Below are 72,089 nucleotides of genomic sequence, written 5' to 3'. Positions count from 1 at the left end.
AATATCTTTGCACGAATCCAGCACGAAGGATAATAAAGGGAAAACACCAACACAAAGATGGAAACTTCACCCTAAGAAAAGCAAGAAAGTAATCCTTCAACAAACCTAAATGAAGATAGCTATAAGAACAGAATCCCAACTCTAACAATAAAAATAACAGGAAACAACAATCACTTTTCCTTAGTATATTTTAATATCAATGGACTCAATTCCCCGATAAAAAGACATAGACTAACAGACTGGCTACATAAACCGGACCAATTATTTTGCTGCATACAGGAAACCCACCTCAGCGACAAAGAGACACTACCTCATAGTGAAAGGCTAGGAAACAATTTTCCAAGCAAATGGTCTGAAGAAACTAGGTGGAATAGCCATTCTAATAGTGAATAAAATTGACATCCAACCCAAAGTTATCAAAAAAGACAAGGAGGGGCACCTCATATTCATCAAAGGTATAATCTTCCAAGATGAACTCTCAATTCTGAATATCTATGCTCCAAAGGAAAGGGCATCCACATTCATTAAAGAAACTATAGTAAAGCTCAAAGCACACATTACATCTCACACAATAATAGTGGGAGACTTCAACACCCCAGTCTCATCAATGGTCAGATCCTGGAAACAGAAACTAAATAGAGACACATTGAAACTAACAGAAATTATGAAACAAATGGATTTAACAGATATCAACAGAACATATTTCCTAAACCAAAAGGATATACCTTCTTCTCAGAACCTCAAGGTAACTTCTTCAAAATTGACCATAAAAATGCTCACAAAACAGACCTCCACAGATACAAAAATATTGAAATTATTCCATGCATCCTATCAGATCACTGTGGACTAAGGCTTGTGGGGCAGTGGGCATGCACAGACAGGTTGGTCTCCACTTGAGCTGAGGTCTGAACCCTGGAAGGGTGATAATTCACCTACATGTCATGGTAGGCATTCCCTCATGCTCCTGGAACTCTGGCTCCTGCCCAAGTTGCCACCTCCACTCCGTCCCCCCCCCAGTCCCCACAAGAGAAGCATGGGTAGAAGTCATTCAGGTCATGTCCAAAGCTTCTGACCTTTAGGATAAACTCCTCTCCAGTTACCTAGCAACCGAAAAGATAGCAGTGTACTTTAAAGGGGAATGTTAGGCCCCTCATTGCTCTCTTACTTGCCTCTCTCTTACTCCTCACTATCATCCTCTTACTCTTCTCTTTTTGTTCTCTCTCCTCTCCTACTCCTTTGTTCTCTTACCTCTCACTTCTATCACTCCTCTCTCTTCTCTTTATGTCCTTTCCTCTCCTCTCCCTCTCTCTCTCTTTCCTCTCTCTCTCTTTTCTACCTTCTCTCTTTCCCCCTGCATTTCTATAATAAAGCTCTAAAACCATAGAGATCTCTGCTCATCAAGATCTAATGTGCTCACTCTCGCTGGTGTGGGAATCTCTCTTCCCTCATCCCTCTCTCCCATAATCCTGGGGCTTTAAGGGAGTAGCCTCAGGGCTCCCAGGTTGGGCTGCCCCTTGTCCACCCCTCGAGGAGTGGGTCAGAGGCTTGGATTCCCACCTGGGGCTGAGTGGAAAGCATGTGGCAGTTCTCACATGTCGCCTGTCCAGAGCATAGGTGGAAGTCTGGTGGGTCTCTCTCTGTTCCCAAGGGCCCCCATTTTAGTTACCACAAAGGCTCATCTTCAATAACAACATAAATAATAGAAAGTCAACATTCACGTAGAAGCTGAACAACACTCTACTCAATGATAACTTGGTCAACGAAGAAATAAAGAAAGAAATTAAAGATTTTTTAGAGATTAATGAAAATGAAGCCACAACATATCCAAACTTATGGGACACAATGAAAGCATTCCTAAGAGGAAAACTCATAGCTCTGAGTGTTGCCAAAAATAAACTAGAGAGAGAATACACTAGAAGCATGACAGCACACCTAAAAGCTCTAGAACAAAGGGAAGCAAATTCACCCAGGAGGAGTAGACGGCAGTAAATAACCAAACTCAGGGCTGAAATCTACCAAGTGGAAACAAAAGAACTTTTCAAAGAATCAACCAAACCAGGTGCTGTTTTTTTGTTTTGTTTTGTTTTGTTTTGTTTTTTGTTTGTTTGGGTTTTTTTTTTTTTTTGAGAAAAATCAACAAGATAGATAAACCCTTAGCCAGACTAACTAGAAGGCACAGGGACAGTATCCTAAATAACAAAATCAGAAATGAAAAGAGAGACATGACAACAGAACTGGAGGAAATCCAAAACATCATCAGATCCTACTACAAAAGGTTCCACTCCTCGTTGAGAAACTCCAGGATACTGATGGAAGAGAAAGTCAGTTTTCTTTGGGATCCCTGTGTATGTTGCACATATTACAGTAGACATCTCTACACACATTTACATGTGGGGAATACTTATTGTCTTAGTCAGGGTTTCTATTCCTGCACAAACATCATGACCAAGAAGCAAGTTGGGGAGGAAAGGGTTTATTTAGCTTACACTTTCCACATTGCTGTTCATCACCAAAGGAAGTCAGGACCGGAACTCAGGCAGGTCAGGAAGCAGGAGCTGATGCAGAAGCCATGGAGGGATGTTACTGGCTTGCTTGCCCCAGCTTGCTCAGCTTGCTTTCTTATAGAACCCAGAACAACCAGCCCAGGGATGGCACCACCCACAATGGGCCCTTCCCCCTTGATCATCAATTGAGAAAATGCCTTACAGCTGGATTTCATAGAGATCTTGAGCAATAGTGGCTATGAATTCCAGAAGACTAAGACAGGGTAATCTCTGACTTCAAGGTCATCTGAGACAAAGCAAGACCTACATACAGATGTAGTGGCATATATCTTTAATCTGGACTACACCTTCTGCTGGAGACCTACATAAGGACATTGGAAGTAGGAAGATTGGCTCTCTTCTTCACCTGCTTGCCTTGTGGGACTGAGCAACTGCTAGATTCTTGGACTTCCATTCACAGCTGCTGCTGACCATTGTTGGGTAGTTGGAGTATAGACTGTAAGTCACCAACAAACTCCCTTACTATATAGAGATTACCCATAAGTTCTATGACTCTAGAGACCCCTGATTACTACCCTTATTAAACTTATGTAAGCTTTACATCTACAAAAGAGGATCTGAAAACTCATTGCATTTGTGCTTGTTGGAGTTGAGTTCTTTGGTCTCTTCCAGGCTAAGCACCTTTGTTTGCAGCTAGCTTTTGAGGTTTCTGCCCATTGACTTTAAGGCTGTCTCTGAATACCACCTGCGGAATTATAATCCCATTGTGTGTAACCCCCACCCCCCAAGCACGAGGAAGGCCGATCCAGACCTTGACCTTGCTGCCACTAAGGAGATTACTGGGTGGAGCCTTCCTGCCTAGATGACTTATTGTTCAGCCACTGCCTCTGTTCTTCTTCAAGACACTGCTCCCTGCTGAGAGGCTGCTGAGCTATTCCAAAGACTACACCCTATCCTGCATGTTGTCACCTGCAGCTGGTTCCAGGCTCCAAGAATGGATTAGTGGGGGATGGGCCTCCCCTCCGCCCCCTTTATAAGCACAGTTTTCTTGTAAACATTTGAGCTTTGATCAGGAACCTTGACTTAGCTCCATTTTTCTCTTGACCATCTAGTTCTCCCTCTTTCAGCTCCAGTCTGCTTTCCAGGTGTACCCCGGTCCATGTGAGCTGCGGGTCAGCTCACAACAATTGTGGATCCTGGTCAGGCACTGTCTCTGATCTGATTGGTTATGCTCTGTTTGATGAATTTCATCTGCATGCATTCTTGCTTGCTCCCATACTCTCCTGCATTCCTCAGGAAGTAAATTATTAGTAAGTATCATATGTACATCATGGAAAGTCAGTAAGACTGAGTAATGTATTGAAACTCTTTAATGAAGGCAGAGGAATTTGAGGTATATGATTGCAGTCTTCCTTCTATTGAGAAAGTTCACTCAGAGAGACAGGAACATGTACTCTGACCAGGCCATCTACCCGAACAACTTCTCTTAGAGGAAGGACAAATGCTGGGTCAGGTGTCCCTGGGGAGAAGGACTTGGGGTTTGGCTGTGACTTTAGAGCAAGTGATAGGAGGGCTGAAGGTAGGTGTAACTGTGTGACGTTTGGAGCAACCTGCGGCTGACACAGAAGAAGGAGTCTGGAGAAGTAGAGGTAGCAGGCTCCCAGGTATCCTGGTGAGAAGGAGAAACTGAGGCAGCAGTTTGGGTTTTTGGTGGTGTGGAAACAGGTCTGCGGCAGAAATGAGTTAGTTTGTTAGCTGAATCTAGCATTGTAGCATCATCTGGCAGAAGTTGTGTAGGTTTCATGGCTAAGAGAAGTTGGTTTGGGGAACTAGAAGAGCACATGGAGGGATTGGAGCTAAGATAGATGAATGCTTGGACAATAAGGGACCTCTTTCCATTTACCAGATTGCTGGCAGTATGTATTAAGATCCCTTAAATAATTGGATCAAGGGTACCATTAAGTGGCCATTTGGAACTATTATGTAGCTGGTATGAATGCAGACCTTATTGCAGAGGTATGTTAATTTTGATGCCTTCAAGTCCGTTGTTAGCTTCAAAAATTTGAGGTTTTCCAGGAGACATTTTAGTGGGATGCCTGGAGGTATGTTCAAAGACATTGCAGAACCCATGGGGGGGGTGTTATTGCAGTCGGTGGTAGGAGTCTGTGGCAGAAAGAGAAGGAAAGGGAGAGAGTTCCCCTTATGTGGTTGGATAATGATGCAACACAGGTAAAGGTGAGAGGTGAGCCAAGTGGATTCTGGGAATATGATGGCTGTTGTCTGGGCAACAGGTCTATAGGTCCTGCCTATGTGATGTAACAGGTTTTGGATGTCCTGATGCCAACAGCTAGAATATGGAGGAAACAGCAGAGTTGATTCAGGCCTAACTCTTAAACAGTCCTTGACTGATGATAATTCTGTGCAGCAGGAATAAAAGCTATTAGAGATCAAACTGTACAGCAATCAAAAAGAAGAGTTGCTGTGTTTGGAAGTTTGAATGTGCTTGGCCTGTAGGGAATGGTACTGTCAGGAGGTATGGCCTTGTTGGAGGAAGTGTGTCATTGTTGAGGTAGGCTTTGAAGCTCTGCCCAGTGTGGAAGACTCAGGATGCTCCTGGCTTCCTTTGGATGAAGATGTAGAACTCTCAGCTCCTCCAGTAGTATGTCTGTCTGGATGCTGCATGTTTCCCACCATGATGACGATGGACTGGACCTCTTAACCTGTAAGCTAGCCCCAATTAAATATTGTCCTTTAAAAGAGTTGCCTTGGTCATGGTGTCTCTTCACAGCAATGGAAACCCTAAGACACCATGTATCATAAGCTGAATTCTGACCCCTACCCACGACATTTATATGTTCAAGTCTTGCTTCCATATAGAAAAAGACAAACTTATTTGGAAACAAGTCTTTATGTCTATCTATTGCTCTCTCCAACTCTCTTTTCAGATCCTTTCTGCATTTATATAGTTTCTCCAAGTCAATAGTCAGGAAAACAAGTGACAAGGATGTGGACAAATGGAAACAATTATATCCAGCTAGTTCAAATATAAACTAGTGTAGCCAGTATGAATATTAGTGTTGGTGATCTTCAAGAATATTAACCTTGAGCTTCAATATGATCCAGTTATATCTCTCTCATCCAAATTACCCACATACATATGTGTATAGATATGAAACCTATTGAATCCATATAGTATATTACTCATACATACATGTGAATATGTATGAACACTTGGGATTGGATAACCTATTGGGGATCTCATCCCTGAACACTATTAACACATTAGGCAACAACATAAGGATATATGTCATATGCTGCTGCCACTATATACTTATTTTGAAAGAAAAAAAGTGAGACCAACACAAAACAAATTCATGTATTTGCTATCAGCGCAGGGTTTGCTTCATTTTGGCATTTTAGTTCTTCATGTTAGTGGTTATATTCTACTTTTTGTAATTTTGCTTTTCAGAGGATTTTTAAGGTGTTTGTTTTATGTGTATGAGTGTTTTTACCATATTATGTTAGTGTACTACTTATGTGTCTTTTGCCAATGGAGGACTGAAAACAGAATCAGACCCCTGGGAACTGGCATTATAGAACTATAGGTATGGAAATCGAAAATGGCTTCTAGAAAAGCAACCAGGGTTCACCCACCCACCCTTCCTTCCTTCCTTCCTTCCTTCCTTCCTTCCTTGAATATTTTATTTACATTTCAAATGCTATCCCCTTTCCCTGTTTCTCTTCTGGAAATGCCATATCCCATCCTCCAGCCCCCTGCTTTTATGAGAGTGTTCCCCAACTCACCTACCCACTCCTGCCACCTGTCCTTGCAATCCCCTACACTAGGGAATCGAGCCTTCACAGGACCAAGAACCTCTCCTCCCATTGATGCCCAACAAGGCCATCCTCTGCTACATACGTGGCTGGAGCCCTGGGTTCCTCCATGTGTATCCTTGGTTGGTGGCTTAGTCCCTGGGAGTTCAGGGGGTGGGGTATGTCTGGTTTGTTGATGTTGTTCTTCATATGGGGTTGTAAACCCTTCAGCTCCCTCAGTCCTTTCTCTAACTCCTCCATTGGGGACCCAGTGCTCAGGCCAATGACTGACTGCGAAATCCATCACTGTATTTGTCAGGCTCTGGCAGAATCTTCCAGGAGACAGCTATATCAGGCTCCTCTCAATAAGCACTTGTTGGCATCCACAATATTATTATCTGGGTTTGGTGACTGTATATGGGATGCATCCCCAGGTGAGGCAGTCTCTGAATGGCCTTTCCTTCAGGCTCTGCTCCACATTATGTCTCTGTAACTCTTCCCATTGGTATTTTGTTCTCCCTTCTAAGAAGGACCAATGGCTGAGAAGCACCTAAAGAAATGTTCAACCTCCTTAGTCATCAGGGAAATGCAAATCAAAATAACCCTGAGATTCTGTCTCACACCAGTCAGAATGGCTAAGATAAAAAACTCAAGTGACAGCAGATGCTAGCAAGGATATGGAGTAAGAGAAACACTCCTCCATTGTTGGTGGGATTGCAAGCTGGTGCAACCACTCTGGAAATCGGTCTAGTGGTTCCTTAGAAAATTGGACCTAGTACTACCTGAGGATCCAGCTATACCCTTCCTGGGCATATAGCTAAAAGGTGCTCCAACGTCAACAAGGACACATGCTCCACTATGTTCATAGCAGCCTTATTTAAAATAGCCAGATGCTGGAAATAACACAGATGTCCTTCAACAGAGGAATGGATACAGAAAATATGGTACATTTACACAATGGAGTACTACTCAGTTATAAAAAACAATGACTTCATGAAATTCCCAGGCAAATGGATGGAACTAGAAAATATCATCCTGAGTGAGTAAGTCAATCACTAAAGAACATACATGGCATGCACTCACTGATAAGTGGATATAAGTCCAAAAGCTCGAAATACCTAACATACAATTCAGACCAGATGAAGCTCAAGAAAAAGGAAGAACAAAGTATGAGTTCAACCAGTGCTCTTAACCACTGAGCCACCTGTCCAGCCCAATTCAGGAATTGGTCAGGTTTTAGGTTTTCAGAGCGAAAGGCATGCACTAGGGTGATTGTGAGGTGAACAGGATCTGGAAAGAGTTAGAGGAGTGGGAAAATGACCAAAATATATTTCATGAAGAACTTAATTAAAAGAAAAAAGATTCATAGAGGATATTGATAGGGTTAATTCAGAATGAAGAAAGAGATAGAGCATATCCAACAGATATCATTAAGGCAAAATAATGTTACTTATGTATATATATTGTGTTACAAATCTATAATTGTCTTAAGGAAAAATCATATCCCTATTCTGGAAGGGATAAAAGAGAGGCACGGTGCACCCAGATATGAATGATAAGAGGCCAGGAACATAGATACATCTTAAGCCAAATATAATGTTCCTACCTGTAACAGTTTCCTGGAGTTTGATAGTAACAGAAAAATGAAATCATAAATCAGGATAATTTATATCAGATAGACAGGACGTAGTAGAAACCTTGAGAAATGTCACCTATGGGACTCAGGTACTATCTGATGGCACTCTTGATCTTTTAATTGTTAGAAAATGGAGTCCGTTTATACATTCGAAAAGCTTTGTTAATAGTGGTAAATCTGTTTGGTCACATATAGTGAGGGCAGTAAATGGTTATTGCAGGTGCTAGAGATGGCCTAGAGTGACTTGGCTCTGCATCTTCAACTTTTCATCCTCTCCTCATCATTGACATTCTAAACCTCTAATTGGCCTTTGTAGTAATAGCTTCTTACCAGGAAATTTCATTATCATGTATGTATGTATGTATGTATGTATGTATGTATGTATGTATGTGTATGCCACACACATAAAGATGAATTTAAAATAGCAGATTATAACTATTTATGTACCTCTGTATTACTCTCTCAACTGTAAAATCTCAAACATTTATCTTTACTTCCTGCATTTTTGCAGTGATACCATATTCTGCATTAGATCACCAAAAAAACAAAAACAAAAACAAAAAGAACAAAAAAAAAACCCAACAACAATAAAAAAATCCCTCTCACTTGGTATCTGAATCATCAAACTTCTGTGTGAAATTTGCATTGGTATGCCTTTATGGTCCTGTCTTTGTCCAGTTTCCTACAACTTTATATAGTTGTTTACAGTAGACATCAATTGATCAAAGTCAGGAGGTCAGGTAGCAGAGGTGGAGAATTGTATAATAGTTCATTTGCATTAATTTCCAGATTACTTTCAGTCACTGTTAAACAAATTCCAGATTAAACAAAAATGCTTTTGGAAGTGGAAATGGAAAAATATTTCATTTTAGTTCCTGATAGTTTGTACATTCTACAAAAGACTGGATGCCATGGAACAGAGTCACTCTGGCAAATTTTCTGGGAATTTTTTAAAAGCAGGGTTGGGATTTTTTTTTTCATTTTTGGGTTTCTTTTTGTTGCTATTATGTAGGAAAGAAGTCTCTCCCAAGTGCCAACAACACTACAGATTGCAGTTCTATGACTGCTGTGAAGTAAGGAAGGGCACATTTAAAAAGCTCAAGATGAATTGTATTTAGTGTGCTTGTATGAAACAGAACTTTGTTAAGAAGTTTGTACTTACTTATGTAAACCATTTTTACTTCCCATTGGAGACAGTCATTCGGCCTCAATGGCCTTTCAGGATCTTCTAAAACTAGGTGGAAGCCATGGAAGATTCCAGATCCTTCAGATGGCTTTCCTTCTTATCTTCAATGTCATCGTGGCACCTCACTGGAAAACTTCACTGCAGCTAACCTTCAGTTCACATTCTTGACAATGACACTGACTAGAACAATAACAGTGGGATCCTGAGCCAAGATGACCTCCTGAGGATCTCCATCCCACTGGATTCCAACCTGAGGCCAGAGAAGTGTCATCACTTTGTTCAACCACAGTGGTATCTTCTACATTTTAATGGATCCTTTTCCAATATGACAAAACCAGATACAGAGCCCTGTATGGATGGCTGGGCGTATGACCAAAGGACTTTTCTCTTCACCAGTGTTACTGAGGTAAGTGACTTGAATCATACTAACCCAGTGAATTCATTACAAAAGTTCACCAATAGTACAAATAGTGTATATACTTTGAAACTAGTCATTGCTTTATTAAATATGAGTCATATTCAATGATTTTAATGATTTCAAATATAAATATTTATTTTCTAATCTTTTCATTCAAGAGATGACCTCAGATTAAAACACAATTCATAGAAGGAAATTTGACAACAGGACTGTTTAGAAAAATTACAAAAGTAGATCCCACCCACAGGACCTACCTTCTTCTAAGCTATGGCCTTCTTGGTGGCTTTACAATATTAGGCATGACTTTCTTCCTCTGAAGCAGGCTTCTAATCCAATCAGAAATGATTGGTTTTCCTTTAACAGTTATGCTATTAATGTATCAATGGCCAAGTTTTCTTTCAGGTTGGTATTATAATATAAGGGGCAAGTGTTGAGTAAGCTCACTGATAACTTTTCTTGACCCACAATCTACATAGTAACATCTGCCACTATAAAAAGTAGCCAATAAGGAGAACATTTCTAGGTTGTTTTTAAGCAGTGTTCTCTATATACTGAAAAACATTGTGTGGTATTTTCAGTGGTAGTCACTTAATGTTTAATTACAGTAGGAAATTAAGATCAATGGAAATAGCCTGTGTTCTTTTGAAGATTTATGGGACTTCCCTGAACAAATAACTCATACAAAGTTATTGTATATGCCCGGTACTAGAATTTCTCCTTAACATCCCAGGTCTTCTGGGAGCAGCACTGTCCACCTAGGTATTGTACCTTCCTTCAAATTCCTTTCTGAAATTATAGTGTGAAGTTAGCTTACCCAACGTTGAATTTCCATGAGGCTTTGTATAAATTCTTCAGGGAGATGTTGGAGTGAGAGATTGAAGGGACAAAAGGAAAGAAGGTATCCTTGTTAGGGTTTTATTGCTTTAAAGAGATACCATGACCATGACAACTCTTTTTTTTTTAATTTAATTTTATTTTTGATTCATTTTTTACACTCCATATTTCCTCACCTCCCACCCTCCAAGTGCTCCATTCTCACACTTCTTCCCCATCACACCCTTTCTCCACTTGGATGCCCCCACCCTCCATCTCATCTGACCTCTAAACACTCTGGGGCCTCCAATCTCTTGAGCATTAGGTACATCATCTCTGAATGAACACAGAAATGGAAGTCCTCTACTGTATGTGTGTTAGTGCCTCATATCAACTGGCTTATGCTGTCTGTTTGGTGGTCCAGTGTTTTAGAGATCTCAGGGGTCCAGATTAATTGAGATTGCTGGTCCTCCTACAGATGATCTGTCTCCTTGGCTTCTTTCAGCCTTCCCTAATTCAACAACAGGGGTCAGCTGCTTCTGTCCATTGGTTGGGTGTAACTATCTGTCTCTGACTCTTTCAGATGCTTGTTAGGTCTTTCGGAGGGCAGTCATTATAGATCCCTTTTTGTGAGTGCTCCATAGCTTCAGTAATTGTGTCAGGCCTTGGGACCTCCCCTTGATTTGGATCCCACTTTGGGCCTGTCACTGGACCTTCTTTTCCTCAGGCTCCTCTCCATTTCCATCCCTTTAATTATTTCAGACAGAAACAATTATGGGTCAGAGATGTGACTGTGGGATGGCAACCCCATCCCTCACTAGTTGTCCTATCTTCCTGCTGGAGGTGGGCTCTATAAGTTCCCTCTCCCTACTGTCGGGCATTTCATCAAAGGTCCCTCCCTGTGATTTCTGAAAGTCTCTCACCTCCCAGGTATCTGGTACACTCTGGGAAGTCCCCCAGCCTCCGATTTCCTGAGGTCACCTGTTTACATTCTTTCTGCAGGCCCTCAGGGCTTCTGTCCTTTCCCCTCACCTAGTAACAGATCAGGTTCCCCCCTCCCCATCCACTTCCCCTCGTAAGTCCCTCCCTCCTTCCCCATGACAACTCTTATAAAAGGAAAATATTTAATTAGGCTGGCTTGCAATTCAGAGATTTAGTCCACTACCATCATGGTAGATAAAATGGAGGCATTCAGGAGAGCATGGTGCTAGAGAAGGAGCTGAACATTCTATATCTTCATCCACAGGCAACAGAAGGACACTGTAACACACTGGGCATAGCTTAAACATAGAAAACCTCAAAGGCTGCCCCACTATGATATCCTTTCTCCAACAAGGCCACACCTACTTCAATAAAGTCACTCTGCCTAATGGTACCACTCTCTATGGGTATTCAAGCACATGAGTCTTTGGGGACCATACCCATTGAAACTACCACATTCTACTCCCTGTCCCCATCAGCTTGTAGCCATAACACAATGCAAAATGCATTTATTTCAACTTCAAAGGTCACTCACAGTCTTAACAACATTTCAAAGTACAAAATTCAAAGTCTTTTCTGAGACACATCCAATCTCTTGTTACCCCCTATACTGTTTTGATATTTCCTTAGTCAATTCAATTAATCTGATTTCTTCTCTTTAGCTTCTTTTAGACTCTTCAAAAGCATCCACATTCTTTACTAAAATATCACAAGGACAGTCTCTAAGAACATGCTAAACTTCTTCTCCTCTGAAACCTCTTGAAACAAGTCTCCACAGTTCAAATACCCTAAGCACAATTGTCTTTCATATTCCTGCTAAGATGGCCCAGTAAACCCCACTTAAATGGTTCAACTTATCTAATCTACAGTCCCTATGTCCACATTCCTCTGAACTAAAATATGCCTATCACAGCAACACCCCATAGTCCCAAAGTCCATATTTCTCCAAACAAAAACATGGTCAAGCCTATCACATTCCTTATACAAAGTTCTTAGCTAGGGTTTTCATTGCTGTGAAGAGACACCATGGCCAAGACAACTTTTATAAAGGAAAACATTTAATTTGGGCGTCTTAATTTAGACTTTCTGTAGTTCAGTCGATTATCATTTTTGTGGGAAGCATGGCATCATGCAGATAGACTTGATGCTGGAAGAGTTAAGATTTCTACATCTTGATCAAACTGGAACAAAACTACTGTGTTTCATACTAAGAACAACTTGAAAAGGAAAAGAAAAAAAAAGCGAATAACTTGAGCATATATTTGAGGATCTCAAAGCCCACCTATACAAAGACACATTTTCTCCAACAAGGCCTTACCTACTGTAAGGAAGCCACATTCATAACGGTGCCACTTCATTCAAATGCATACATCTTGTAAATGTACCACATTTTCTGTATCCATTCCTCTGTTGAGGGACATCTGGGTTCTTTCCAGCTACTGGCTATTATAAACAAGGCTGCTTTGAACATAGTGGAGCATGTGTCCTTCTTACCAGTTGGAACTTCTTCTGGGTATATGCCCAGGAGAGGTATTGCTGGATCTTCCGGTAGTATTATGTCCAATTTTCTGAGGAACCTCTAGACTGAATTCCAAAGTGGTTGTACAAGCTTGAAATCCCACCAACAGTGGAGGAGTGTTTCTCTTTATCCACATCCTCACCAGCATCTGCTGTCACCTGAATTTTTGATCTTAGCCATTCTGAGTGATGTGAGGTGGAATCTCAAGGTTGTTTTGATGTACTCAGCTATTAAAAACAATGGATTTATGAAATTCTTGGACAAATGGATGTATCTGGATGATATCATCCTTAGTGAGGTAACCCAACCACAAAAGAAGTCATTAGATATACACTCACTAATAAGTGGATATTAGCCCAGAAACAGAACACCCAAGATACAATTTGCAAAACACAAGAAAATCAAGAAGAGGGAAGACCAAAGTGTGGATACTTCATTCTTCCTTAGAAGAGGGAACAAAATACCCATGAAAGGAGTTACAGAGACAAAGTTTGGAGCTAAGACAAAAGGATGGACCATCCAGAGACTACCCCACCTGGGAATCCATCCCTAATCAGCCACCAAACCAAGACACTACTGTATACGCCAGAAAGATTTTGCTGAAGGGACCATGTTATAACTGTCTCGTATGAGGCTATGCCAGTGCTTGGCAATTCTGACTGATGTGAGGTGGAATCTCAGGGTTGTTTTAAGTTTCCCTGATTATTAAGGATGTTGAACATTTTTTCAAGTGCTCCTCAGCCCTTAGGTATTCCTCAGTTGAGAATTCTTTGTGTAGCTCTGTACCCCACTTTCTAATGAAGTTATTTGATTTTCTGGAGTCCAGCTTCTTGAGTTCTTTGTATATTTTGGATATTAGTCACCATCATATTGAGGATTGGTAAAAATCCTTTCCTAATCTGTTGGTGGCCTTTTTGTCTTATTGACAGTGTCTTTTGCCTTACAGAAGCTTTGCAATTTTATGAGGCCCCATTTGTCGATTCTTGATCTTACAGCACAAGCCATTGCTGTTCTGTTTAGGAATTTTTCCCCTGTGCCCATATCTTCAAGGCTTTCCCACACTTTCTCCTCTATAAATTTCAGTGTCTCTGGTTTTATGTGGAGTTCCTTTATCCACTTAGACTTGAGCTTTGTACAAAAAGATTAGAATGGATCAATTTGCATTCCTCTACATCATAACCGCTAGTTGTGCTAGCACCATTTGGTGAAAATGCTGTATTTTTCCAATGGATGGTTTTGGCTCTCTTGTCAAAGATCTAGTGGCCATACATGTGTGAGTTCATTTCTGGGTCTTCAATTCTATTCCATTGATCTACCTGTCTGTCAATGTACCAGTACCATGCAGGTTGTTTTGTTTTGTTTTTTTAAATTACAATTGCTCTGTAGTACAGCTTGTGGTCAGGCATGGTGATTCCATCAGAGGTTCTTTTATTATTGAGAATAGTTCTTGCTATTCTAGGCTTTTTTGTTATTCCAGATGATCTTTCAAATTGCCCTTTCTAACTCAGTGAAGAAATGTGTTGAGATTTTTATGGGGATTGCATTGAGTCTGTAGATTCCTTTCAGCAGGATAGCCATGTTTACTATATTAATCCTGCCAATCCATGAGCATGGGAGATCTTCCCATCTTCTGAGATCTTCTTCAATTTCTTTCTTCAGAGACTTGAAGTTCTTATCATACAGATCTTTTACTTTCTTAGTTAGAGTCACACCAAGGTATTTTATATATTGTTTGTGAGTATTGTGAGGGTATTTTTCTCTAATTTCTCTCTCAGCCTGTTTATTCTTTGTGTAGAGGTTGGCCACTGATTTGATTGAGCTAATTCTATATCCAGCTACTTCACTGAAGTTGTTTATCATGTCTAGGTGTTCTCTGGTGGAATTTTTAGGGACTTTTATGTATACTATCACATCATCTGCAAATAGTGATATTTTGACTTCTTCCTTTCCAATTTGTATCCCTTTGATCTCCTTCTGTCGTCTAATTGTCCTGCCTAGGACTTCAAGTACTATATTGAATAGGTAGTGAGAGAGTGGGCAGCCTTGTCTAATCTCTGATTTTAGTGGGATTGCTTAACAGTTTTTCACTATTTAGTTTTATGTTGGCAAATGGTTTGCAGTATATTGATTATATTATGTTTAGGTATGGGCCTTGTTTCCTGATCTTTCCAAGACTTTTATCATGAATGGGTGTTGGGTTTTGTCAAATGCTTTCTCAGCATCTAATGAGATGATCATGTTGTCTTTGTTATTGAGTTTGTTTATATAGTGAATTATGTTGTTGGATTTCTGTATATTAAACTATCCCTGCATCCCTGGGATGAAGGCTACATGGTCATGATGCATGATCGTTTTGATGTGTTCTTGGATTTGGTTTGAGAATTGTATTGAATATATTTGCATCAATATTCATAAGGGAAATTGGTCTGAAATTCTCTTTCTTTGTTGGATCTTTGTGTGGTTTAGGTATCAGAGTAACTGTGGCTTCATAGAATGAATTGGGTAGAGTACTTTCTGTTTCTATTTTGTGGAATAGTTTGATGAGTATTGGAATTAGGTCTTCTTTGTAGGTCTGATAGAACTCTGCTCTAAACCCATATGGTCCTGGGCTTTTTTTTTTTTTTTTTTGGTTGGTAGACTATAATGACTGCTTCTATTTCTTTAGGGCATATAGGACTGTTTACGTCATTAATGTGATCCTGATTTAACTTTGGTACCTGGTATCTGTCTAGAAATTTGTCCATTTTATCCTGGTTTTCCGGTTTTGTTGAGTAAAGCCTTTTGTAGTATGAAATGATGAGGTTTTGGATTTCCTAATGGTCTGTTGTTATGTCTCCCTTTTTCATTTCTGATTTTGTTAATTAGGAAAATGTTCCTGTGCCCTCTAATTAGTCTGGCTGAGGGTTAATCTATCTTGTTGATTTTCTCAAAGAACCAGCTCCTGATTTGGTTGATTCTTTGAATAGTTTTTTATTTTTCCACTTGGCTGATTTCAGCCCAGATTTTGCTTATTTCCTGCCATTTACTCCTCTTGGGTGAATTTGCTTCCTTTTTATTTGAGAGCTTTCAGGTGTGCTGTCAAGCTGCTAGTGTATGCTCACTCCAGCTCCTTTTTGGAAGCACTCAGAGGTATGAGTTTACCTTGTAGGACTGCTTTCATTGTGTCCCATAAGTTTGTGTTTGTTGTGGGTTCATTTTCATTAAACTTTAAAAAGTCTTTAATTTCTTTCTTTATTTCCTCCTTGAACAAGTTATCATTAAAGAGATTGTTGTTCATCTTCCATGTGTATGTGGGTTTTCTATTATTTATGTTGTCATTGAACATCAGCCTTAGTCTGTGGTGATCTGATAGGGTGAATGGCATTATTTCATTATTTTTGTATCTGCTGAGGCCTGTTTGGTGACTGATTATATGGTCAATATTGGAGAAGGTACCATGAGGTACTGAGAAGAAGTTATGTTCTTTTGTTTTAGGATGAAATGTTCTGTAGATATCTGTTAAATCCATTTGTTTCACAACTTTTTTAGTTTCAATGTGTCTCTGTTTAGTTTCTGTTTCCAGGATCTGTCCATTGATGAGAGTGGTATGTTGAAGCTTTCCACTATTATTGTGTGAGGTGTAATGTGTGCTTTGAGTTTTAGCAACATTTCTTTAATGAATGTTGATGCCCTTGCATTTGGAGCATAGATATTCAGAATTGAGAGTTCATTTTGTTAAATTTTATTTTTAATGAGCAAGTAGTGTCCCTCCTATTCTTTATTTGTGCATTTTAGGTTGAAAGAAGATTTTATTCGATATTAGAATGGCTACTCTAGGTTTACTTGGGACCATTTGCTTGGAAAATTGTTTTCCAACCTTTTACTCTAAGGTAGTGTCTGTCTTTGTCCTTTGAAGTGGGTTTCCTGTATGCAGCAAAAAGTTGTTTCCTGTTTATGTAGCCAGTCTGTTGGTCTATGTCTTTTTACTGTGGAATTGAGCCCATTGATATTAAGAGATATTAAGGAAAAGTCGTTATTGCTTCTTGTTGTATTTGTTGCTAGAATTTGAATTCTGTTCGTGTGCCTATCTTCTTTAGATTTTACTTTCTTGATTTTCTCGAGCTTAGTTTCCCTCTTTGTGTTGAAGTTTTCTCTTCATTATCCTTTGAAAGGCTGGATTTGTGGACAGATATTGTGTAGATTTGGTTTTGTCACAGAAAACCTTTGTTTGTCCATCTATGGTAATTGAGAGTTTTGCTGGGTACAGAAGCCTGGGCTGGCATTTGTGTTCTCTCATGGTCTGTATGACATCTGCCCAGGATCTTTTGGGTTTCATAGTCTCTGTGGAGAAGTCAGGTATAATTCTGATAGGTCTGCCTTTATATGTTACTTGATATTTTCCTCTTACTGCTTTTAATATTCTGTCTTTGTTTTGTGCATTTGGTGTTTTGATTATTATGTGATGGGAGGAATTTCTTTTCTGTTCCAATCTATTTGGAGTTCTGTAGGCTTCTTGCATGTTCATGGGCATCTCTTTTTTAGGTTAGGCAAGTTTTCTTCTATAATTTTGTTGAAGATATTTACTGGCCCTTTAAGTTGGAAATCTTCTGGCTCGTGTATACCTATTTTCCTTAGCTTTGGTCTTCTCATTGTGTTCTGGATTTCCTGGATGTTTTGGGTTAGGATGTTTTTGCATTTTGCATTTTCTTTGATTGCTCTGTTATTGTTTTCTCTGGTATCTTCTGCACCTGAGATTTTCTGTTCTATCTGTTGTATTCTGTTGCTTATGCTTGCATCAATGGCTCCTGACTTCTTTCCTAGCCTTTCTATTTCCAGATTGGTCTCCCTTTGTGATTTCTTTATAGTTTCTACTTCTAGTTTAGGATCCTGGATGATTTTGTTCAATTCTTTCACCTGATTGGATGTTGTTCTCCTGTATTTCTTTAAGGGAGTTATTTATTTCCTTCTCATAGCCCTCCATCTTCATCATGAGAAGTGATTTTAGATCCATATCTTGTTTTTCTGGTCTGATGATGAATCCAGGACTTACTGTAGTGAGAGAGTTTGGTTCTGATGATGCCAAGCAACTTTGCTTTCTGTTGCTTCTGTTCTTATGCTTGCCTCCTGCCATCTGATTATCTCAAGTGCTTGCTGCCCTCAGTATATCTAATTGGAGCCTGTCCTTCCTGTAATCCTGGTTTACTGAGAACTCCTCTGAGTCCAGCTTTCTCTGTGATCCTGTAACCTGAGATTCTGGGTGTGTCAGAGTTCTTGGCAGTCAAGCTTCCTCTGAGACCCTGAGATCCTGGTGTGACCAAGTTCCTGGGATGCTGGTATGCTGTAATCCCAAAATCCTGTGCATGTTACACCGCCTGGAATTGATACCTCCTCTGTGGTCTGAGGGGCTGTGTTCAAAACCAAGTTAGACCAGCACTGACCAGAAGGAACCAGAGCACCTGGTTGGGCAGGTTTCCTGTTTCCTTGCTCCTGCTGGCACAGGCCTCTCAAGGTTGTTTTGGAACAGATGTTGTGTTCCACTCACCAGCAATCCTAAGATCCTGGGCGTGCTAGGGCATCTGTTGCATGGAGAGTACTCTGGGGACCATGGGACAGTCTGCCGAGTTCGTGCCTAAGGTGGCTGGGGCTGGCGCCTTTATTTTGGGGTATTTACTTGAGTGAATTTAATAATCATCATTGAATCCTGGCAGAAGATCTCATTATTGTTCGATTTTGAAGGAGAATTTAAGGAAATTTGAAATATATTATTGACTCAATCAGCTTTTTAGAAGTCTTTTTTCTCTTGAGTTTAGTGAAGGTTATAACATTATTTTTTTTCTGTATAGTCAGTTGTGTTTCTATATTCAAAACTCCTTGATTACCTACAGATTCAGAAATCTCTTTTTTATTATCTTTAACCCTGGGGTAGGGAAATTCCATCTCTATATTGTTTTACTAGCAACTGTGAAAACCCTATCTCAAAAGACAAGGGGAAACATGTCGGATCCCCAATTGGGTCTGAGAAACGAGTCACACTGATGTTTTGTTTGTGCTGCCCCCAGGTCTTTTTTCATGGTGTTCACACAACCTTTGGAAATAGCATCTAGAAACTGATTTTGCTCTCACAAAATGATGAACATTCTGGTGTATACTGGGTACTCATGGAATACTAGATCACTAATTATTAGTTCTGGCTAGTGAAAACATGCCATGAAGGAACCTGTGACAGGCATAATAAAAGTTTGAAGTGTGAGCTAAAGAGTAAAAGAAACTCATGTTATTTCTAGAGAAGAACTTTTAAATAGTAGGTGGCTATAGAACATTGGCAGCCAATAAAAGTTTACTTGCGACACCACCTCCAGTAGTATCTGTGTGACAAGGTCCACAGACTGAGGCAGTTGACCTCAAATGGAGGAGGCCTCCTGGAACCGGTTGAAGAACTCTTTGCCAGAGAAAAAAATTTAGTTGCAGTTCTCATGGCAATCTATCTTTTTTGTTTTGTCTTATTCCTTTTCTTATTTTACAAATTCCTGGCAGCCTAGGCAAAGTTCTTAAGGAAGAATAATGGGTAAGAAACCATCTCTTGAAATGAGGTCACTAATATGACCTTATCCCCCTGGAAACCAATGCTTTACATTTTAAATGATTTACAGAACTACTATGATAGATAAAAACATTCCTAACAATAAGATTTCATGTGGCTACATGTTTGTCAACAGAGGTGGATTTTGGTATATGGTAAAGAAAGCCTTAATTAGAAAGAATTAAAGTAGTTTAAATTTATGCATTGATTACAGATTTATTTTAAAAAATCAGGTGTTAGATGTTAATAATTAACCATATGGGGCTGGAGAGTTAGCTCAGCGGTTAAGAGCACTGACAATAAAGATTTATTAACTGGATGTTGGAAATATGCCACTATCCTTGGACAATTGCCCACACTGAATACATCCTTTTAGAATTGTTATATTTTGATGATTTATATTAATAATGATGTTACATGTTCTGTTTGTGAGTCACTGAATACATAGTTTCAGAGTTATAATGCTTGGATGATTTTTGTGTTTTACTGTGCCAAATCATTTTTGTTGGTATTTGTGACTGTTTCACTAGATACAGTTTCTAAGAGATGCAATGTTTGGTTTTTTAATGTATAAAATCCCCTGCTTGAGAGCTGCAAAATACATTCAGATTCAAATTGTCTCTGCTTGTTTCTGTTTGTCACCACCTAGTCCTTATGCACCTAGCTTCATGGACACTCATTCTAGGCCCACTACCCCAGCCCATTGAGGAGGTCCATGCAGTTACTGAGATCCTTTCCCATGTTTCCAGTTATATTAGAATGAATTGAAATGATACAGAAACTTAATATGGTTCTGTGATATGTGTGTTCATGCCTGCCTAAGTGCATGCTTGCTTCAGTTTGTTTGTTTATTTATTTAATCTCATATTTCTTTTGTCAAATCCCTACAATAAAGGATACATTGGTAAACAATTCAGTCGGAAAAATGATTTTTTTTCAAATTCTTTATATCCATCTTAGAGTTTTGTCTGCTATTAGAAAAGACACATAGCATGCTGTTGAAATGTTGTTTCTCTGGCTGGTTGTGTGTTTCAGAGGCTCAATCTCTCTTAAGAGGGAAAAGCTTCCTTTTCTTCTTTAGCTCATGGAGGAGTGGGCCCGTGAAAATGGTAGTTGGCCACTGGTTATGATGCTGCTTATTGGTCCACCATGAAATGACAAACCTTGGCCACAAACTCTTGTCTCAGTATTATTATGCCTATTTCCTATGGTTAAATGAATGTTGTGATTCTGTGAGCAAAAATTTTTTAAAAATTTGTTTCTGTCATTAATAGTTGTCACAGAAATCTTGGTCACAGCAATGCTAAATTAGACAACACATTTGGAGCCATAAGTGGAGTTTTACTTACAAGTCTGATCCTGTTATAGACCATGTGTTGTGATTTGTGGTGCATTTTGGGAGAGTGTACAGATATAAGATACAAAGGATGGTCCTTGTGGAAGTTCAGTATACTGCAATGCTGACACAAATCTGAACTGTGAAGCCTCTATGAGATTTCATCTGAAATCTTCAGATGAAAATGGCTCTTCTTTGGAATTGGGGAGAGGAATTCATGTTTCCCTTTTGAGGAACAATAAAGAATTCTGGCAAGATTCTGACCATGTTCTGAAAGTTTGGGTGGGCCTAAAGTCAAAGCAGTGGAGTAATTTATTTGTCAGAGGAAATTTCAAGACTGTACAGCATTTAGGCTGTGACATGCTGATGAAGAGGGGGTGATGAATGCCTATGCGGGGCTGTTTCTGTACTTGAAGACCCAATCTCTGGGCCGATACTGCTGTTGTTAAGGTGGATACTTCCCCGCCCCCCCCCCCCCAGTTAATGTAATCAACATAATCCCACAGAGGAATGCACAGAAGGTAAACTAAACTAAGTAATACCTCACAGATGTTCTGGGAGGTTGTCTCAATGGTGACTCTTGGTCCTATTGAATGGACAATCAAAACGATATACCATCGTTCTATTCCTGATCAACTTGACACCCAAATACATCACATTTGTTCTGCAAAAATGATTTTTTTTATTTTTAATATTTTTATTACATATTTTCCTCAATTACATTTCCAATGCTATCCCAAAAGTCCCCCATAGCGCCCCCCACTTCCCTACCCACCCATTCCCATTCTTTTGGCCCTGGCATTCCCCTATATTGGGGCATATAAAGTTTGCAAGTCCAATGGGCCTCTCTTTCCATTGATGGCCGACTAGGCCATCTTTCGATACATATGCAGCTAGAGACAAGAGCTCCGGGGTTCTGGTTAGTACATCATGTTGTTCCAACAATAGGGTTGCAGATCCCTTTAGCTCCTTGGGTACTTTCTCTAGCTTCTCCATTGGGAGCCCTGTGATACATCCAATAGCTGACTGTGAACATCCACTCCTGTGTTTGCTAAGCCCCGGCATCGTCTCACAAGAGACAGCTATATTTGGGTCCTTTAAGCAAAATCTTGCTAGTGTATGCAATGGTGTCAGCGTTTAGAAGCTGATTATGGGATGGATCCCTGGATACGGCAGTCTCTAAATGGTCCATCCTTTCATCACAGCTACGAACTTTGTCTCTGTAACTCCTTCCCTGGGTGTTTTGTTCCCAATTCTAAGAAGGTGCACAGTGTCCACACTTTGGTCTTCATTCTTCTTGAGTTTCATGCGTTTATCAAATTGTATCTTATATCTTGGGTATCCTAAGTTTTGGGCTAATATCCACTTATCAATGAATACATATTGTGTGAGTTCTTTTGTGATTGTGTTACTTCACTCAAGATGATGCCCTCCAGGTCCATCCATTTGGCTAGGAATTTCATAAATTCATTCTTTTTAATAGCTGAGTAGTACTCCATTGTGTAAATGTACCATAATTTCTGTATCCATTCCTCTGTTGAGGGACATCTGGGTTCTTTCCAGCTTCTGGCTATTATAAATAGGGCTGCTATGAACATAGTGGAGCATGTGTCCTTTTTACCGGTTGGGACATCTTCTGGATATATGCCCAGGAGAGGTATTGCTGGATCCTCCGGTAGTACTATGTCCAATTTTCTGAGGAACCGCCAGACTGATTTCCAGAGTGGTTGTACAAGCTTGCAATCACACCAACAATGGAGGAGTGTTCCTCTTTATCCACATCCTCGCCAGCATCTGCTGTCACCTGAATTTTTGATCTTAGCCATTCTGACTGGTGTGAGGTGGAATCTCAGGGTTGTTTTGATTTGCATTTCCCTGATGATTAAGGATGTTGAACATTTTTTCAGGTGTTTCTCTGCCATTCGGTATTCCTCAGGTGAGAATTCTTTGTTCAGTTCTGAGCCCCATTTTTTAATGGGGTTATTTGACTTTCTGGAGTCCACCTTCTTGAGTTCTTTATATATATTGGATATTAGTCCCTTATCTGATTTAGGATAGGTGAAGATCCTTTCCCAATCTGTTGGTGGTTTTTTTGTCTTATTGATGGTGTCTTTAGCCTTGCAGAAGCTTTGTAGTTTCATGAGGTCCTAGTTGTCAATTCTCGATCTTACAGCACAAGCCATTACTGTTCTATTCAGGAATTTTTCCCCTGTGCCCATATCTTCAAGGCTTTTCCCCACTTTCTCCTCTATAAGTTTCAGTGTCTCTGGTTTTATGTGAAGTTCCTTGATCCACTTAGACTTGACCTTAGTACAAGGAGATAGGAATGGATCGATTCGCATTCTTCTACATGTTAACAACCAGTTGTGCCAGCACCATTTGTTGAAAATGCTGTCTTTCTTCCACTGGATGTTTTTAGCTCCCTTGTCGAAGATCAAGTGACCATAGGTGTGTGGGTTCAGTTCTGGGTCTTCAATTCTATTCCATTGGTCTATTTGTCTGTCACTATACCAGTACCATGCAGTTTTTATCACAATTGCTCTGTAGTAGAGCTTTAGGTCCGGCATGGTGATTCCACCAGAGGTTCTTTTATCCTTGAGAAGCGTTTTTGCTATCCTAGGTTTTTTGTTATTCCAGATGAATTTGCAGATTGCACTTTCTAATTCGTTGAAGACTTGATTTGGAATTTTGATGGGGATTGCATTGAGTCTGTAGATTGCTTTTGGCAAGATAGCCATTTTTACAATGTTGATCCTGCCAATCCATGAGCATGGGAGATCTTTCCATCTTCTGAGATCTTCTATAATTTCTTTCTTCAGAGACTTGAAGTTTTTATTATACAGATCTTTCACTTCCTTAGATAGAGTCACGCCAAGATATTTTATATTATTTGTGACTATTGAGAAGGGTGTTGTTTCCCTAATTTCTTTCTCAGCCTGTTTATTCTTTGTGTAGAGAAAGGCCATTGATTTGTTTGAGTTAATTTTATATCCAGCTACTTCACCGAAGCTGTTTATCAGGCTTAGGAGTTCTCTGGTGGAATTTTTAGGGTCACTTATATATACTATCATATCATCTGCAAAAAGTGATATTTTGACTTCATCTTTTCCAATTTGTATCCCTTTGATCTCCTTTTGTTGTCGAATTGCTCTGGCTAGGACTTCAAGTACAATGGTGAATAGGTATGGAGAAAGTGGACAGCCTTGTCTAGTCCCTGATTTTAGAGGGATTGCTTCAAGCTTCTCACCATTTACTTTGATGTTGGCTACTGGTTTGCTGTAGATTGCTTTTATCATGTTTAGGTATGGGCCTTGAATTCCTGATCTTTCCAAGACTTTTATCATGAATGGGTGTTGGATCTTGTCAAATGCTTTTTCCGCATCTAACGAGATGACCATGTGGTTTTTGTCTTTGAGTTTGTTTATATACTGGATTACGTTGATGGATTTCCGTATATTGAACCATCCCTGCATCCCTGGGATGAAACCTACTTGGTCAGGATGGATGATTGTTTTGATGTGTTCTTGGATTCGGTTAGCAAGAACTTTATTGAGGATTTTTGCATCAATATTCATAAGGGATATTGGTCTGAAGTTTTCTATCTTTGTTGGGTCTTTTTGTGGTTTAGGTATCAGAGTTAATTCTCTTCATAGAATGAGTTGGGTAGAGTACCTTCTGTTTCTATTTTGTGGAATAGTTTGTGAAGAACTGGGATTAGATCTTCTTTGAAGGTCTGATAGAACTCTGCACTAAACCCATCTGGTCCTGGGCTTTTTTTAGTTGGGAGACTATTAATGACTGCTTCTATTTCTTTGGGGGATATAGGGCTGCTTAGATCATTAACCTGATCTTGATTCAACTTTGGTACCTGGTATCTGTCTAGGAACTTCTCCATTTCATCCAGGTTCTCCAGTTTTGTTGAGTATAGCCTTTGGTAGAAGGATCTGATGGTGTTTTGGATGTCTTCAGGATCTGTTGTTATGTCTTCTTTTTCATTTCTGATTTTGTTAATAAGGATGCTTTCACTGTGCCCTCTAGTGAGTCTGGCTAAGGGTTTATCTATCTTGTTGATTTTCTCAAAGAACCAGCTCCTTGATTGGTTGATTCTTTGAATAGTTTTTCTTGTTTCCACTTGGTTGATTTCACCCCTGAGTTTGATTATTTCCTGCCGTCTACTCCTCTTGGGTGAATTTGCTTCCTTTTGTTCTAGTGCTTTTAGGTGTGTTGTCAAGCTGCTAATGTGTGCTCTCTCTAGTTTCCTTTTGGAGGCACTCAGAGCTATGAGTTTTCCTCTTAGAAATGCTTTCATTGCGTCCCATAAGTTTGGTATGTTGTGGCTTCATTTTCATTGAACTCTAAAAAGTCCTTAATTTCTTTCTTTATTCCTTCCTTGACCAAGGTATCATTGAGAAGAGTGTTGTTCAGTTTCCACGTGAAGGTTGGCTTTCTATTATTTATTTTGTTATTGAAGATCAGCCTTAGTCCATGGTGATCTGATAGGATGCATGGGACAATTTCAATATTTTTGTATCTGTTGAGGCCTGCTTTGTGACCAATTATGTGGTCAATTTTGGAGAAGGTACCATGAGGTGCTGAGAAGAAGATATATCCTTTTGTTTTAGGATAGAATGTTCTGTAGATATCTGCCAGATCCATTTGATTCATAATTTCTCTTAGTTTCTCTGTGTCCCTGTTTAGTTTCTGTTTCCATGATCTGTCCATTGGTGAAAGTGGTGTGTTGAAGTCTCCCACTATTATTGTATGAGGTGCAATGTGTGCTTTGAGATTTACTAAAGTTTCTTTAATGAATGTGGCTGCCTTTGTATTTGGAGCATAGATATTCAGGTTTGATAGTTCCTCTTGGAGGATTTTACCTTTGATGATTATGAAGTGTCCCTCCCTGTCTTTTTTAATAACTTTGGGTTGGAAGTCAATCTTATCAGATATTAGAATGGCTACTCCAGCTTGTTTCTTCATGCCATTTGCTTGGAAAATTGTTTTCCAGCCTTTCATTCTGAGGTAGTGTCTATCCTTTTCTCTGAGATGAGTTTCCTGTAAGCAGCAAAATGTTGGGTCTTGTTTGTGTAGCCAGTTTATTAGTCTATGTCTTTTTATCGGGGAGTTGAGTCCATTGATATTAAGAGATATTAAGGAAAAGTAATTGTTGTTTCCTGTTATTTTTGTTGTTAAAGTTGGCATTTTGTTCTTGTGGCTGTCTTCTTTTAGGTTTGTTGAGGGATTACCTTCTTGTTGTTTCTAGGGCGTGGTTCCTGTCCTTGTATTGGTTTTTTTCTGTTATTATCCTTTGAAGGGCTGGATTCGTGGAGAGATAATGTGTGAATTTGGTTTTGTCGTGGAATACTTTGGTTTCTCCATCTATGTTAATTGAGAGTTTGGCTGGGTATAGTAGCCTGGGCTGGAATTTATGTTCTTTTAGTGTCTGTATAACATCCGTCCAGGATCTTCTGGCTTTCATAGTCTCTGGTGAAAAATCTGGTGTAATTCTGATAGGCTTGCCTTTATATGTTACTTGGCCTTTTTCTCTTACTGCTTTTAGTATTCTATCTTTATTTAGAGCATTTGTTGTTCTGATTATAATGTGTCGGGAGGTATTTCTTTTCTGGTCCAGTCTATTTGGAGTTCTGTAGGCTTCTTGTATGTTCATGGGCATCTCTTTCTTTAGATTTGGGAAGTTTTCTTCTATAATTTTGTTGAAGATGTTTGCTGGTCCTTTGAGTTGAAAATCTTCATTCTCATCCACTCCTATTATCCGTAGGTTTGGTCTTCTCATTGTGTCCTGTATTTCTTGGATGTTTTGAGTTAGGATCTTTTTGCATTTTACATTTTCCTTGATTGTTGTGCCGATGTTCTCTATGGAATCTTCTGCACCTGAGTTTCTCTCTTCCATCTCTTGTATTCTGTTGCTGATGCTCGTATCTATGGTTCCAGATTTCTTTCCTAGGGTTTCTATCTCCAGTGTTGCCTCATTTTGGGTTTTCTTTATTGTGTCTACTTCCCTTTTTAGGTCTAGTATGGTTTTGTTCATTTCCATCATCTGTTTGGATGTGTTTTCCTGTTTTTCTGTAAGGACTTCTACCTGTTTGATTATGTTATCCTGTTTTTCTTTAAGGATTTGTAACTCTTTAGCAGTGTTCTCCTGCAATTCTTTAAGGGATTTTTGTGCTTCCTCTTTATTGTCTTCTGCCTGTTTAGCAGTGTTTTCCTGCATTTCTTTAAGTGTGTTATTAAAGTCCTTCTTGAAGTCCTCTATCATCATCAGGAGATATGCTTTTAAATCCGTGTCTAGCTTTTCCGGTGTGTTGGGGTGCCCTGGACTGGGCGAAGTGGGGGTGCTGGGTTCTGATGATGGTGAGTGGTCTTGGTTTCTGTTAGTAAGATTATTACGTTTACCTTTCGCCATCTGGTAATATCTGGGGTTAGTTGTTATCGTTGTCACTGTTTAAAGATTGGAGCAGAAGCTGTGTTCCACTCACCAGCAGTCCCAAAATCCTGCGGCGGGGGTCGTGGGTAGCTGGCGGGTGTCAGGCAACCCTGCTCTCCTGCTACCCCGGCGCTGATCCGGCCGGATGAGGCCTGTGGCCCTACTCAGGCCGGTTTCTGCTTCCCTAACTAATGCAGTCTCAGGTCCCGCGCAATTGGATTGGAGCAGAAGCTGTGCTCCACTCACCAGAAGTCTTAAGATCCTGTGGCGGGTGTTGTGGGTAGCTGGCGAGTGTCAGCCGACCCTGCGCCCCAGCTGCCCCGGTGCTTTTCTGACCGGAAGAGGGTTGTGGCCCTATGTATGCCGGATTTCTCTCTCCCCAACCAGAGCAGTCTCAGGTCCCGCGTGATTGGACTGGAGCAGAAGCTGTGTTCCACTCACCAGCAGTCCCAAAATCCTGCGGCGGGGGTCGTGGGTAGCTGGCGGGTGTCAGGCAACCCTGCGCTCCCGCTACCCCGGCGCTGATCCGGCCGGATGAGGCCTGTGGCCCTACTCAGGCCGGTTTCTGCTTCCCTAACTTGTGCAGTCTCAGGTCCCGCGCAATTGGATTGGAGCAGAAGCTGTGCTCCACTCACCAGAAGTCTTAAGATCCTGTGGCGGGTGTTGTGGGTAGCTGGCGAGTGTCAGCCGACCCTGCGCCCCAGCTGCCCCGGTGCTTTTCTGACCGGAAGAGGGTTGTGGCCCTATGTATGCCGGATTTCTCTCTCCCCAACCAGAGCAGTCTCAGGTCCCGTGTGATTGGACTGGAGCAGAAGCTGTGTTCCACTCACCAGCAGTCCCAAAATCCTGTGGCAGGGGTCGTGGGTAGCTGGCGGGTGTCAGGCAACCCTGCTCTCCCGCTACCCTGGCGCTGATCCGGCCGGATGAGGCCTGTGGCCCTACTTACTCAGGCTGGTTTCTGCTTCCCTAACTAATGCAGTCTCAGGTCCCGCGCAATTGGATTGGAGCAGAAGCTGTGCTCCACTCACCAGAAGTCTTAAGATTCTGTGGCGGGTGTTGTGGGTAGCTGGCGAGTGTCAGCCGACCCTGCGCCCCAGCTGCCCCGGAGCTTTTCTGACCGGAAGAGGGTTGTGGCCCTATGTATGCCGGATTTCTCTCTCCCCAGCCAGAGCAGTCTCAGGTCCCGCGTGATTGGACTGGAGCAGAAGCTGTGTTCCACTCACCAGCAGTCCCAAAATCCTGTGGCAGGGGTCGTGGGTAGCTGGCGGGTGTCAGGCAACCCTGCGCTCCCGCTACCCCGGCGCTGATCCTGCCGGATGAGGCCAGTGGCCCTACTCAGGCCGGTTTCTGCTTCCCTAACTAATGCAGTCTCAGGTCCCGCGCAATTGGATTGGAGCAGAAGCTGTGCTCCACTCACCAGAAGTTTAAGATCCTGTGGCGGGTGTTGTGGGTAGCTGGCGAGTGTCAGCCGACCCTGCGCCCCAGCTGCCCCAGTGCTTTTCTGACCGGAAGAGGGTTGTGGCCCTATGTATGCCGGATTTCTCTCTCCCCAACCAGAGCAGTCTCAGGTCCTGCGTGATTGGACTGGAGCAGAAGCTGTGTTCCACTCACCAGCAGTCCCAAAATCCTGCGGCGGGGGTCGTGGGTAGCTGGCGGGTGTCAGGCAACCCTGCTCTCCCGCTACCCTGGCGCTGATCTGGCCGGATGAGGCCTGTGGCCCTACTCAGGCCGGTTTCTGCTTCCCTAACTAATGCAGTCTCAGGTCCCGAGCACTTGGATTGGCGCAGAAGCTGTGCTCCACTCACCAGAAGTCTTAAGATCCTGTGGCGGGTGTTGTGGGTAGCTGGCGAGTGTCAGCCGACCCTGCGCCCCATCTCGCAAAAATGATTTTTATTTTTACTTATTTAGTGACAGACACTGAAGTTGGACAAGTGGTCATAGTAATGAGAATAAAGGAGAGGTCACTGTGGTTGGACAAAACAGCAGCAATTGTCTGGTCTTAGGTTGGAGTCCAGTGGGATAGAAATCCTCAGGAGGTCATCTTGGCTCAAGATTCCGCTGTCATTATCAGAGACAGTATCATTGTCAGTGCTCTTAACCACTGAGCCATCTCTCCAGCCCTGACAGTATCATTGTCAAGGGTGTGGTTCCAACAGCAATGACCAGGTATAGCTGCAGTGAAGTTCTCCAAAAAAGATCAGAAGGAAAACCATCTAAAGGATATGGAATCTTCTCATATTTCCAACTAGATCCTGGAGTGCCAGGACATTGAGGCTCAGTGACTGTCTCCAATGGGAAGCAGAAATGCTTATATGTTTGTAAGTATAAACATTTAAACAAATTCTGTTTTATAGCGGCACACTAAGTAGGGTTAATTTTGGGCTCCTTTTAATGGGCCCTTTCTTACTTCATATCATAGTCATAGACTCTAATCTGTAGCATTGTTGGAATAATGGGAGAGACCTGTTTTCTACTAAGAAACTGAAAAAAAAATCTGTGGAATTTTTTCCCCCTGTAATCCAGTCTGTTAAACATTTGTTTTCAGAGAAACGTTGTGAACCATGCCCTATTCAGTTCCGGAAAACTTACCAATGATTATTCTCTGGGACTAAATCCAATAGTTGGCTGTACGTATCTGTATTTGTCTCAGTCAGCAGCTGTTAGAGTCTCTCAGAGTACAGCCATGCTAGATACTTGTCTGCAAGAACAAGTTGGCATCATTAATAGTGCCATTGAGTTCTGAGATAGTAAGCCACCAACCAAAGAGCATACAAGGGCTGGTCTGTGACCCCTGGCACATATATATAGCAGAGGACTACCTTGTCTGTCCTTAGTGAAAGAGAATGTACCTCTTTCTATACAGACTCTCAAGATGAAATTAGGGGACTGTCGAATGCTGTCTTCTAGAATTCTATACATATTGGTAAGTGCATAATTAGGTATTCAGCATTTAGATTTTGTTGAAATTGCACTGGAAATACCAAGTGCCTTTTGTAAGGCCAAGGAGGAATTGGAAAATTAATTCCTTTTTTTCCTGCTATGCCTAGATTGCCTTGGTTGTATGGTTATCATTGTCTTTTTCTTCTTTTTATTAGATATTTTTTAACTTTACATTTCAAATGCTATCCAGAAAGTCCTCTATAACCCAACCCCCCACACCCTGCTCCCCAATGGACCCACTCCCAATTCTTGGCACTGGCATTCCCCTGTACTGGGGAATATGATCTTTGAAATACCAAGGGCCTCTCCTCCCATTGATGGCCATCTCAGGGTTATTTGAATGTCTGGAGCCCAGCTTCTTGAGTTCTTTGTATATGTTGGATATTAGTCCCCTATCATATTTAGGATTGGTAAAAGTCCTTTCCCAATCTGTTGTTGGCCTTTTTGTCTTATTGACAGTGCCTTTTGCCTTTCAGAAGCTTTGCAATTTTATAAGGTCCCATTTGTCAATTCTTGATCTTAAAGCACAAGCGATTGCTGTTCTGTTTAGGAATTTTTCTCCTGTGCCAATATCTTCGAGGCTTTCCCCCACTTTCTCCTCTATAAATTTCAGTGTCTCTGGTTTAATGTAGAGGTCTTTGATCCACTTAGACTTGAGCTTTGTGCGAGGAGATTAGAATGGATCAATTCGTATTCTTCTGCATGATAACCACCAGTTGTGCCAGCAGTATTTGTTGAAAATGCTGTATTTTTTCTACTGGATGGTTTTAGCTCTCTTGTCAAAGATCAAGTAATCATAGGTGTGTGGGTTCATTTCTGGGTCTTCAATTCTATACCATTGGTCTACATGTCTGTCGCTGTACCAGTACCATGCAGTTTTTTTTTTTTTAATCACAATTTCTCTGTAGTACATCTTGAGGTCAGGCATGGTGATTCCACCAGAGGTTCTTTTATTGTTGAGAATAGTTTTTGCTATCCTAGGTCTTTTGTTATTCCAGATGAATTTGCAAATTGCCCTCTCTAACTCAATGAAGAATTGAGTAGGAATTTTGATGTGGATGGCATTGCATCTGTAGATTGCTTTAGGCAAGATAGCCATTTTTACAATATTAATCCTGCCAATCCATGAGCATGGGAAATCTTTCCTCCTTCTGAGTTCTTCTATGATTTCTTTCTTCAGAGACTTGAAGTTCTTACTATACAGATCTTTCACTTCCTTAGTTAGAGTCACACCAACGTGTTTTATATTATTTGTGAGTATTGTGAATGATGTTGTTTTCCTAATTTCTTTCCTAGCTTGTTTATCCTTTGTATAGGGAAAGGCCACTGATTTGATTGAGTTAATTTTACATCCAGCTACTTCATTGAAGTTGTTTATCAGGCTTAGGAGTTTTCTGGTGAAATTTTTAGGGTCTCTAACATATACCATCATATCATCTGCAAATAGTGATATTTTGACTTCTTCCTTTCCAATTTGTATCCCTTTGACCTCCTTTTGTTGTCGAGTTGCTCTAGCTAGGACTTCAAGTACTATATTGAATAGGTATGAAGAAAGTGGGCAGCTTTGTGTAGTCCCTGATTTCAGTGGGATGGCTTCTCTCCTTTTACTTTGATGTTGACTACTGGGTTGCTGTTTATTGCTTTTACTCTGTTTAGGTATGGGCCTTGAATTCCTGTTCTTTCCATGACTTTTATTATGAAGGGGCATAGGATTTCCTCAAATGCTTTCTCAGCATCTAAAGAGATGTTCATGTGTTTTTTGTCTTTGAGTTTGTTTATATAGTGGATCACGTTGATGGATTTCCAGATATTAAACCATCCCTGCATCCCTGGGATGAAGCTTACCTGGTCATGATGTATGATCATTTTGATGTGTTCTTTGATTCGGTTTGCCAGGATTTTATTGAGTACTTTTGCATTGATATTCATAAGGGAAATTGGTCTGTAGTTCTCTTTCTTTGTTGGATCTTTGTGTGGTTTAGGTATCAGAGTAACTGTGACTTCATAGAATGAATTGGGTAGAGTACCTCCTGTTTCTATTTTGTGGAATAGTTTGAGGAGAATTGGAATTAGGTCTTCATTGAAGGTCTGATAGACCTCTGTCCTCAACCCATCTGGTCTTGGGCTTTTTTTGGTTGAGAGACTATTAATGACTGCTTATATTTCTTTAGGGGAAATGGGACTGTTTAGATCATTAATCTGATCCTGCTTTAACTTTGGCACCTGTTATCTGTCTAGGAAATTTGTCCATTTCATCCAGGTTTTCCAGTTTTGTGGAGTATAGCCTTTTGTAGTAGGATCTGATGATGTTTTGGATTTCCTCAGGTTCTGTTGTCATGTCTCCCTTTTCATTTCTGATTTTGTTAATTAGAATACTGTCCCTGTGCCCTCTAGTTCATCTGGCTAAGGGTTTATCTATCTTGTTGATTTTCTAAAAGAACCAGCTCCTGGTTTGGTTGATTAATTGTATAGCTCTTTTAGTTTCCACTTGGTTGATTTCAGCCCTAAGTTTGACTATGTTCTGCTGTCTACTCCTCATTGGTTTATTTGCTTCCTTTTGTTCTAGAGCTTCTAGGTGTGCTGTCAGTCCCCTAGTGTATGCTCTCTCTAGTTTCTTTTTGGAGGCACTCAGGGCTATGAGTTTTCCTCTTAGGACTGCTTTCATTGTGTCCCATAAGTTTGGGTATGTTGTGGCTTCATTTTCATTAAACTCTAAAAAGTCTTCAATTTCTTTCTTTATTCCTTCCTTGACCAAGGTATCATTTAGAAGAATGTTGTTCAGTTTCCATGTGAATGTTGTTATTTATGTTGTTATTGAAAATCTCTTATAGAATCTAGGAACATCAGCCCAGGGATGGCACCATCCACAATGGGCCCTTTTATCCTTCATTACTAATTGAGAAAATTCTGTACAGCTGGATCTCATTCAGAACTTTCCTCCAGAAAACCAGCCAGTGAACCCCTCAAATACTAACAGAATTTAAAGACCTTGAAAGAGCAATTTTCCAATGCTATGGAAAAAAAAACCCCAGGATAACCAAAACAAACAAATAAAAAAAATCCTTGAACTATTAAAGAAGTTTGGGAGGAGTCAACATCCGTGCCTTCAAAGTATACTGCAGAGAAATAGTTATAAATACTGAATGGTATTTTTTTTTGGTCCAGAAATATGCACACTGATCAATGGAATATAACTGAAGACTCATACATAAACCTATAAACCTATGAATACTTCAGTTTTGATAAAAAGCCAAAATTATACAATGTAAAAAAAAAAGAAAAATGAAAAAAAAAAAAAAAGAAAGCATCTTCAAAAACTTGGGCTGGACTAACTGGATGTCTACATGTAGCGGAATGAAAACAGGACCATATTTATCATCCTGCCCAAAATTCAAGTGAATCAATGACTTCCACATAAAACCAGATATAGTAAATCTCATAGAAGAGAGAGCAGGAAGTACCCTTGAATGTATTGGTTCAGCATTGGTTGTACCCTTTCCCCAGCCTTAAATAGGCTAAATAGACCTTAAACATTTGCCCTAGTTGTACCTTAAGGACTCATTTGGATTCTTAAGGACTCAAGGATTCTGCCTTGCCTCACCTTCAATTACCTATAGGAATAGAGTGCCCTCTGAGCTTGCTTTGCAACATAATCCAGGTAAAACAAAGGATTGAGTCTGTGGGCTCTCCCTATATAAATACAGTGCTGAATATTAAACTTTGAGCCTTGATGAGAAACTTTGTCTTGGCTTCATCCTTCTCTTGCACCCCGTTCCTTTTTCTTTTCCAGCCCCCTTTTCAGGTAGACACAGTTCATCCATGGCTTCTGGACAGCTATAATTGGTGTTATATTGGTACAGGAGACATTTTCCTGAACAGAACACCAATAAATGGCACTTCATGAAACTGAAAAACTTCTGTAAGGCAAAGGATTCTGTCAATAGGACAAATTTTCAGACTACAGATTGAGAAAGAGTCTTCACCAACACTACATGTAAGAGGACTAATATTCAAAATTTATTATTAACTTATAGAAGTAGACACCAATATCCCAAATAACCCAGTTAAAACTGGGATACAGAATTAAACAGAGAATCCTCGACCGGGGTCTCTCCAGTGGTCAAGAAGCACCTAAAAATGTGCAAAGTTCTAAGTTATTAGGGAAATGCAAATTAAAACAACTCTGAGGTTTCATCTTCCACTCATCAGAATGGCTAAGGTCAAAATCTCAAGAGATATCTTGTGCTAGTCAGGATTTGGTGCAAGCAGAACACTTCTTTATTGATGGAAGGAGGGCAAACTTGTACAACCACTATGGAGATCAATGTGGTGCTTTCTTAGAAAATTGGGAATAGTTCTCCCTCAAGACACAGCTAAGTCACTGATGAGTATATACCCCAAAGATGCTCCAACATCCAACAAAGACACTTGCTCAACTATATTTATATCAGCTTCATTCATAATGGCCAGAAACTGGAAACAATCTAGATGTTCCTCTACTGATGAATGGATTAAGAAACTGTGATACATCTACACAATGGAATACTATTCAGCTATTAAAATCAAAGTTGTCATGAATTTTTTTTTTGTTTTGCAAATGGATGAAACTTGATAATATCATCCGGAGTGACTTACCCTTGTCTGAAAAAAACATGCATGGTATGTACTCACTTATAAGTGATTATTAGCCATAAAATACCAGTACCATGCTACACTCCGCAGACCCAAAGAAGCTAAACAAGAGGGAAGACCCAAGCTAGGAAATTTGAATATCACATAGAAGGGGGAATAAAATAGTCATATGAGGCAGATGGAGGAAGGGAACTTGGAGTATGAGATTAGGAAGGGGAATTGTGGATTTAAGATATGGTGCGGGGAAGGACAGGAGAGTTGTTCAAATGGTCACAAAGATGAATGGAAATCTGCAACTGAAGTGGGTGAGGTGGTGGGCGAATCTCCAGGAGGAGACAGAAACCTGGCAAAAGGAAGGCACTCCAGAATCAATGAGGGTGAGCTTAGCTATGACTCAATACATCGGGGATATGGAACCAGAAGAGGCTAACTCCTTTATCCAGAGAGGAATACAAGCAGAGTGAGAGATAAAAATTCACTAAAAAAATTCAAAGGGGAATGGGAGAAGGATTGTGTGGGAATGACTTGGATGTGAAGTAAATAGGTAAAAGTAAATAAAAGACCAATATGTTCAAGGAAAATGTATTATCTGTTTTTCATTTCACTACTGTCATTATAAGTTCAAAGCAATAGATGTATGTCATAGCAAGGTTTTCACAAAGGAACAGGTCATATATGTTATATCTCATTTTTAACACTTTGTAAATTTCAATTAGCTATTTTTCCCATTTGTGACATCATTTATTTTCTTGACCTACCTTTGAGTGAATTCTAAGACTAGAATTGTTCCAAGCCTATTTTTCTTCCTAGTACAATTCATGTGCTTCTGATACATTAAGGTTTGCAGAACTCTTTTTCAGATTTCTTATTCTACAGGGTGCCTAAGATTACTTAAATCAATTCAGGAATTCTATAAAATCATTACCTGGAATTATGGAATAATCTATTTGTCTAAATAGCACCATTACACCATTACATAAAGTACATCTTCATACTGACTCTGAAAAAAATCTGCCCATTAGAGTAGGTGATGCCCAAGAAACTATAGGCAGAGAGGTTTTCTTTATGCCATGCCTGATAGATGAGAAATATATTATGGAAAGGCCTATCAGCAGGAAGCCATCCTGGGAGGAAATCCATGTGGTCTTTTCCTTTTCAGAACACACCCATCACATGTAGGCAAAATGATGGGACATCTCCAGGAAGTTCACTGGCTTGCCACAGACTTTCCTTCCACCCACCACATCTTGTTGGAAGTGGGACAAGCATAGACTTAGGGGAAGGTTGCAGGCATTTTTTACTATGAATTCCATTCCCCACCACCACCACAATCCACACATACCTATACACCTCCACCCACATATATGCATGATTGTACATATTACTATAAAGCACATCACCCTACACTCCATTTTCTGACAAACACAATGCCCCAACGTCCTTCTTCGAATTTGTCTGTCTTTTGTACCCTTGGCTGGACCAGGTATGATTGACAGTAACTTTTTCTCACTCTATTTATTTCATGGGAAATGCAGTGGATTGGAGTTGAGGCAAATATTCCTAGAATAACTCCTGAATGACATTTTTCTTTTATCTTGATGTTTGACTGGAGGCCAATTCTCAGACTTCCTAAAACCGAGTCACTTTAATGATGACATCTTCCTCCTGTTCTTTTTTTGAACTTTTCCACCTGCAACGCATAAAACAAGTGCCATAAACATTATTTTAAAAAAACCAGAAGTACAGAGAGAATGAAGGCATTTTTGTAAAAGCAAACTCATCCTTCATTCACCAGAATTTTGAACATCCACAATCTTATCAAAGTATTCTAATAAATCTGGGGAAATAACCTTTTCAGAAACCTCTACAAATCAGGTTTGGCACTTACAACCTTGGTAGTCATAGCCCTCTCCAAGGAGGTTTGAAGGAATGTCCTTCAAATGTCCTTCTTGGCCTTGTCCTACATATTTACATGTGTTACACATGCCCCAAATTAATTCCTACACTTCATGTGTTTCACGTGAAGGGAAAATAGGCAGTAGATATGATTTTGTCTACTTATTAATAAATCTCTATGTGTATCCTAGTAGAGATTGTCTTTTATGTCTAGAGAGGTCCAAAGTCATTTGAATTTATTTATGAGGGGATACAGGGAAGACTTCTGTTCCAAACACAATGACCACATGGGCGAAAGCCTACTTGTCTGACAGCTTGGAAAGAGATAATGGGAGTGTTATTTCACATTCCACATCACAGACCATTGGTACAGAATACCTCCAAGGGGACAGTGGAGATTTTACTCACCCACATTCTACATCTTGGATGGAGTCAGGCAGAGGCTGATTCTTGGTTTCAGGAAGGATAAAGGGAAGAAGGCCACCAAGGATGGAGAGGACTCCATAGATGATCCAGGGCAGGGAGTCAGAGTACTGCATGAGGATCATAATAAGGGGAGACAGGGCTGCCCCCACACCACCAGAAATTCCAATGACTCCTAATGCTGTTGCCCTTAGAACATAAGCCAGAATTCAGAAAAGAATCTAGAAAACATGAACTCATGGCATTGCTACTCAGCATCTTGCATTAATCATATTCAACATCCTTAGCAATCAGGGAAATAAATATCAAAACTACTTTTATATTTCATCTCACATCTGTCATCATCGATTAGATAAAAATCACAAGTCCTAGTTCATGCTAATGAGGATGTGGAGCAAAGGGAACTCTCCTTCATGGCTAGTGGAAGTGCAAATTTGTAGAGCCATTATGAAAACCAATATGGCAGTTTGTCAGAAAATTGGTTATAGGTCTACCTTAAGACCCTGCTATTCCTGGGCATGAATCTAAAAGATGATCCCTCCTAAGAGAAAGATATTTGTTCAAGTATGTTTAAAGTGGCTTTATTCAAAATAGTCACAAACTTTGAATAAGATAGATGTCCTTCAATTGAAGGATGGATAATGAAAAAGCTCTAGTACATGTACATGATTGAGTATTACTCAACTCTTAGAAAAAATGACATTATGAAAATTACAGGCAAATAGATGGAAGTAGAAAAAAAATCATCCTGAATCAGCCAACTTCTTATAACCAAGCAGGTTTTCTAGCAGTGGGACTGGGACCCCAACTAAGCCACAAAATCTTTGATATACAATCAATCTGTTCTGCCTCCAAGATGTATTGGAGTCCTTGTAGTACAGAACTTGTGGGCCTGGCAACCAATGACTGATCAAATTTGAAGTCCTTGTCTTAGGAGGGAACTCTTGCCTCACCCTGTCTAGATGGCTAGGAACCAGAGTCTGGATATCCAAGAAATCCTTTACAGATTCAAATACAAGTGGGAAAAATTTCATAGAATGATTACTAATGATATTATATTATACCCATAGATTTCTCCTTAGCCCATATGTTTATCAGAGTGCTATAATAAAGAAACTGATGGAAGGAGATAGATAGACTCACACTCACACTCAAAATCTAGATGGATTCATCAGAACCCCCTAGAAGTAGGAATTTGGGGAAGGAATGCAGGAAACAGAACGATCATGATAACACAGGAACAGCCCCCTAAGTCAAGTAAGCAGGATAAATAGGGGAATCATAGAGAATGAAATGGCAATCACAGCATCTGTATGCTTCTGAGCTAGGTCCTCTGCATATATATTATGTTGTGTAGCTGGGTATTGTTGTGGGACTCCTTAACTATGGAAGTGGGGACTATTTCTCATCTACTGACTTGCCTTGTCCAGCCTTGGTATGAGGATTGTGCCCAGTCTTATAACCTTTTTTTCATGTTTGTTTGACATCTCTGGGAAGGGAAACAGAGGAGGAGTGAATCTGGTGAAAAATAGAGATGGTGAGAGAGGATTGGAAAGAGTAGAGGGATGGGAAACTGTGTTTGAGATATAATATATAAAAGAATACAATAAAAATGGAGTATTTGATAGTGTATGTGTAAATTAAATATGAAGTTTTATAGCGTCAGAATGGTTAGTTCAACGTTATAGAAGTTCATTGAGATATATTTACTTTGTCTAATTTTATGCATATTGTATTTTTTAATTGCAAAGATTGTTGTTGTCATAACATTTCTAACGTTGAAAATTGAAAAACCTGAAGTACACTCTACCTGGAAATGTCAAGTGAGACTACTGGCAGGAAAAAGTGGCTATTAGAATAGGGAGTAGTGGCAAAAAGGTGGGTTAGCAAAAGGAAAATATTTTTGAAAATGTAAGAATGACAGCTATTTCTTGTATGCACTTTATGACCTCTGCAGGGACATGCACACACACACACACACACACACACACACACACACACACACACACACGTACACACACACATGTACACACATGTGCACACAAAAATGTGACAGTAGATGAGGAAAAAGTTGGGCGAGCAACAGTAATGGGGCATGAATAATAAAGATTGAGTGTGAATACAGTATGAAATTGATAAAACAATATAAAAGTTATAAAAATCCAAATAAAAATTAAAAGAACAGAAATCCTTTCTTCTTAAGTTTCTTGTGGTACTTAAGTTTTGGGTGATTCCAAATATTCTCTAATATAGTGTGTACAACTGGCTCTGCTCGAAATAATGCATCTTGCAAAATGCAGACTTCTAATAAACTTTGGCCATATTTATCATTGCAATTGATTGCTGTTGATTAAGTCTTGTACCTGATCACCGTGGGCATCAGCTCACTTGAATATAGAATATTACTGTTATGAATCATAGCAGAACTTCCTCCTGCCAGTGTTATCAAAACCACAAGCAGAGTCTGCATTTCTGTGGAGAGGAAGATCAGAGACAATGGTTTCACTGATGTGAAGGAAATTATTTTCTATTTCCTAAGTGGGGAATATAGAAATGAAAAACTGCACAGAGGTAAACTTACTTGGTGGCTAATAATTTTAGAAAGGTGACCTATTTGCATGTACTGGTTTATAGAGGATTAATACTAGTGAGCCACTGCATTCATACACTGAGATTCTCTGACATCACTTCAGAAGTAGAGAGCTTGGTGAGTCTAAGAGTCACTTGCTGACTTTCACCTTTTCTACCCATCATCTCATTGTCTTTTACACAGAATGTAGGACTATCATGGAAGAAACTACTGAGGGCTGTGTACTCATTGGAATATTTTTCAGGAATGTGAAATAGATAAGAATGTGGAAGGGTAATCAGGTCCAGATTATATTCTATGTATGCATGCATGAAATTGTCATGCATGTTCTTTGTGCAATTTGATGCAATCGTATCCTGAAAAGACAGATGTGTGCAAGTAGGGGATTGGCTTGATTTGAAATAGTGTCTTAAGGCTTAAGAGTAAGTACTTAGAGGACCTCATTGGCCATTTTATAGAGGCATTTTCTACTCAGTGAGAAAAGGCTAATGAATGATTCAAGCGCTGGAAAATGCTTAGCGAAAAGACAGAAAAAGAGTTTTTGCTGACATCTTCCTGGGATTTAGAAAACTTGGGGATGTCCTGGGGACCTTATAACTTGTACACATCAACTTAACTCCACAACATTAAATATGACAGTGCTGCTGCCTAGTCCATCTTTCCTTCCTTGAACTTGGTTTGTACTTCAGTACAAATGGTCCTCATTGTCTCGATACAACTCTCTAGGCTATGATTGTTTATGTGGTGACTAGAGAATCAAAACTACATTTATACATACACTAGGCTTTCATAAAATTAAACCAAACTTACTAGCTTTTGGCTTTTCTCTCAATATGTGAGTGGAAGACGGTTTTCTAAATATCTGGTTACAGAAAATTCTCTGGATGTATTTCTTTTCTCAAAATTAGAACCTGACTATTATATCCAGAAGCTGGAAAGAGCACAGATGCCGCCCAACAGAGGAATGGATACTGAAGATGTGGTACATTTACACAATGAATTACTACTCAGCTATTAAAAAGAATGAATTTATGAAATTCCTAGGCAAATGGATGGACTTGGACGGCATCATCCTGAGTGCGGTAACCCAATCACAAAGGAACTTACACAATATGTACTCACTGATGAGTGGATATTAGCCCAGAAACTTAGGATACCAAAGATATAAGATACAATTTGCTAAATGCATGAAACTCAGGAAGAATGAAGACCAAAGTGTAGACACTTAGCCCCTTATTAGAATTGGAAACAAAACACCCATGGAATGTGTTACAGAGACAAAGTTTGGAGCTGTGACAAAAGGATGGACCATCTAGAGACTGCCATATCCGGGGATCCATCCCATAATCAACTTCCAAACGCTGACACCATTGCATACACTAACAAGATTTTGCTGAAAGGACCCAGATATAGCTGTCTCTTGTGAGACTCTGCCAGGGCCTAGCAAACACAGAAGTGGATGCTCATAGTCAGCTATTGGATGGATCACAGGGCTCCCAATGGAGGAGCTAGAGAAAGTACCCAAGGAGCTAAAGGGATCTGCAACCCTATAGGTAGAACAACAATATGAACTAACCAGTACCCCGGAGCTCTTGACTCTAGATGCATATGTATCAAAAGATGGCCTAGTCGGCCATCACTGGAAAGAGAGGCCCATTGGACTTACAAACTTTATATGCCCCAGTACAGGGGAACGCCAGGGCCAAAAAGTGGGAGTGGGTGGATAGGAAAGTGGGGGGGGGAGGCTATGGGGGACTTTTGGGTTAGCATTAGAAATGTAAATTAGAAAAATAAACTAATAAAAAATATAAAAAAATTAGAACCTGACAAATACCAAGGAAAGGGACTAGGTATTACTTTTCTTTTGTGTTAAGGTGTTTTCTTACCTTCAGGCACAGACACTATGCTCAGAAGGAAGATTCCAAACAGCAAAACAGGGCAATAGTTGACTTATTCTGCGGCCAATATAATTCAGTAAAAACCCTCCAAGAACAATGGTTGGGATCGAGACTGCAGATATAAGACTTTGAGTTAGGAAGACATTGCTTTTCAGGTGTTGGAGGTTCATGTTGATCCCCGTAGTAGGTGATATTTGTAGAAATCTGTAAGAAGCAAAGAGGTGACTCACATCAAATGCTTAAAATTCATGTTTTAAGTCAAGGATATGATTATTCCCAGAAGACAATTTTAGTTGTGAAACTATAGAAGCCTATCTATATTTTGGAGCATTTACTTCAGTGAAATTAATAACATCATTGCATCCTTAACGTATCATTACCTGTGGATTTTTAAGGACAGGTAGAAAATTTATGGAATTCATGATAGATTAAATCATTTTTTAGAGTTTTTTTTCTCTAACTTGATTGTAGTGAATGTTTTAACATTTTTTTAATTAAAAATATTTTAGTAATTATTCAGACTTCCATACATTGTGTTTGGATGAAATTTTCCCCTAAATTCTTTCTCATAATGTTACTTTTACATTCTTACTACCAAAGGTTCATTTTCATTTAAAATAGACATTTTTCATTTAATATATATTGATTAAAATGTACCCTCCTTGAGCCTCTCCCAGTTCTTCCCCACATTCCTTATTATGTGGATCTCTAATATTCTCTCTTTCATTAGAAAACAGACATCTAAGGAACAATAATAAATTATGGTAAGATGAAATAAAAGCTGGTCAGAATTTGACTAAACAAACAACAGAGAAATAAAAAGCCAATTCGAAAAGAACAAGAAACACATATACTTGTAGAGACTCACTTGTTCATAGACATGGGCATTCCATCAAAACACACTACTGGAAGCTAAAATGCATATATAAACAACGTACTTATGAGATTAAAAAAAGTTTCGGACACCCTAGAACTTACAGATGACTGTGAGCTGCTCTGTGGGTGCTGGGAATTGAACCCAGGTCCTCTGAGGAAGAAACCAGTGTGCTTAACCACTGAGCCATCTTCCAACCCTCAGGTACTGAGGTGGATGCTCAAAGCATACCATTGGACTGAGCACAGGGTCCACAATGAAGGAGCTAGAATAAGGACCCAAGGAGCTGAAGGGGTTTGTAGCCCCATAGGAAGAACAACAATATGAACCCCAGAGCTTCCAGGGACTAAACCACCAACCAAAGAGTACACATGATGGGACTCATGGCTCCAGCTGCATATGTAGCAGAGGATGGCCTAGTTTGTCATCAATAGGAGGAGAGTCCCTTGGGTCTGTGAAGGGTCCCAGTGTAGGGGAATGCCAGGACCAGGAAGAGGGAGTCGGTGTGTTGGTGAGCAGGGGTAAAGTGGAGGGGATAGGTGGTTTTTAGAGGGGAAATCAGGAAAGGGGATAACATTTGAAATGTAAATAAAGAAAATAAAAAATGAGTAAAAAAAAAAAAGTTGCTGACACAATATGAAAAAATATAGCCAAAGATGCCATTGAATTAGTTTTGAATTGGCCATCTGTTGTTAGCAATGGTGCCGACACGTAGACATAGGTAGACATAGGTTGTTTCTGTAGTGAGTCTCCCTTGGAGAAAACAAATTTTTTCATTTGTAATTGTGCTGGTTCCTCCCATGGCCATAAATGGACTTTCTCCATGTGAGGGGTATATTATAACTTTACATGTGTATATGTCCTTTGAGAAATATATACTTGTGAAATATTTATTTGAAATTTATGTCCTTTCAAGTGCATACAGACAAGTAGGGAATTCCCTGTGAAGCCTACCTCAAGAGGCACAGGAGACAAAGGCGCTTTCGCAAGTTGGGCATGTGGAAAAAGTCACGTAGAGAAGGTTTTGTTTGTGGTATTGCAAGCTCTTCCTTCATGATGGTTCTTAAAACCTTTATAAATAACATCAAGAAATTACTTAATTCTCACAAAATGATGAGCATTTTGTTGCATACTGAAAGATAACAGAATACCAGATCACTATATTAGTTCTCTCTAGTGAAAAAAAGAGACATAACGGAACATGGTAAAAAACATAGGGTAATGAGTGCCTATGCTGAGCTATGTTTCTGTTTTGTATTGTAAGACCCAAGCCCAGGTCTGACAGGTCTACTGTCAGGGTGGATGTTCCATCCTCAGTTAATAGAATCATAATAATCCCAGAGAGGGATGCCCAGAGACTAAAATAAACTAACAACTCCTCACAGATGTGCTGTCAAGTTGTCTCCTAGGTGATTGTTGATCCCATTGAATTGATAATCAATGTTAATCATCATAGATCTACTTCTTGTCAACTTGACACCCAAATACATGACCTTTGGGACATAACCTTATACCACTTATCTCCATGGTCTCATTGATAATGCGTGTATGGGGAAATATATATGTAATATCACTTGAAAATCCAAAGACCAAGACTTATCAGAAATTGAACGGAGTGCCTCTTTGTTTTCAGTGCCCTGTCAAATATTTTGTTACTTTGAAAATCAATAACATATGCCCACTATGCCTCTCTTCTCATAAATCAAGCTTTTATATAATAAACTAGATATTGTACTTCTAGTACTCAAAGGTACAGAGAAATGTTCCCATATTGAAAGGGAAGCATTTGATATCCAATAAGTTACTGGATCTATGAAATAGTGAAACACAGCAAGGAAAACATTAAATACTGTTGGTTAATATTTAGCATCTAGGTCTCATTTTGAATCTTCTGAACACCAAAAGAAGTTAGTAGGCTTCCAACATTTTTGCTGATGGCTATAAGTTATTCCTCATGTCATCCTCAATAAACAACATATTTTGTATTTAGTGGGTAACAGTCACTGAAGAAACAACTGGTCATAGTAATGAGAACAAGTGACTATCCAGTGATCATCTCTAACTGAGAAAACATCATCATCCTTTTCAAGGGTACACACACACAAAAATGATGGTAAAGGAGAATTGCAGAGTGTAAGATCCTGATGAAGAGGTGACAAAACAGCATGAGTCTATCTTATAGACGTGCCATGGACAGTGTACTCTTGAGGTTTCAGCAGCTGTTGGAGACCTGCCTAAGGATATGACAGTCAACACACAATTTTGAAAGTATATGGTATATTGAGAGAAGAATTCATCATCCTTAATCTGTGTTTGACACTCTACTCCGGTGTCCATTGTTAGTTGTCAAGTCCTACAAAGCTATACACACACCTGACAACATATAAGCAGATAATGTGTGCTGAGGGAGAGATGGACAGTTTCTTCAGTAGTATACCTATGTGTAAGCTGTCCTTGTTGTTTTAAATAAGTCCTTTACATTTTTCTGTAAGTAACTTTTAATTAAACCTATTAAGTACAAGAAGGAAGATACAAAATGAGAGATTAGGGGAGTAGACGGTAGAAATACGTAGACTATGAGAATCAATAGGAGTGGTAATGTAATAAAGGCGTACAAGTGAAGGAACATATTTTATACATATATCAAATTTTAGAATCAATCCATTATGTATACCACATCTGTCATTATAAAATATTTTAACGTGAAAGAAATCATCAAAGAAGGGTTTTTACAAAGTCCTCTTAGAATAAAAGAATTGAATGCAGTGAGTTAGTGATAGGATATTTCATCTTGGGCACTAAGTCGTAAGCATGTCAAGACTGTGTATCTTTCTTTTGTGTCACAAACAGCTGTCATCATGCTCACCTCCATGGTTAGGACATCTTCAGAATTCTTTATTCCATTCTTGCATGCAACTTTTCTAAGTTCCTGTAAGGCCTTCTGGGGTTTGTTGGTTACAATCAGCCACCGAGCTGACTCTGCCAGCCACCTGCTCAAGAAGATGTGGACATAAATTATCAAGGGGTAATTTTCTACACTAAATTCATTCTTTCATAGTTTTATTTTTAATCTAATCCATATCAGTAATTCAGTCATAAGAAAAAAATTTCAATCTTGTATCATGAGATACACTGCCTATGAAAAATGAAAATGATTCAGCAATACAATGTATATGAATGTCTGGAATGCAGACTGGGAACCACATTGGTCTTTCCCCTTCACATAGACATGTATTTTAATGGTGGCTATAGAACTAGAATTTCTGGGACATTTCTGCAGACAACTGCCAAGTTCCTTATTAGACTGTAGGGAAATTTCACTTATCATGTATCCTTCCCTAAATTAATAATTCATGAATGAATTTTGTTCACTAATTATATTATCCAGAGAAACAAAGATGCCATGGAAATGTTCTTGAGACATTACCTAAATGATAAACATATTAACTTATAGAGACTGTGACAAATGCATTCTCTTGCCCTGATTCCACAGATAAGGTCACCCCACAATTTCAAAACACAGAGGAGGAACAAAAGCTCATACCTTGTGGGTATAAGCAAGACAAATATTGGCACAGATATTGCCAGCTGAAGGTGGTGCCAGTTTCGAAATGCAAATGCCAGACCTGCCAGGATAAGGCCTCCAAAATTATGAGAAGTCATTAACAGTGTGGTCACCAAGGCTTGGGTTTTAGGGCTTGTCCATTCTAACACTGAAGAAAAAGAAAGACTCTTGAGTGCTAACAAAGAAGGGAAGGACATCTTCATCAAGTGAAATTGTGGGCAATGTCTATCAAAAGCTTTGACTTACTGAGCAAAACACTATTTGTGCGTATGGGTATGATACAAAGCCCTGTCAGGAAGCGAAGTAAACAGTAGAAGAAGAAGGTGGGAGCCAAGGCTGTACAGGTCCCAGTGATGGCCATTTGCAACAAAGCACATCTGAAAAGTAACTTCCTCCCAAACCTGAGGAAAGACAATGATTCCATCAGCGAAAAAGTGCAGTTGTTAAAAACAACAAACAGGAAGTACTTTGTCTCATCTCCATGTTTAATTCTTCTCATATTTTTAAACCATGTTCTGCCCTCTTGTCTTTAACACCTTTTTGGAATCCTCCACATCTAGTAGGGTGTTAGTTCTATGTCAAAAACAGTACACAGACTTTAGAACCTTAGTAGAAGGGTCCGTCTGTGTTAGTGATTACTAGTATCAAATGCATGATTTGAGAAACACAATATTCATTGACTATATTTTAAATTTAATTATTAATTAATTAATTTTACATTCTGATTTTTAGCTTCCCATTTCTCCTCTCTTCCCAATCCTTCACTCTCCCTTTCTCTCTCCCTTACACTCCTGTCTTTCCTTTCTCCTTAGAAAGGAGGGATCCTCCAAGTTGCTGTAGGTCTAGGTGCATCTTTTCAAATTGTGGCTAGGCATGGTGGCCCAGTTAGGAGAAATTGACCAAAGGCAGGCAACAGTGTCAGAGACAGACCTGCTCCTGCTGTTAGGAGTCCCAAATGAAGACCAAACTGCACAACTACTAAATATGTGCAAACGGCCTCCATCCATCTTATTCATGTGCTCTTGGTGGTTCAGTTTCTGTGGGTCCCTCTGGGAACAGGTTCATTGATTCTGTATATTTTCTTGTGTTGTCCTTGAATTCTCTGGATCTTTCAATACTTTGTCTCTTCCTAAAGATTCCTCAAGCTCTACCTAATGTTTGGTTCTGTACCTGTATCTCTTCCCATCGATTGCTGGGTAAGCATCTCATATGACAGTTATGCTAGGCACCTACCTGTTTACAAGTGTAGTAGAATACCATTAATTGTGTAAGGGAAGGGCTCTCTCTCATGGGTCTCATGCTTTTTCAGTCATTAGTTATCCTTTTCCTCAATTTCTGTCCCATCCTTACCCCTGAACCTCTTGTAGGAATGACCAATTGTGGGTAGAAGATTTTGTGTCTGGGTTGGTTCCCAATCTCTTCATCAGAAAACTTTTCTGGTTACTGGAGATGGCCGATTCAGGTTCCATTTCAATCATTGCTAGGAGATTTAGCTAGGGTCACCTTCAGAGTTTGTTGGGAGTTCCCATTGCTCTAGGTTTCTAGCTCTTCCCAAAGATGCCCTCTCACTAATTCCAGTTCACTGTACCAGTATTTTCTCTATCCTCCCCCAACTAGATCTTGCGTGCTCCCTCCAACTCCCCCCACATCTTATCCAGTTCCCTCCCTCAATCCACCCAAGATACTATTCTATTTCCCAGACTCAGTGAAATTCAAGCATTCCTACCCTGGAACTTCCTTGTTACTTGACTTCTTTGGGTCTGCTGATTGCAGCATGGCTACTTATACTTTACAGTTAATATCCACTTATAAGTCAGTATATATCATGTTTGTCTCTTGGGTCTGGATTACCTCACTCAGGATTATTCCATCCATTTTCCTGTAAATTACAGGATTTCATTGTTTTTGATAACTAAGTAATATTCCATTGTGTAAATATACCACTTTTCTTTATTCATTCTTTAGATGATGGGCATCTAGTTTGTTCCCAGTTTTGGGGGGTTATAAATAAACTACTGTGAATATAATTGAGCAAGTGTCCTCGTGGTACAGTGGAGCATCTTTTCAGTATATGCCCAAGCGTGTTATAGATGGTTCTTGAACTAGAAATATTTCCAACTTTCTGAGAAATTTCCAAATAGATTCTCAAAGTGGTAGTCCAAATGTGCACTCACCAGCAATGTGCCCCTGCATGTGCCTGCATGTGCTTCCCCTTGACTTTTTGATGTTAGCCATTTTGCTGGGTGTAAGATGGAATCTCAGAGTTATTTTGACTTGCATTTCAATGATGACTAAGGATACTGAACATTCCTTTAAGTGCTTCTCATCCATTAGAGATTCCTGTTTTGAGAATTTTCTTGTTAGGTCTGTACTACATAATTTTGGTTGGGTTATTTGTTTTGTTGATGTCTAGACTCTTGAGTTCTTTATATATTTTGGATATCAGCTATCTGTTAGAGGTGGCATTGCTGAAAATCCTATCCCATTCTGTAAACTATGGTTTTGCTTTTGATGACGTCCTTTGTCCCATTTGTTAATTGTTTATCTTAGTGCCTGAATTATTGGTGTTCTCTTCAGGTGTTTTCTTGACTATTCCTCACTTTCTCCTCCATCATTTTCATTGAATCTGGTTTATGGTAAGGTCTTTGATCCACTTAGGCTTGAGTTTTGTATAGTGTGATAGATATCGATCTATTCTTACAATTCTACATGCCAATATCCAGTTGTACCAGCACCATATGTTGAAGGTGCTTTACTTTTTCCTTTGTATATTTCTGGTTTCAATATTAAAAAATTAAGGTACCCGTAGGTATGTGCATTTATGCATGTGTTTTTAATTTGATTCTATGGATCAAACTGTCTGTTTTTTATTCCAATACCATGCTGTTTTTATTAATGCAGTTTGAAATTGGTGATGGTGATACCTCCAGAAGTTCCTTCAGTATATAGGATTGTTTTTAGCTATCCTGGATTTTTGTTTGTATATGGAGTTGAATATTGTTCTTTCAATGTCTGTAAAGAATTATAGTGGGGTGTTGATGGGAATTGCATTGAATATGTAGATGGATTTTGGGAAAATGTCTGCTTTTACTATGTTAATTCCACCTATCCATGATCATGAGAGCTCTTTTTATCTTCTGATGTTTCCTTTACTTTTGTGGTTGGAGTAGGCATGGTTTTGTTGGGGAAGTGTGTCTTTGATGGGCTTTGAGATTTTAAAAGCTCAAGCCAGACTCAATGACTCTGTCTTGTGGCTCTCTGTGGATCCAGATGTAGAATTCTCAGCTACTTCTCCTGCAGCATGTCTGTCTGTATGCTTACATGCTTCCTGCCAAGATAATGGACTTAACCTCTGAACTGTAAGCTTTCTCCAATTAAATGCTTTATTTAAAAGAGTTGTCTTGGTCATTGTATATTTTCCAATTAATAGAACCCCTAAGACATAGTTAACAGGAATTGGGCTTTGCTGTGACAGGATTAATTGTGTTTCTTATTGCACATTTTGGGACTTTGGATTAGGAAAGTACTGTAATGCTCTAGGTTTGGAGGCTTAATGGCCCATATTAATTACAGCATTGAAGACAGAGGGGCTGATTGTGATTTGAATGGCTGGAGTCCATCTCAAGAGGTTTCAGGGGAGAAGACTACTAGTATGTGACCCAATGACCATCGTAGTGATATTTTGGTGAAGAATGTGGCTGCTTTCTGCCCTTGTCTAAACAATTGGCCTGAGACTAAAATGAAGAAATATGGAAGAGTTATGGCAGAGGAGATTTTCAGACAGCCTAGTATTGACTGTGTTGCTTGGTTTCTATAGGCCAGTCTTATGCAGATCTACAATGAAAAGGGGCCATCTGGTAAGGAAAATCAAAAACATGTGCAATGTGTGGAGGAAAAGACCACCAGGAAAATAGTTCTAAGAAAGATTGGTCTCAAATGGAGTAAAGGGTATGGCAACTTTATGGAAAGATACTACCCAGATAAGCTTCAAACATGTGAAAAAGAATTAAGTAAATCTTAGGGCCTGGTATTCGGCAAACTCCATTTATGTCTGAGAGGGAGGGGCAGGTCTATCTTGAGTTTGAGAACAGCCTGGAATAAAGAACAGGTTCCAAGACAACCAAGCTTAGTCATTGAAGGAAGCAACTGAAAAAGTAAAGCTTGTAAAAATATATTTAAATGAGAGGGGCATGTTCCAGCCCTGTGAAGCAGCCCACCTTGTTAGCTTTGGCCATGTGGCTCTAGCTTTGGAGTCAAAAAGTTTAACAAAGGGGTTATGAAATCTCCCTCCACAACTACATAAAGCTGCTGATTCCAGGCATATGTTAGGGGAATCCCTGCATGGAGGCCTAGGGAAGCCATCTTGTGAAGTTGTGAAGGTGAAGTCTTGATTTCCTTAGACACCTCAAGATGTTGGAGATGCCAGAATTGTAGATTACCTGTCAAAAGGGCTGCTAGTAGAGTGAAATAACCCACAAAAAAGAAATGTGTTGCAGCCAACAAAACTCAAATGTGTTGGAGATCTGAAGATCATTGATATCAGACAAGGAGTTGCAGAATTTGAAGTGTGGTCACCTTAGTGTAGTATTTAACGTCATAAGCTCCCTTGCGTCAAGTTTGGAATGATAATGTATTATTATATTATGTTATATTATATTTTAGACTGTGTGATCTGCTTTTTCATTTTGATTGTATAGGAGATTGCAGATAAGGTATTGTGTAAGTCTCAGAAGAGACTTTGAACTTTGGAACTTTAAATATTGCTAATACTATGATTGAGTATGGGGACCTTTTGAGTTAGACAAAACGCATTTTGTATTATGATATTACTACAAGGCTATGGGAGACAGTGAGTGGAGTATGTTCTTTTGAATGAAAATGCCCCTCATTGACCTATAGGAAGTTGCACTCTTATATTTGTCTTTCTTGGAATACATGTTACTAGAGGAAGTTCACAGGGTAAACTGGGTCTATCACTGTGTGGTTGGCTTTGAGGTTTCAGTAACTAAAGACAGCCATAGGTGATGTCTCTTTTCCTGCCTCTGGGGTCAGATGTAGAAATCTCAATTACCTCATAAGCACCATGTCAGCCTTCATGGAACCATAGTTTCTGCTATGATGATAATGGTCTAAACCTCTGAGCTGTAAGCCAGCCCCAATTAAATGCTTCCCTTTGTAAGAGTTGACATGGTTATGGTGTCTCTACTCAGCAATAAATACCCTACCTATGACACATAACTTGTAGCTGTTGAAAACATTGATATGTAGAGAACACTGTAAAGAATAGATACTCACTTGTCTGATAAATGTCCACCTACAAGAGTTCCTGCCAACATGCCAATTAAGAATATAAATTTTGCCACTGAATTCAGCTCCTGAGATCCACACACCAGGTTCCACTGAAAGAAAATCAGCGTGGCAGTGAAATCTGTTCAATTTATTCAATATGAGCTTCCAGTTTCACTGTGCCAGCCCCATCTTCCTCTCCAGCTTCCTTTTCATTCTTATCCAACTTTTTCCATTCAGTCACAGCTTAAACAAACCTTTTTTGAGGAATCTTCCTATAAAATTGTAGGTTATATTTGTAACCTATGCCAAGAGATGCTCATATATTCTGACCATTGCATGATTTATTATTATTATTATTATTATTATTATTATTATTATTATTATTATTATTATTTGTACTGGCTATTTTTGTGTCAACTTGACACAGCTGGAGTTATCACAGAGAAAGGAGCTTCAGTTGAGGAAATGCCTCCATGAGATCCAACTGTAAGGCATTTTCTCAATTAGTGATCAAGGGGGAAAGGCCCCTTGTGGGTGGGACCATCCCTGGGCTAGTAGTCTTGGGTTCTATAAGAGAGTAGGCTGAGCAAGCCAGGGGAGGCAAGCCAGTAAAGAACATCCCTCCTTGGCCTCTGCATTAGCTCCTGCTTTCTGACCTGCTTGAGTTCCAGTCCTGATTTCCTTTGGTGATGAACAGCAGTATGGAAGTGTAAGCCGAATAAACCCTTTCCTCCCCAACTTGCTTCTTGGTCATGATGGTTGTGCAGGAATAGAAACACTGACTAAAACAAATTGGTACCAGCAGAGTGGGGTACTCCTGTGACAACCTGACCATGTTTTGTGGAGGACTGTGGAAGGACTTTGGAACTTTGGGCTTGAAGATCCATTTGTTGTTAAGAGCTCTGTCAGATGTTGTGTAGGAGCTTGGAAGATAATGCTGAGAACAGTGCAGAAGATGGAGGCCTGGTTTGTGAAATTTCAGGGGGAAAATTAAAGACTCTCTTCAGGGCCATTGCTGTTTTTATTGTGAAGATTTTGTAGTTCTGGTTAGCTGGGGCTGAAGAATCAGCTGTGATTAACAAGATACCAGAACTACTAAAGCAAAAACTTTGCATTACTGGGACTATTGATGCTGGTTAGCTGGAGCTAAGAAATTAGCGGTGATTAAGAAGAGACCAGCATCGTTGAGGTGACATCTTCTGGGAAGTGTTTTCTGAAAGCACAAAGAGGCTGTGTTCCAGAGATAGGCAAGGTTGTACTCCTTCTGCAGTGGGACTTGGTAATGTGTAAGGGTCACCCAGGTGGTACTGGTTTTGAAGGCATGAAGGGGTCACACAGCAGCTAAGGCTCGGCACTGTGAGAGGCCATGGAAGGCCATTGGTGAAGGTGCAGCCCCAGTTGTAATTGAAGGCCCAGGACTGAAGGGGTCATGCAGTGTTTTGGAGATGGCAGTACCACGAGATGACCACCAAGAGCAGCAGCAGCAGTGGAGTACAGGCATCTGGAGCCCAGAGGACGACAAGTGTTCTACAAAGGGCATGGCTGGAGAAGTGACCCAAGCCCTTGGAGGAGCCCAGAAGATCGTGAGTTGGATCCCAGACGTTGGACGGTTGGAGATTGATTTTTGCTTTGATTGTGACTGTGCCGTGATATTTTCCCTCTTGAAGGAAGAAACTGTTTTAGTGGAGCCCACAGTTAAGAGACTTTTAATTGTAAAAAGACTTTGGATTTTAAAAGAGATGGATATTTTAAAGAGATTGAAATTTTAAGAATATGTAAAGACTGTGGGACTTTTAAAGTTATTTAGATCTTGGGGATGAATAAGAATGTAAGGGTTGAGGTTTACTAGTGTGATGTGTTTGTGTGTCAAGTTGACAAGGGGTCAATTGGACTGGCTATTTTTGTGTCAACTTGACACAGCTGAAGTTATCACAGAGAAAGGAGTATCAGTTGAGGAAATGCCTCCATGAGATCCAACTGTAAGGCATTTTCTCAATTAGTGATCAAGGGGGAAAGGCCCCTTGTGGGTGGGACCATCCCTGGGCTAGTAGTCTTGGGTTCTATAAGAGAGTAGGCTGAGCAAGCCAGGGGAGGCAAGCCAGTAAAGAACATCCCTCCATGGCCTCTGCATCAGCTCCTGCTTTCTGACCTGCTTGAGTTCCAGTCCTGACTTCCTTTGGTGATGAACAGCAGTATGGAAGTGTAAGCCGAATAAACCCTTTCCTCCCCAACTTGCTTCTTGGTCATGATGGTTGTGCAGGAATAGAAACACTGACTAAAACATTATTATTATTATTATTATTATTATTATTACTATTATTGGATTTTATATCTCATTGCACAGTTTCCTCAAAGTCTTTCCTTAGGGCAGATTTCAGATACAGCCTGATTACTGTTTTTATTTTATTTATTTACTTAAATACTTTTGGCAATCCTCAGACTAGGACTTAGACCCTATATGCAGGTGGAGAGTACTAGAAATTACTCACGTTCCAGTTTATAAAAGTATATGAATTACTGAGAGTTTGTTTTCATTTTTGTGCATTGCTCAGTTGTGAATCTTGTACCTCACAGTGCTACAGATACATTCTCTCATGAACCTACATTTCTAGCTATCACAATGGCATGTACAACCATCTAGGTATTTTTGGTTTGCCATCAAAATAATGATGACCTGTCACAACAAATGAACACTTTACCTAAACTAACTTGACACACAACAACTCATTCTTTTAAATATTCTTCTTATTACTATTTATTCTCTGAAATTTTTTGCATGTCAACACTGCACAATGATAATATCCATCCTTTTTGTGTTCCACAACTTCCCTTAAGAGGCTGGAGAACACCTTTCTCCAAACCTCTTGTTCTTTTTTTCATGTTCTATTGTTTGGTGAATGTTACCTATGTGTGCACTGGGGCCTAGGCAACTTAGTATTGGTCATACTTCTAAAGTAACATGATAGTCCCTCCCCTAGCCACCATCAACCCCTAGTAAATTCTCAGCTAGAAATGGGGCCTCCCAAGCTCTGTTCCAATCCATGCTGGGATTTTCATTGGCTTCATCTTGTGCTGCCTTGGGGTAAATTATCCCTGTTTCTGTGAGGAAACCTATAAGGATGATTCACCCTCATTCAAATTCTTTTGATTATTATTAAAAAATATAATCTAAAATATAGTCATACTACTTCTCTCTGTGGTGATTTAAGTAGGTAATGTCTCTATTGACTCATGTGTTCCAAAGTCTTGCTCATAGGAAGTAGCACCATTGGGATGTGTGACAGTGTTTGAGTAGGTTTGGCCTTGTTGATGAGGTCTTTCACTGTGGGGGCCAGGGTTTGACATCTTCTAAGCTCAAGCTATGCCCAATGTGGAACACAGTAATCTGCTGCATGCAGGTCAAAATGTACAACTCTCAGTTCCTCCTCCAGCACCATACCCACCTACATGCCATCATGTTTCCCACCATGATGATAATGGACTGAACCTCTGAATTGTAAGTCAGCCACACAGAACTTTCTCTTATTAGAATTGCTATGGTCATGATGTCTTCACCACAATAAAAGCCTAACTAAGACAGAAGTTGGTCCCAGAGACTAGGGTGACTTTTGAGAGCCCTGACTATGATTTTATTTGCAGGGATGTGTGTTTTGGAACTTTGGATTATGGCACAACCATATCTATGGAGTACAGTGATAGGCCCAAAGCCAGTACCGATGCCTGAGAAAGATCCAACAAACGTGAACCAAGTGATGCAATCACTATTGTGCAGTCTTCCAGTTTCTGTCATGATTTCAACGTGTTGCTTAGAGGTTTTATATCTTATTCATTTATTTATTCATTCATTCATTCATTCATGTTACACATCAATAACCACCCCCTCTCCTCCCGGACCTCCCACACATATCATCTCCCGTATCCTTCTTACCTTTTCCTTTGAGAAGGTGGGTTGTACAATTTGGGATATTGAGTTGATGGAAAATTTCTTATGAATCCCTTGAACCTTCTCCCAGGAAAAGTGCTTCTAAGCTTTCCCAAGAAAAGTCCTGGGCATATTACCTGTCTTTGTAAGGATTTCTATTCCTGCACAAACAACATGACCAAGAATCAAGTTTGGGAGGGAAGGGTTTATTCAGTTTACACTTCCATATTGCTGTTCATCACCAAAGGAAGTCAGGACTGAAACTCAAGAAAATCAAGAAGCAGCAGCTGATATAGAGGCCATGGAGGAATGTTACTTTCTGGCTTGCTTCCCCTGGCTTGCTCAGCTTGCTTTCTTATAGAACCCAAGACTACCAGCTCAGAGATGGTACTACCCACAAGGGGCCCTCTCCGTCTTGATCACTAATTGACAAAATTCCCCACAGTTGGATCTCATGGAGGCACTTCCCCAAGTGAAGCTCCTTTCTCTGTGATAATTCCAGACTGTGTCAAGTTGATACAAAAAACCAACCAGTACATTTTCCTTCCCTATTTTGAGAGAAATCTGTATCTTACTTACTTGAAAGTCTTATTTACACCCTGGAAGTTCTGACTCTAAATAATGTTTCCACAGATCTTATGAGGCTCTGACAACAAGATATTCTTGGTACATATATACTCTATACTTACTCAGGAACAAGGTAATCAGAACAAAATAAACAAGATTTGTTGAACTAGAGAAGATGGCAGCTGACCTGATTAAAAGCCTTTTCTTTTTATACACTCTCCATTAAGAATTAATACTATAATGATCAGGACATAACAATCTTCCTAGGCAGGCTCTGAGGTTTTCTTTCTGTCTAGTGCCCTTGAAATCATAAGATTCTTCAATATTGGGTTATAGGATTGATGAAGAGAAATGATTTTAAAAGATAATTCTTTTCTGTCACTGTTGATCAATGATGATCAAGCTTATTATGAGCAAGAGAATTTTAAAATGAATGTCTGGGGACAAAAATGATATGATCTATATTTTGGAACTACACGAGTCTATTCCTGTCTACCGAGTTCTGTATAAACAAGAAAGCATTCCACCTGTTAGTCAGCCTGTATGCAAAATTTTCTCATATCCTTATTCACTCCTCCCTTGTCAACTACTTACGTCATTTATGGTACTTGGCCATTGTCAGGGCTGCTCCCCAGCAGGATTAGAAAAGTAGTGGAACACTTAAACAGTGCTTAGTTGGCCATACTAGTAGGAAGGTGGAAGCAAATGGTACTGAGGGTGATTTGAACTGTGGGGGTGTGCCTCAAGTGGCTTCAGAGGAGAAGAACGTTATTATGTGGTCTAGAGACTGTTCATCATATTTTGATGAAGAATGTGGCTGGTTTTTGCCCTTGTCTAAAGAGTCTGCTGAAGGATAATATGAAGTGATTTTGATTAATTGCATTGGTAAAGAAAAGCTCCAAACAGCCTAGTATAGGCTTTGTTGTGTAATTACTAGTGTTCATTTTAAGAAGAGCTTTTTTACTATTATTATTTTTAGTTGAGGAGCTTTTCATTGCAAAGGAACAAGCTGATATAGGAAAAGTGCAAAATGTATGGCTCAAGGAGGAAGTGAAATGGAGCTAAATACTATGTTTAAGGAGATAAACAGATTGATGATATTAAGTGAAATAAAGGGAATGATGACCTCAGGCCAAGATTCCACCCAGCTAAGCTTCCATCTTGCAAAATGGAATTAAACATCAGTTTAGGTCAAGACATGGTGGTACACTCTTTAATCCCAGCACTCAGGAGTCAGAGGCATGTAAATCTATTAATTTTTGGTCAACAATTTACAAAACAACCAATTTTAAGCAGTGAAGAAATGATAGAAAATAAAAAGCTGGTGAAGATGTGATTGAATAAGTGAACCAGATTATAGCCCCAGGAATCAGAAAAACTTGACAGGTTCAGCTACATAGTTTTGGCTTTAGAGTCAAGGGTAGAAGAAAGGGTTTATGGAAAATTTCATCCTGAACTAAAGAAAGCTGCTAAGTCCAAATGTGTGACATGGTGTCTCAATATGGAGGCCAGAGAGGCCACAGTGTGAGCTGTGGAAGGTTGTTATGTGAAACTGTGTAGGTAAAGTCGGGAATGTCTTGGAAACACTATGAGGTTAGAAAAGTCAGAAACATGTGATACTTGCTGAAGAAATCTGCTAATAGGGAGTGGTACCAGCCCAAGAGAAAGAGGTGTGTTGTAGTCAGCAAAGATGAAAACCTTGGAGATTTGAAGAGCATTTTTTTAATATCAGATGTAGGGTTTGGAGTTTGCCCAGCTGGTTTTTGGTCTTGCTTGGATCCAATATTTTTTCACTATGATCCCCTCCTTTGTTTTGGAAAAAGTAATCTATATCCTGTGCCATTATATGTTGGAAATATGTGATCTGAGTTTTGATTTTAATTTATAGGGGATTACAACTAGGGGATTGGATGAGACTCAGAAGAGACTTTGAATTTTGTATTTTTAAACGTTGTTAAGACTGTGGGTACATTTTAAGTTGAAATAAATACATTTTTCATTATGCTATGGCTACAAGCCTAAGAAGACAAGGAGTGGAATGTGGTTGTTTTAATAGGTATGATTTCAAAGTTTCCTATGTTTCAATGCCCATAGGGAGTGTCATCATTAGAAAGTGTGACATTTTTTAAGAAGGCGTGGCCTTGTTGGAAAAACGGTTTCATCCTGGGGGCAAACTTTGAGGTTTTCTATGTTGAAGTTATGCCCAGTGTTTTACACAGTACCCTTCTGCTGCCAGTGGATGAATATGTAGAATGCTCAGCTCCTTCTCTACCTCCATTCTCTTCTGAATGCCTCCATGTTTTCTAAAGTAATGATAATGGACTAAACCTTTGAATTCTAAGCCAGCCCTAACTAAACATTTTCCTTTATAAGACTTGCCATGGTCATGGTGTCTCTGTAAAGCAATAAAAACCTAATAAACATACCTTCTTTCATTTTATCCTTTCAATCTCTTACTCCAGCACCTCTCTGAAAGATTTACATAAAGCCTTATGGAAATTCAGCATTGAGTAAGCTAACTTGGAACTATAATTTTATAAAGGAATTTGAAGGAAGGTATAATACCTAGGAGGCCAATGCTGCTCCTTGGGGACCTGGATGACCTGGAAGGACCTGGGATGTTAAGCAGAAATCCTATTGGCAGGCATATGCAATAGATTTCTTGGTAAGAAGTATTTGTTCAGGGAATCCCCATAGATCTTCAAAACACAGGTTATTACCATTGAGCTTAGTTACCTACTGTAACTAAATCTTAAGACCCTACTGCAGAAGATACTACACATTTTTTTTTTTTTTGCAGGACATAGAGAACACTGCTAAACCAACCTAGAAATGTTCTCCTCATTGGCATTTTTTTAAATAGTGGCAGATGTTATTACTATATAGATTGTGGGTCAAGAAAAGATAACAGTTTTCTTACTCAATACTTACCTCTTATTACTACATTATCAACCTGCATGACAATTGGTCATTGATGCATTAATGATATAACTGTTAAAGGAATACCAATCATTTCTGATTGGATTTGAAGCCTGTTTCAGAGAAGAAAGTCATGCCTAATATTGTAAAGCAACTTCTATGGCCTTAGCTTAGAAGAAGGTAGGTCCTTTGGGTGGGATATACTTTTGCTATTTTGATGAATGGTCCTGTTGTCAAATTTCTGAACTGTGATTTAATCTGAGGTCATCTCTTGAATGAAATAATTGGAAAAGTAAATCTTTATTTATATATGAAGTTATTTGAATAATTGAATATGACTCTTGTATTTAATAAAGCAATGAGTAATTTCAAAGTATATACACTATTTGTGCTATGGCTAACTATTGTAATGAATTTACTGAGGGGTTATTATGATTCAAGCCACTTACCTCAGTAACAGTGGTAGAGAGAAAAGTCCTTCGGTCATACACCCAGCCATCCATACAGGGCTCTGTATCTGGTTCTGTCATATTGGAAAAGGATCCATTAAAATGTAGAAGATGCCACTGTGGTTGAACAAAGCGATGACACTTCTCTGGCTTCAGGTTGGAATCCAGTGGGATGGAGATCCTCAGGAGGTCATCTTGGCTCAATATACCACTGTTATTGTTAGAGTTGGTGTCATTGTCAATAGTATGAACCCAGCAGCGATGACCAAGATTAGCTGCAGTGAAGTTTTCCAAAATTACCTGAGGTATCATGAAGACATTGCAGATAAGAAGGAAAGCCATCTGAAGGATCTGGAATCTCCCATTGCTTCCAACTAGATTCAGAAGATCCTGAAAGGCCATTGAGGCTGAATGACTGTCTCTAATGGGAAGCAAAAATGTTTATACGTAGGGAAGCATAAACTTTTAAACAAAGTTCGGTTTCACATTAACAATCAAGTAGAATTGATCTTGAGGTTTTAAAAATATTCCCTTCCTTACTTCACAACAAAGTCATAGAACTGCAATCTGTAGTGTTGTTAGCACTAGGGAGGGACTACTATCTTACATAATAGCAAGAACAGCAGCAACAAAAAATCCTAAAATGAACAAAATCCCAACTCAGATTTTTTAATTGATCCAGTCTGTTAAACATTTGCTGAGAAACTTTGTGAACCATCCCCCAGGGTCAGTTCTGGAAAATGATTTGTAAATTCCCTGAAAATTAGTCAGAGTGAAACTGTTCCATGGCATGCAGTCTTTTGTCAAAGGTACAACGTACCAGGAACTACAATGAATTATTATGTATTTCTTAAAAGTGTTTTGCTTAATTTTTAATTTTTTTAGCAGTTACTGAAAAAATCTGGAAATTAATGCAAATGAACTATGGTACCATTCTCCACCTCTCCTACCTGCTTTTCATCAATTCATTTCTACTGTAACCAAGCTTTTTAAAGTTATGGGAGGCTAGATAAATACATGGCCTTAAAGGCATACCAATGCAAATTTCACACAGAAGTTTGATGAGTCAGATACCAAGTGAGAAGTTTTTTTGTGGTCTAGTGTAAAATATGGTTTCAGTGCAAAAATGCATTATGAGAAGATAAGTGAGATAAGTGTTTGAGATTTTACAGTTCAGTGAGTAATACATAGGCATGTAAATAGTTATATTCTGCTATTTTAAATTCAACTGTATGTGTGTGGCATACAGATATATCTATATACATACATACATACATACATACATACATACATACATACATACATACATTCACGAGAATGAAATTTCCTGGTGAGAACCTGTTAATATAAAATTTAGAATCTCAATGATGTAGAGAGGATGAAAAGTTGAAGATGCAGTGCTAAGTCACTCTGGGCCATCTCTAGCACCTGCAATAACCAGTTACTGCCCACACTATATGTGACCAAACAGCTTTACCACTATTAGCAAAACCTTTGGAATGTATAAACGGACTCCTATTTTCTAACAACTAAAAGCCCAAGAGTGCCATCAGCTAGCATCTGAGGCCCATAGCTGACATTTCCCCACTTTTCTGTGACCTGCCTATCTGATGTAAAATGTTCTGATTCATGATTTCTTTTTTCTGTTACTTTCAAACTCCAGGAAACTGTTACCAGGTAGGAACATTGTATTTGGCTTGAGACATATCTATCTTCCTGGCCTCTTGTCACTCATATTTGGGTCCACTGTGTCTCTCTCTAATACCTTCCATAAGGGAAATATGTTTTTGCCTTGAGACAGTTATGAGACTTATAACCCATATATATAAGAATGTAACATTATTTTGTCTTAATGATATCTGTTGGATATACTTTATCTCTTTCTATAATCTGAATTAATATAATCAGTGTCCTTTCAGCAAAATCTTGCTAGTGTATGCAATGGTGCCAGTGTTTGGAGGCTGATATGGAATGGATCCCGGGTATGGCAGTCTCTAGTTGGTCGATCTTTTCGTCTCAGCTCCAAACTTTGTCTCTGTAACTCCTTCCATGAGTGTCCTGCTCCCAATTCTAAGAAGGGGTAAAGTGTCCACACTTTGGTCTTCATTCTTGAGTTTCATGTGTTTCGCAAATTATATCTTATATCTTGGGTGTTCTAAGTTTCTGGGCTAATATCCACTTATCAGTGAGTACATATCGAGTGAGTTCCTTTGTGATTGGGTTACCTCACTCAGGATGATGCCCTCCAGGTCCATCCATTTGCTAAGGAATTTCATAAATTCATTCTTTTTTTTTTAAGTCTCTTAACAGACAGTTTATTCCAAGTGTATTTGAAGTCCAGTATAATTTGCAAAACATTTCCTGACAATCTCTACTGCACTAAGAAGCATGATCACATTTAAACTCAACTCAGGATGTCATTTCTTTCAGGAAGATGAGATCTAGTGATTTACTATTTCTTCTAGCTTAAGGGCCTAAGGGTCTGGAATGGTCTCAGTAATACAGGTAGAGTAAACATTTGGGCTATTAGCCACCTCTAGTCGCTAATGAGGGCAGGCTCTGGCTATTACATCTTTTAAATTAGTAGCCACCTCTACTCCCTGTTGTAGAAACTTGACATGGCACAACCTGACAGATAAAACAGATCACTAGGCTGTGTTACTAGATCATTTCTAATTCTCAGCTATCTGGATGCAAGAACAGGTTTTATTTTTTGTCTTTCCCATTTGGGAAGACAATCCTATGAGCTTAATATTCCTGGTTTCTCTGGATATCTGTGGGCTCAAGTACCTTCATGCTATGCTGTCCCAAGACACTATGGCTGCAAAAATCTGAGACTAAACCACAAAAGGGACCAGGACAAGTTACAACCTGAAGTCACACCTACAGTGTCTCCCATTAAATCATGCTCTATAGCTCCTCTTCTAAATTGGCTATTCAGGTTAGAACTTCAGCAATGGTAAGATCTTTGATGTGATCTGATCATCTCCAAGAAATCCTCACCGCTTGGCGAGGAGATGGTCCTTGATATCTCTTAGACATTTCATACACAAAGAAAGTGAAAAGAGATTAACCACCGCAATACCTAGCTATTAATGGGGCTTTACTTTAAAAAATAATCACCATTGTTTTGTGTTTTTCCTATTAATGAGAGATGTGTGAGCACTGATTAGATGGTGATGCTTCTTTATTATATATATTTTTTTATTTCTATGAGGTTTTACTTTTCATACTAAGAAACTATGTTGTTGTATATGTATACATACAAATTCAGAATTAATTATCCCCCTGAAAGAATTAACATGATCATATATTAAAATATGTATATATATTTTTTAGCCATAATAATTCTACTTGCTTAAAACTATTGCCTGTGCCAGGATATCTATACCAATTCTTATTTTATTTTATTATATATATATTTTTTTAGAATTAATTTTTTTATTAAATATTTTCCTCATTTACATTTCCAATGCTATCCAAAAAGTCCACAATACACTCCCCCCTCACTCCCCTACCCACCCACTCCCACTTTTTGGCCCTGGTGTTCCCCTGTACTGGGGCATATAAAGTTTGTAAGTCCAATGGGCCTCTCTTTCCAGTGATGGCCGACTAAGCCATCTTTTGATACATATGCAGCTAGAGTCAAGAGCTCCGGGGTACTGGTTAGTTCATAATGTTGTTCCACCTACAGGGTTGCAGATCTCTTTAGCTCCTTGGGTACTTTCTCTAGCTCCTCCATTGGGGGCCCTGTGATCCATCCAATAGCTGACTGTGAGCATCCACTTCTGTGTTTGGTAGGCCCCGGCATTGTCTCACAAGAGACAGCTATATCTGGGTCCTTTCAGCAAAATCTTGCTAGTGTATGCAATGGTGTCAGCGTTTGGAAGCTGAATATGGGATGGATCCCTGGATATGGCAGTCTTTAGATGGTCCATCCTTTCATCACAGCTCCAAACTTTATCTCTGTAACTCTTTCCATGGGTGTTTTGTTCCCAATTCTAAGAAGGGGCACAGTGTGGATACTTTGGTCTTCGTTCTTCTTGAGTTTCATGCGTTTAACAAATTGTATCTTATATCTTGGGTATCCTAAGTTTTTGGGCTAATATCCACTTATCAGTGAGTACAGATTGTGTGAGTTCCTTTGTGATTGTGTTACCTCACTCAGGATGATGCCCTCCAGGTCCATCCATTTGCCTAGGAATTTCATAAATTCATTCCTTTCAATAGCTGAGTAGTACTCCATTGTGTAAATGTACCACATTTTCTGTATCCATTCCTCTGTTGAGGGGCACCTGTGTTCTTTCCACCTTCTGGATATTATAAATAAGGCTGCTGTGAACATAGTAGACCATGTGTCCTTCTTACTGGTTGGAACATTTTCTGGGTATATGCCCAGGAGAGGTATTGGGGGATACTCCAGTAGTACTATGTCCAATTTTCTGAGGAACCACCAGACTGATTTCCAGAGTGGTTGTACAAGCTTGCAATCCCACCAACAACAGAGGAGTGTTCCTCTTTCTCCACATCCTCAGCAGCATCAGCTGTCACCTGAATTTTTCATCTTAGCCATTCTGACTGGTGTGAGGTAGAATCTCAAGGTTGTTTTGATTTGCATTTCCTGATGATTAAGGATGCTTAACATTTTTTCAGGTGCTTCTCAGCCATTCAGTATCCTCAGGTGAGAATTCTTTGTTTAGCTCTGAGCCCCACTTTCTAATGAAGTTAATTGATTTTCTGGAGTCCACCTGCTTGAGTTCTTTAAATATATATATATTGGATATTAGTCCTCTATCTGATTTAGGATAGGTAAAGATCCTTTCCCTATCTGGTGGTGGCCTTTTTGTCCTATTGACGGTGTCTTTTGCATTGCAGTAGTTTTTGAAAATTTATGAGGTCCGGTTTGTTGATTCTCCATCTTACAGCACAAGCCATTGATGTTCTATTCAGGAATTTTCCCCCTGTGCCCATATCTTTGAGGCTTTTCCCCACTTTCTCCTCTATAAGTTTCAGTGTCTCTGGTTTTACGTGGGGTTCCTTAATCGACTTAGATTTGACCTTAGTACAAGGAGATAGGAATGGATCAAATACAATTCTTCTACATGATAACCACTAGTTGTACCAGCACAATTTATTGAAAATGCTGTCTTTTTTCCACTGGATGGTTTTAGCTCCCTTGTCAAAGATCAAGTGACCAAAGGTGTGTGGGTTCATTTCTGGGTCTTCAATTCTATTCCATTGGTCTACTTGTCTGTTGCTATACCAGTACCATGCAGTTTTTATCACAATTGCTCTGTAGTACAGCTTTAGGTTAGGCATGGTGTTTCCACCAGAGGTCCTTTTATCCTTGAGAAAAGTTTTTGCTATCCTAGGATTTTTGTTATTCCAGATAAATCTGCCAATTGCCCTTTCTAATTCCTTGATGAATTGAGTTGGAATTTTGATGGGGATTGCATTGAATCTGTAGATTGCTTTCGGCAAGATAGTCATTTTGACTATATTGATCCTGCCAATCCATGATCATGGGAGATCTTTTCATCTTCTGAGATCTTCTTTAATTTCTTTCTTTAGAGACTTGAAGTTCTTATCATACAGATCTTTTACTTCCTTAGTTATTGTCATGCCAAGGTATTTTATATTACTTGTGACTATTGAGAAGGGTGTTGTTTCCCTAATTTCTTTCTCAGCCTGTTTATCCTTTTTGTAGAGAAAGACCATCGACTTGTTTAATTTTATATCCAGCTACTTCATTGAAGCTGTTTATCAGGTTTAGGAGTTTTCTGGTGGAATTTTTAGGGTCACTTATATATACTACCATATCATCTGCAAAAAGTTTTATTTTGACTTCTTCCTTTCCAATTTGTATCCCCTCGATCTCCATTTGTTGTCGAATTGCTCTGGATAGGACTTCAAGACAATGTTGAATAGGTAGGGAGAAAGTGGGCAGCCTTGTCTACACCCTGATTTTAGTTGTATTGCTTCCAGCTTCTCACCATTTACTTTGATGTTGGCTACTGATTTGCTGTAGATTGCTTTTATCATGGCTAGGTATGGGCCTTGTTTCCTGATCTTTCCAAGACTTTATCATGAATGCGTGTTGGATTTTGTCAAATGCTTTCTAATGCATCCAATGAGATGATCATGTGGTTTTTGTCTTTGAGTTTGTTTATATAGTGGATTACGTTGATGGATTTCCATATATTAAACCATCCCTGCTTCCCTGGAATGAAACCATCTTGGTCAGGATCAATGATTGTTTTTGATGTGTTCTTGGATTCAGTTAGCAAGAACTTAATTGAGGATTATTGCATTGATATTCATAAGGGAAATTGGTCTGAAGTCCTCTATCTTTGTTGGGTCTTTTTGTGGTTTAGGTATCAGAGTAATTGTGGCTTCATAGAAGGAGTTGGGTAGGGTACCTTTTGTTTCTATTTTGTGGAATAGTTTGGAAAGAACTGGGATCAGATCTTCTTTGAAGGACTGATAGAACTCTGCACTAAATCCATCTGGTCCTGGGCTTTTTTTTTGTTTGGGAGACTTAATTGCTGCTTCTATTTCTTTAGGGGATATGGGACTGTTTAGATCATTAACCTGATCTTGATTTAACTTTAGTACCTGGTATCTGTCTCAAAACTTGTCCATTTCATCCAGGTTCTCCAGTTTTGTTGAGTATAGCCTTTTGTAGAAGGCTCTGATGGTGTTATGGATTTGTTCAGCATGTGTTGTTATTCCTCCCTTTTCATTTCTGATTTTGTTAATTAGGATGCTTTCCCTGTGCCCTCTAGTGAGTCTGGCTAAGGGTTTATCTATCTTGTAGATTTCCTCAAAGAACCAGCTCCTCGTTTGGTTGATTCTTTGAATAGTTCTTCTTCTTTCCACTTCGTTGATTTCATGCACGAGTTTGATTATTTCCTGCCATCTACTCCTCTTGGGAGATTTTTCTTCCTCTTGTTCTAGAGCTTTTAGGTGTGTTGTCAAGCTGCTAGTGTGTGCTCTCTCTAGTTTCTTTTTGGAGGCACTAAGAGCTATGAGTCTCCCTCTTAGAAATGCTTTCATTGTGTCCCATAAGTTTGGGTATGTTGTGGCTTCATTTTCATTAAACTCTAAAAAGTCTTAAATTTCTTTCTTTATTCCTTCCTTGACCAAGGTATCTTTTAGAAGAATGTTGTTCTGTTTCCACGTGAATGTTGGCCTCCTATTATTTATTTTGTTATTGAAGACCAGCCTTAGTCAATGGTGATCTGATAGGATGCATGGGCCTATTTCAATATTTTTGTATCTGTTGAAGCCTGTTTTGTGACCAATTATATGGTCATTTTTGGAGAAGGTATCATGAGGTGCTGAGAAGAAAGTATATTTTTTTGTTTTAGGATAAAATGTTCAGTATATATCCGTTAGATCTATTTATTTTATAACTTCTGTTAGTTTCACTGTGTCCCTGTTTAGTTTCTGTTTCCATGATCTCTCTGTTGATGAAAGTGGCTCGAACCCAGATATGAGAGCCGCAGGCCGGCCCCAACAGATGATTAATGCTTCAAGCACTGGAAGATGATTAGCAAAAAGACAGAAAAATAGTTTTTTGCTGACATCTTCGTGGGTTGCAAAAAAGCTTGGAGGAATCCTGGGGACCTTATAACTTGTACACATCCACTTAACTCCACAATGTTAAATATGCTGCTGCTTAGTCCACCTTTTCTTCCTTGGACTTGGTTTGTACTTCAATACAAGTGGTTCTCATTGTCTTGCTAAAACTCTCCAGGCTTTGATTGTTTTTGTGGTGACCAGGGAGTCACAAATACATTTATACATACACTGGACTTTCATAAAATTAAACCAGACTTACTGGCTTTGGCTCTTCTTTCAACATGTAGTTGAAGAGTGTTCACTAATTGTCTGGTAACAGATAATTCTCTGGATGTATTTCTTTTCTCAAAATTAAAATCTGACAAAAAGTGAGGAAATGGACTGGGTATTACTTTTCTTTAATGTTAAGCTCTTTTCTTACTTTGAGGCACAGACAAAATGCTCAGAATGAAGATTCCACACAGCAAACAGGGCAATAGTTGACTTGTTCTACAGCCAATGTAATTCAGTAAAAACCCTCCAAGAGCAATGGCTGCGATTGAGACTGCAGAAGTAAGAGTTTGGATTAGGAAGACATTGCTTTTCAGGTGTTGGAGGTGCATGCCAAAGCCCATAATAGGTACCATTTGTACAAATCTGTAAGAAATAGAGGTGAGTCACACATGTTGCTTAAAATTCATGTTTAAAGTCAAGAACAGGATTATTCCCAGAAGACTATTTTAGTTGTGAAACGATAAAAGCCTCTCCATATTTTGGAGTATATACTTGAGTGAAATTAATAATATCATTGCATTTGAAAATATGATTTCTTATAGATTTTTAAGGACAGGTAGAGAATTTATGCAATGCATGGTTGATTCAATCAATTTTTAGATTTTTTTCTGTAACTTGATTGTAGTGAATGTTTTAACATTTTTTTACATTAAAAAAATATTTTAGTAATTATTCAGACTCCTATTCAATGTGTTTGGATGACATTTCCTCCTAAATTTTTCTAATAAGTTTACTTTTTACATTCTGACCACCCAAAGGCTCATTTTAATTTAAAATAGGCTTTTTTTTTCATTTAATATATACTGATTAAAATATACCCTCTCGAACCTCTCCCAGTTCTTTCCCACATTCCCTTTTGTATGGATCCCCAACATTTCTCTCTTTCATTAGAAAACAAACAGAATTCTAAGGAATAATAATAAAATGAGGTAAGATGAAATAAAAGGTAGTCAGTATTTGACAAAATGAACAAACATAAGAAATAAAAAGCAATTAGGAAAGTACAAGAAACACACATGCATGCAGAGTCTCACATGTCGATAGAAATGTGCATTCCTTCGAAACACACCACTGGAAGCTAAAATGTATATGTGAACAACCTATTTGTAAAAGTAAAAAAAGTTGCAGATCCCCTAGAACTAGTCTTACAGATGACTGTGAGCTGCTCTGTGGGTGCTGGGAATTGAACCTAGATCCTGTGGGGGAGCAGCCAGTGTGCTTAATCACTGAGCCACCTTCCAACCCCTCAGGTACTGAGATGGATGCTCAAAGCCTACCATTGGACTGAGCACAGGGTCCACAATTAAGGAGCTAGAGAAAGGATCCAAGGAGCTGAAAGGGTTTGCAGCCCCATAGGAGGAACAACATTATGAACCTCAGAGCTCCCAGGGACTAAATCACCAATCAAAGAATACACATGGTGGGACTCATGGCTCCAGCTGCATATGTAGCAGAGGATAGCCTAGTCTGTCATCAATAGGAGGAGAGTCTTTTGGTTCTGTGAATGGTCCCAGTGTAGGTGAATGCCAGGGACAGGAAGAAGGAGTGGGTGTGTTGGTGAGCAGGGGGAAAGTGGAGAGGATAGGTGGTTTTCAGAGGGGAAATCAGGAAAGTGTACTTGTTGAGTGGGGAGTAATTCCTCTCCACTAAGAAATGGGAACTAAGCTGTGGAAGGAAGGGGTCTTCATCAGAGACCTTCAAACTTCACTCAGGGAAAGATGAGTTTGAGTTAAAAAAAGATTTGATAAACGTTTTTATTTTTATAGATCAAGCATGCCCCTAGTTTATGATTGACGGGGCAGAGATACACTGTAAAAAATGGCGAAAGATAGGCAGAGATTTAAATGATAAACTAGCTAATGAGGGTCCCAATGTGGTCCCTGCAACCATCTTTTCTTATTGAGGAGTAACTATCAGAAGCTACCACTGTGCCTCCTCTCTATTCTCTGGCAGAATTCCCAGAAGAAGGAGATAAAGAATTAGATTTTGAACATGAGAGAGAGAGTGAAAGAGAGAGAAAAGTTTCAGAAAAGCAGTTATCCCCTGTTTGGGACCTTTTAGGCAAAAAGAGGGAAAATGAAAATAAGCTTTTTCAGAGCTCTCCTAGGGACAGAAGGAAATCTGTCCTGCTTCCTCTCTGGCTCCTATGGAGATATTCTTAGTTCTGGTTAGGTGTAACCTCCCCCACAGCCTGAAACAGGCTGAGCAAGCTTGACTTGTTGCCACTACGAGATCACCTGGGGTGGATCCTGCCTCCCTGGACCACCCTATTGTTCTACTACTGCCACTGCTTCTACCTGCCACCTAGCTGTTCTGAAGCCTACTGCAGCTGTTCTCCAAGGATGATTTGGCGGGAATGCCCCCCTCCTTTATAAGCACCTGTTCCCCAATATTAAAATTGAGCTTTGGTCAGAAGGTCTTGACTTAGCTCCATCCTTTCTCTCATTGCCTAGATTCAGTCTTTTCTTCCAGGTTCCAAGGTGCCTTCCAGGCTTGAACCCGGAGATGTGAGCTGCTGGCCAGCCTCAACAAATTGGCATCCCACTCTGGGCCTGGGAAATGGCAGAGGTCTTGGGAATGAACACTGCTGGTTTGGAGCTCCATGGAAGAAGAAAATAATTAAAGAAAACTCGTACCGGAACACTTGAAGGAACAGGCAAAAGGTTGCCAGGTGTGGTACAGAGTAAGCTGAAATGGCACTAAACCTGCGCACCGGATTTACTTAGGTTCAGCAGTGAGATTATCAGGATCTAGGAACGTAACAGGCAGTTAACCACAGCTTTCAGAAGCTGCTTTTTTAGGTGGTGAGAAAAGAAAGGGTTTAGTAAAAGGGATTTAATAATTAGGTGGTTTAGCCGCAGTCAGAAAATGCATCAGGCAGAAGGAAAATGTCCCAGAAGCAGAGAGAAATTTTAGGGGTGCCCTACTTTGTTCTCTCTGGGCCCTAGAGCAGAAGTTCTCTGCCCTCTTTGTGTTTTTGTCTAAGGTCTTGTCTAATGTCTGGTGCACCAGTCTGTTCATGTGTTCAATTCATGTATGTTCATGTGCAGTCTGAATGAATGAATGTTCTGTGTTTTCATGTTGGAAGATAAAAGATGACTAAATCTTTCTCTGCTGGTATAGCAAAGCCGAGAGTGCCCAAAGGCTTTAGCCAGGAATCAGGGCCACAGCAGGAGGGCCCCTGCTGGTAAAACTGTTCTTTAAAGAAAAAAGAGAGTCTACAGCCTCATGGTATTGGGATGGAAAACGCTGATAGATGTTTTCTCCTAAGAAAATTCTCTGAATTCGTGATTATTGCGTTTAGCTAATGATAAAGTTCTTTTTATTTTATAATTATAGCTAGAAAAATTAATATTCTCTGATTGGTCTAAGTGTAACTGCTTTTTTTTTTTTTTTACTGGTAAGGTGCTCTGCATGTCTTCACAATCAGCTCATAAGTTATTGGTTAAGATTAAATAATTGTTACATTAGTAACTGAAGGTTAGCCTTAAATTGTGAACTCAGGAGTTCTTCAAACATGTGACAAAAGCAGGCCAAAAAACCAACCAACCAAAACAAAACAAAACAAAACAAACAAACAAACAAAAACAAAAATAAAACTGGGCCTCCTAAGATACTTCTAGCTGAGATAATATTTAATGTGATTCTTATCCTAGAAAGTAAATTTAAAGATAAGATTTAAAATAATGTCTCTTTAATGAAGCTTGCACTGTTCTGTATTCATAGATATAAATTGGCCTCCAAACTTCGTAATATGATAGTAATGCTTCTAATATTAATTCTATAAATGATAAATTGTTTTGAAATTGGGTTTTGCTTTCCCAAAGTTATAGTTATAATCTAATGTTGCAAAAGAAACTTAGTAATTCTAAGATCTGTCCTCATGGCAGGAGGAACTAAGCTAGAGCAGCTTCTGCTGTGGTTTATGTGACTTTCTTTTGTCTTGCAAACAGTGCCTAGGGAAGCTTTGGAGATTTGCCTCCAAGGGAAATTCCTTTTAGCTAAAAGAGCACCTTTGCAGATCTAGCCAGATGCTGTTTTCATAAAGTTCAAATTCATAGTTTATAAAGGGTCATTCAGACTGTAAAATTTATAAAGGCATTACAATCTGGCTTGCCTACCTTCTATATAGTTAGTATAGATACAAAAGTTTGTTTTTTCTCCTTTACATCTTAATGATTGTAAAAGTTTTGCTTCTAGTGAGTTTGTAATAACTGGAAAACTTTGCCTCTAGGTATGGCTAAATATAGATCTACATTATATGAGAAATTCTTATCATTTCTGCTTCTATACAAGAAGCCAAGAGTTTGAATCTTCCAGTGTATATTGTTTTCTAAGTAGAAATATTTTATTAGCTAATGCCTCTCAAGGGAAGTTTACTTTAAATCCCTGTTCTCACACAAGGAGCTTTTAAGTTCTGGGGAGTATCTGTTGCTCCTGAAAAGATTCAGAGACAATATCTTTTTATTACTTAGGGTTTTAGTTTACTACAGAAGGCTTTACAGAAAATAAAGAGGGCTTTTATAAATGTTATTAATTATAATCAATGGTAATTAAATATTAGCTGTTCCCACAACAATTCTTTGGCAAGAGAAAACATTATTGTAAAGTCATTTTTCTCATCCTCCCAGCCGATTGTTGGCCCACGTGGATCCAGCAAGCTGCTGGCTACTGTGGAGCAGGGCCTTGGGGCACACAGCTTTCCCTGAGTTGTAATGGTGTGGGAGGCTGCCTGAAAGCGGCAGCTTTGTAGTGAACTCAGGAGAGGGCAGTGATCACCATTGCCCCATGAGCCTCCACCTGTCCTGACTGGGGTAGCCGTATTTTTCCCGCTAATACTCAGGGTGCTCTGCCACCATTGTGTGGGTTTCCTGGCCTACAACAGATTGGGCTGGCTTCAGCCTCTTCTGCCTGAGAGGAAGGCTGAGGGTGGGCAAGGCTGAGGTGTCATTCACCTCAAACACAGTTTCAACATCCTATTAGAACTACTGTGGTGCTAATAAAGAATTGTAAGATATATTCACGTATTTTAGAAAACCTATAACAAAGATTGTGTCTTAA

At 39.5% G+C, this 72,089-nt stretch overlaps 1 protein-coding gene across 1 annotated transcript; it reads right to left on the bottom strand.

The window, feature by feature from the left end:
- Positions 1-34,142: 34,142 nt before the first annotated feature.
- LOC147000182 (solute carrier family 22 member 19-like) lies at positions 34,143-59,780 on the bottom strand. The gene is given in 11 exon segments (XM_085833845.1): positions 34,143-36,469; positions 37,084-37,287; positions 39,462-39,570; positions 41,575-41,626; positions 41,628-41,790; positions 43,415-43,530; positions 45,327-45,450; positions 46,005-46,173; positions 46,272-46,426; positions 51,321-51,424; positions 59,172-59,780. Coding segments are annotated over 11 exon segments (1,659 nt in total). The 5' UTR covers positions 59,574-59,780; the 3' UTR covers positions 34,143-36,408.
- Between the last annotated feature and the right edge of the window lie 12,309 nt (positions 59,781-72,089).

This window comes from Mus caroli, unplaced genomic scaffold, assembly GCF_978045245.1.
Source record: "Mus caroli unplaced genomic scaffold, Mus_caroli_1 scaffold_20, whole genome shotgun sequence".
Lineage (NCBI taxonomy): Eukaryota > Metazoa > Chordata > Mammalia > Rodentia > Muridae > Mus > Mus caroli.
Note: the sequence above shows the minus strand (reverse complement) of the source record. Positions and strands in the feature narration are given on the sequence as shown.